The 72,089-nt window shown below is 37.1% G+C and overlaps 1 protein-coding gene across 3 annotated transcripts; it reads left to right on the top strand.

Annotated features, from left to right (window-relative positions):
- The first annotated feature begins 35,063 nt into the window (after positions 1-35,063).
- LOC110914598 (phosphatidate phosphatase PAH2) lies at positions 35,064-41,674 on the top strand. Of its 3 annotated transcripts, XM_022159397.2 has the most exons (10): positions 35,064-35,955; positions 36,058-36,855; positions 37,646-37,944; positions 38,496-38,569; positions 38,646-38,730; positions 39,429-39,588; positions 40,024-40,067; positions 40,436-40,564; positions 40,650-40,776; positions 41,437-41,674. In XM_022159397.2, the coding sequence occupies exons 1-10, from the start codon at positions 35,637-35,639 to the stop codon at positions 41,445-41,447; spliced, it is 2,046 nt and encodes a 681-aa protein (XP_022015089.1). In that variant the 5' UTR covers positions 35,064-35,636; the 3' UTR covers positions 41,448-41,674. The 3 variants fall into 3 exon arrangements, with proteins under 3 accessions (XP_022015089.1, XP_022015081.1, XP_022015085.1); XM_022159389.2 differs by having other exon boundaries at positions 35,064-36,855; XM_022159393.2 differs by having other exon boundaries at positions 35,064-36,855; positions 40,650-40,790; positions 41,437-41,673.
- The last annotated feature ends 30,415 nt before the right edge of the window (positions 41,675-72,089 follow it).

Here is a 72,089-nt window from a genome sequence, read left to right as displayed (position 1 = left end):
GAATGGTTCAAACATTTGCCGATGAATTGTTAAGTATTATACTGAGTCTGAATGGTTAAAACCTCTAATCTGAGTTGGTCATACATTTGCCTCTGAACGGTTAAGAATTATACTGCCTCTTAATGGTTCAGAACTCTTACCGATTCAGCACTTAATCATTCAGAAATTGTAAAACATCTCCTAAGCCTAAACCCAAAAAAAAGAGGTTGTATTAAATCAATCAGGATACCCTTGGGGCAAACACCTCAAAGTTTCTATGGTCACTTTTGTCATTTGGCTAATCCACTGTCTGAATCTACTTTTAAATTAACGTTTTTTTTTTTTTTTTTTTTCTATTATGAGATTTGATCCTCAACTTAAGAAAAGACACCTTTTTTTTTACAAAATACATTTGCAACTCTTGAAGTTAAATATCTATCAATATAAGCCCTCATCATTCCACAAGCAAGGATGTCAATGAAAGCTGAACTCGATAAGAATCATAGAAACCCAAAACATCTGGGACGGGATAGGGTTGTGTCACACCCCCCGATCCCAAATCTCCGGGAACGGGCGGCCGCAAGCCAGTTTCGGTGGTATCACGTTATTTATTTAGTTTGGCAGCAGAAATTTTCATCAGGACCGTAGTTAGGAAATATGTTATCAGAGTAAACCACCACATTTTATAACATTAAACACATGGGTAAAACCCAAGTTTTCAGTACATATAATTTCATAGAGGTACACCCTATTTTATTTAAGAAAAACATCTATTTCTTTTTAGGTAACTTTATTGCCACTTTTCCAAGCCTTCAGTGCTGTCCAGCTGGCTTCTATTTGGCTTTCACATTTTGTTACCTGAAATGTGTTTTAAAAACATTTTGTCAGTGGGAAATACTGGTGAGTGAATCCCAGTTTAATCAAGTTGGAATACCAATCATTTTACAGTATTGAGGGCACATCCGCAATTACATTTGTTTTCAAGAAATAACAATTAACATCAGTGGTACTGTCATACTCAACTTGTGGAATGTTACCACGCCAGTAACCAATTTTGTATACAAAACCCCAACATACCCACTATAATTGTATTCTTTACAAATACTCAATAACTGCTTTGTATATATTTAATTTAGTGAGGTTTTGTAAAAATAGTAACAAAAAGGTTTACAAAAGGTGGATCAACTCACATTGTTGTCTTATATTACTCTTTTAGGGTTTCCTGGTGAAAATCTATAAATTACACAAATGCACGTGTGTTAGTATAATAACCCATTTTAACATTAGTAATATCCTCCCCGAGACGGCATTCCAACGACTACGTCGGGCAGAACCCCGACAGCCGTTACGGAACCCTAGATCAATCGGGCAGAGTATCTAATACGTCTCCAGGGGTTATAATACTTACATCGTAGCAGAACCTCACTATTTTAGGGGGTATAATACCCGACTATAATAACTCTTCTACAGAAATTGAGATTGAGAATTGAATTGTGAGCGACGGAAAACGAAGCCCGATGGCCTTCTTATATAGTGCTGAAATCTGGTCTTCACGCGGCCCGCGTAAAGAACAGGCCAAGGTTACGCGGCCCGCGTCAACCTTGGTCAACAGAGTAGCTTAGCTGGGTCAGCTTGTAGACCCGCCACGATGTCGACACGTGTCAGCTCCGGATGCCTCTGCGTTTCATGATTTTACGCGGCCTGCGTTAACTAAAACAAACTCTTACGCGGCCCGCTTGAACTTAAGAAATCAACGAAATCAAGTCTGACCTTGATACCGCCCGCGTACGTGTTGAGGTGGGTCTACGCGGCCCGCCTTAACTTAATATTTATTGTTTTTATTTTATTTTTAATGTTATATTGCATATTTTGGGCTCGGTTTTCACATACGGGGTGTAATATAAGACATATTGGGACATTTTAAGATATAATAGGGTGTCGGAATTTATTATGAGGGTGTTGGTTTTACCGAGGGTTGTTACATCCTCCCCACCTTGTTTTAGAGCTCGTCCTCGAGATCTACTGGAACAAGTGTGGATATTTTCGTTGTATTTCTGATTCAAGTTCCCATGTGTACTCGGGTCCTCTTTTGTAGTCCCACTTCACTTTGACTATAATTAATCTTTTATGCTTAAGATTTTTAATCTTCCTGTCTTCAATCTGTAGAGGCCTCTTTACAAATTTAAGTTGTTCATTTACCTCTATATCCTTAAGAGGTACTATTAGTGATTTGTCGGATAAGCATTTCTTGAGATTAGATACATGAAATACATCATGTATCCCTGCCATTTCCTCTGGCAGTTGTAGCTGATAGGCTACAGGTCCTATTTTTCTAACCATTTCAAAAGGTCCAATATATCTGGGACTTAGCTTTCCTTTTTTGATGAATCTTACCACTCCTTTCCAAGGAGAGACTTTTAACAATACTTTGTCACCTTCCTGGAATTCTAACGGCTTACGTCTGTTGTCAGCGTAGCTCTTTTGTCGATCACGTGCTGCTTTCAGTCGTTCCTTGACTTGAATGATCTTATCGGTTGTTTCTTGTACTATCTCAGGTCCAGATAGTTGCTTTTCCCCAATTTCTGCCCAACAAACTGGGGTTCTGCACTTTCGTCCATAAAGTGCTTCGAATGGTGCAGCATTGATACTTGTACGATAACTGTTATTATAAGAAAATTCTATTAAAGGTAAGTGATCGTCCCAATTACCTCCAAAATCAATTACACAAGCTCTAAGCATGTCATCCATTGTCTGAATTGTCCTTTCACTTTGCCCCTTTGTTTGAGGATGATAAGCGGTGCTTAGATTTAGCTTGGTTCCCATTGCTTTTTGGAAACTTGTCCAAAAAATGAGAGGTAAAACGGCTATCCCTATCAGAAATAATTGATAAAGGAATCTCATGTAATGAAACAATTTCATTTACATACAATTTGGCTAATTGTTCCATACTAAAAGTTTCCTTCATTGGTAGGAAATGAGCTGACTTAGTTAGCCTATCTACAATCACCCAGATTGTATCATTACCTTTTCTTGTTTTGGGTAACTTGGTAACAAAATCCATTGTTATCAATTCCCATTTCCACACTGGTATTTCTAATTGCTGTAACAAACCTGAGGGTTTCTGGTGTTCAGCTTTAACTTGTGAACAAGTTAAACACTTAGAAACATAAGCTGCTATATCCTTTTTCATTCCTATCCACCAGAAATTTTTCCTTAAATCCTGGTACATTTTATCACTTCCTGGATGCATCGTATATTTAGATTTATGAACTTCTTCTAATATACGGTGACGTAAATTTTCTAATTTAGGTATCCACATTCTCTTTTTATGGAATCTCCAAATTCCATCTATTCCTTGTTCTAAATCCTTAATCATTCCTTTTAATTTTTCAGTATCTTCCTTGATTACTGATTCTTGTGTTTTTCTAATCTGGTCGTTTAAATCTACTTGTAGATTTAATTTAAGAGAACGTATCCTTTTTGGCTTTTCGTGATACTTTCGACTTAAAGCATCAGCCACTACATTTGCTTTCCCTGCATGATACTGGATATCACAATCATAATCACTAAGCATTTCCATCCAGCGTCTTTGTCTCATATTCAACTCTTTTTGCCCAAAAACATACCTTAAACTCTTATGGTCGGTGAATATGGTAAATTTACTACCATAAAGATAATGTCTCCAAATCTTAAGGGCAAAAATTATGGCTCCTAATTCCAAATCATGGGTTAAATAATTCTCTTCATGAGTCTTAAGCTGTCTAGAGGCATATGCTATAACCTTTTGACGTTGCATAAACACACATCCGTATCCTAGCTTAGAAGCGTCACAATAGACTACAAAGTCTTTAGTTCCTTCTGGTAACGCTAATATAGGTGTGTGGGTTAGTCTTTGCTTAAGGATTCTAAATGCTTCTTCTTGTTTTGGTCCCCATTCAAACTTAACAGATCTACAGGTTAACTTGGTTAAGGGAATGGCTATTTTAGAAAAATCTCGAATAAATCTTCTATAATAACCGGCCAGTCCTAAGAAACTTCTAACCTCGGTTGGTGACTCAGGGGTTTTCCATTTGGTAATTGCCTCGATCTTTGTCGGATCCACATGGATTCCTTCATGGTTAACTAAATGTCCAAGAAATTGTACCTGTTCTAACCAAAATTCGCATTTTGAAAACTTAGCGTACAACTTTTCTTTTCTCAATAAACTTAAAAGTAAGTGAAAATGCTTTGCATGCTCCTTTTTACTTTTCGAGTAAATTAGAATATCATCTATGAAGACAATTATGAATTTATCCAAATATGGCTTACATATTCGGTTCATCATGTCCATAAATGCGGCTGGGGCATTGGTTAAACCAAATGGCATGACAGTAAATTCATAATGACCATACCTTGTTCTGAATGCAGTTTTAGGAATATCCTCTTCCTGTACCTTTAATTGATGATATCCAGATCTTAAATCGATTTTAGAGAAAAATCGAGCTCCTTGAAGTTGATCAAACAAATCATCGATCCTCGGCAATGGATACCGATTCTTAATCGTGACCTTGTTCAATTCACGGTAGTCAATGCACATACGCATTGATTCGTCCTTCTTTTTAACAAATAAAATCGGCGCTCCCCATGGCGATGAGCTTGGTTGTATGAATCCTTTCTCCAATAATTCGTCTAATTGTTTCTTCAGTTCCTGCATTTCAGCGGGTGCCAAACGGTAAGGTGCTTTGGCAATCGGTGCTGTCCCTGGTAGTAGATGGATTCTGAATTCAACTTCCCTGTCTGGTGGCAGTCCTGGCAATTCCTCTGGAAAGACATCTGAAAATTGTGACACTACTGGAATATCTTTTAATTCTTTTCCTTTAGTGTTAGTGATTATAGAAATCAAATACACTATAGATCCTTTTCTTATATAACTTGCAGTTTTCATCACAGAGATGAATTTAGTGGATCTAGATGGCTTATCTCCTTTAATTGTGATCTTTTCACCCCTTGGTGATTTTACTTGAATTGACTTTTGATCACATAAAATATTGGCTTTATTGGCTATTAACCAATCCATTCCTAACACGACATCGAATTCAGCCAGATTCACTGGGTAAAGGTTTGCAATAAATTTTTGATTAAAAATTTCTATTCTTGCTCCATGCAAGATTTCAGAAATCCTAAAGGTTTCTCCATTTGCGGTTTCTACTAGACATTCTTGTGGTAGTTTAGTTAATGATTGATTTAGGAGTTTGCAAAATGAAGTATTAATAAAACTTTGGTTTGCACCAGAGTCAAATAATACTTTAGCAAAAATATCATTAACTAAAAACGTACCAGCTATGACGCCCGGAATCATCCTGGCTTCATCTGCAGTTAGAACGAATGCTCTAGCATTTTTAGGATTCTTGTTGTTTGCAGCTGAAGCCAATTTCGGACAATTTGTCCTGATGTGACCTTTTTCTCCACAATTGAAACACATTCCATTACTGGATTTCTTCTTGCAATTCTCTTCCTTGTGTCCTGGGGCCTTGCAAAAATTACAGTAAGTAGAGCATTTTCCAGAATGCTTCTTTCTGCAGGCTTTGCATTATGGTGCCGAGGTAGAACCTACATTTCTACGGTTAAAATTCCCCGAATGGAATTCTTGGGTAAGCCTTTGGGATAGGTTTCTCCTCTGGTCTTCTTCTCTAGTTCGCACTAGTTCCTCAGTCAAGGTATTGGCTAGTTCTACAGCTTCTTCTATGGTTGGAGGTCTAGCTGCCTTGACTACATGTCTAATTTCTCCAATTAATCCCCAGATGTAATGGGAGATTAACACTGATTCAGGTGATGCAAGGGTTGGTACTATTCTAGCATATTCAAAGAATGTGGTAGTATATCCCTTACTATCTACCCCGGTCATTCTAAGGTTCATGAACTTATTTGCTATCTGTTCCTTTTCATTGGGAGGGCATAATTTCCTTTCTACCATATTTTTGAACTCCTCCCATTCCATGTTATATATCCTATCACTTCCTTTTGACTGGAGGATAGTGTTCCACCATTCTAGAGCTGCATTCTTAAATAAATTAGAAGCAAACATTATCCTATCCTCTTCAGCACACTTGCTTATTTTCAGAACAGCTTCAGTTTTCTCTATCCAGCGTAGAGCTGCAATGGGTCCTTCATTGCCCGAGAATTCTATTGGTTTGCAGGACCAGAATTCTTTGTAAGAACAACCATATGGCATGGTTCTTCTTCTTTTGGGAATGGGCGCTCGAAGTACGGGTTCATTGTTCACGCTGTGTTCCGATTCACTTGGTCCCTTACTGCTATGCTTACTTTTATTATTCGCTTCTTGAACCGTTTGAATAATAAATGGCATTGCATCTATAATTCCTTGTGCCACTATATGTTGAACGACACTATTATCCATTTGGTTTCCGTTGTTATTGTTGTTCGGATTCTCATTATTCAGATTATCATTATTTGAGTGGTTGTCGTTCTGAATATTATCATTCTGGTTTTCCTGATTCACTTCGTTGTCCATCTGAATTTTAAACATTTACCAAATATTAATATCACGAATAATATTTGAGTATAGCCAATCACATGACACGCACTTTTGGTCAAAAGCGTCGAGCATTGCAACTTTTACTCTATTCATATAGTATGCATCTATTACACACCAGTACTGAAATTAAAACTACAATATCGACTGAAATGTAAAGCTACAACACTAGTAGTATGCATCCGTAGTTTTTTTTTAACACATACACACACATATTATTATTATTACTACTACCGTTCCTGCCATCACATTCACTGATATGGATTTATCCAAAAATCCATATTACGCTCGTCGTATTTCCATACGAGACGCTCTCCCACCTATCGCATTCTCTCACTGCTTTCTAAAATTTCCTCACCGAAAATCCTAAGTTCTTGTACGTTTTCTGCACTCATTGGGGGTGCAGGTTCTAGGACTGGGTTTGGAATCTGGGGTGCGGGTTCCTGGTATGGAGGGATAGGGGCCTGGTATGGGTAGGGATTCTCTAAGATCTCCCTAATGTATGCATCACTAACGTTATAGGGATCTTGAGGATCTAACCCTGGGTAGGCTCCTAGGTTGGGCATTGGCACATTTTCCTGTATCGGTTTTTGTTGCACATAGTCCCTAACATCGTCCCACCATGGGTCGTAGTCGTTTGGGTCTAGGGGATTTGGTGCAGGTATCCTAGGTATCTCCTCCGGGTTGAAATCGTGCATTTCTACTTGATTTCCAAAGTTTTCTATCTCCATGGGTTGATCAGGAATTGGTGGTTGTGGTTGGGGTGCTAGCATTTGTTCCAGGTTTGGGTCAGCTGCAGTGGTTGCTAAAATATGGATATTAGCTATACCCCTATTAAGCATATCCTGGGCATATGCATCAGTTTCTCTTTTAGCTGCGGCTAACACTCGCTGTTCCTGCAACTTTTTCATACGTTTCATACGCTCATGTGCTCCCCTACTAAACCATCCCCTCTTTTTCTGAGGAAATGGCTCTTCAGACTGAGCCTTAAACACAAAGATTCCTTCTTCCGTATCAGCAGAGTACCCTGAGAGGGCAAGCTGAGAAAAGGAGGTGCCTTCGCTCCTAGGCGAACCAGACAATTGACGATACGCGTCAGATGGTCCTTGGTCGCTCATACTGTAGAACTAACAGATAGTCAGATAACACATAACAAGAAAATACAATTATGCACGTATTCCCGTAATTTATTTCCTAACACTTTGAATTTTGATGTCAATAGAACACTTCTGTGGCTGAATCAGTGGCATAGCTCTGATACCACCTTCTGTCACAACCCCCGATCCCAAATCCCTGGGAACGGGCGGCCGCGAGCCAGTTTCAGTGGTATCACGTTATTTATTCAGTTTGGCAGCGGAAATTTTCATCAGGACCTTAGTTAGAAAATATGTTATTAGAGTAAACCACCATATTTTATAACATTAAACACATGGGTAAAACCCAAGTTTTCAGTACATATAATTTCATAGAGGTACACCCTATTTTATTTAAGAAAAACATCTATTTCTTTTTAGGTAACTTTATTGCCACTTTTCCAAGCCTTCAGTGCTGTCCAGCTGGCTTCTATTTGGCTTTCACATTTTGTTACCTGAAACGTGTTTTAAAAACATTTTGTCAGTGGGAAATACTGGTGAGTGAATCCCAGTTTAATCAAGTTGGAATACCAATCATTTTACAGTATTGAGGGCACATCCGCAATTACATTTGTTTTCAAGAAATAACAATTAACATCAGTGGTACCGTCATACTTAACTTGTGGAATGTTACCACGCCAGTAACCAATTTTGTATACAAAACCCCAACATACCCACTATAATTGTATTCTTTACAAATACTCAATAACTGCTTTGTATATATTTAATTTAGTGAGGTTTTGTAAAAATAGTAACAAAAAGGTTTACAAAAGGTGGACCAACTCACATTGTTGTCTTAGATTACTCTTTTAGGGTTTCCTGGTGAAAATCTATAAATTACACAAATGCACGTGTGTTAGTATAATAACTCATTTTAACATTAGTAATACCCTCCCCGAGACGGCATTCCAACGACTACGTTGGGCAGAACCCCGACAGCCGTTACGGAACCCTAGATCAATCGGGCAAAGTATCTAATACGTCTCCAGGGGTTATAATACTTACATCGTAGTAGAACCTCGCTATTTTAGGGGGTATAATACCCGACTATAGTAACTCTTCTACAGAAATTGAGATTGAGAATTGAATTGTGAGCGACGGAAAACGAAGCCCGATGGCCTTCTTATATAGTGCTGAAATCTGGTCTCCACGCGGCCCGCGTAAAGACAGGCCAAGGTTACGTGGCCCGCGTCAACCTTGGTCAACAGAGTAGCTTAGCTGGGTCAGCTTGTAGACCCGCCACGATGTCGACACGTGTCAGCTCTGGATGCCTCCGCGTTTCATGATCTTACGCGGCCCGCGTTAACTAAAACAAACTCTTACGCGGCCCGCCTGAACTTAAGAAATCAACGAAATCAAGTCTGACCTTGATACCGCCAGCGTACGTGTTGAGGTGGGTCTACGCGGCCTGCCTTAACTTAATATTTATTGTTTTTATTTTATTTTTAATGTTATATTGCATATTTTGGGCTCGGTTTTCACATACGGGGTGTAATATAAGACATATTGGGACATTTTAAGATATACTAGGGTGTCGGAACTTATTATGAGGGTGTTGGTTTTACCGAGGGTTGTTACAGGTTGGGTATTCAAGCATGGGTCAGATATGAGATTACTTTTGAAATATTTCGCACGTATGAGATGGGTACGAGATTTGGTGATATACCTGTTTACTCTACCCAATTACTCGACAACATATACCTTTTTAACCAATTATATTCCAGACATGATTTTCTTTTTTCTTTTTTATACATTTTAAGTTTATATTCTAAAATCCCACGGTTCCCATGATTCCAATTCCCACACCATTACAAATACTTAAAACACTTGTATAAGCATTGGAGTTCGATTCCTAGTTACCGAGTAGGTGAAAATTGCTACGGAGGACCCTCGATTCCCGATTCCAAGCCAATTCCAAGCCAATTAACGCTCGTCTTTCAGTCTACAGAGTCACATCTTTTTGAGACAACTATTTCACTTGATAAAAGAGAATGCTAAGCAAACTTCCATGCTAAGTCTTTCAGTCTATAGTCCCATCTTTTGAGACAACTATCTTTATTTTTTTATTTATTTTTTTTTGATAAAGCAAATGCTAAGCCAACTTCCATGCTAACATGAGTATTTCAAATCATAATTACCCGGTCCATTTTCATATTAAAATCAAATTTTCATTATATCCAGGGTGACTCTTTTCATAATATGAAAAATTCATATTAGGTTTTCATGCCATGTGATGAGGATAGGTGCTAGACCGAGTTCGGACCAGAAATCACGAAGGTTAGGACGACATCGAAATAAGCCGAACGAGCCACACCAGAACGACCGACTCAAAGGATCTGTCACACCCTGGCTTTTGCGGAAGCGTGGATCATTTTGGTGTGACTTCTTAATACCATTGCATACGATCATAACAACACTATATGATAAAACCGGTAGATGTACATCCATTAATTTAGATTAAAAGTAATACAACATAATTTCTCTAGAATGTCGATACCAAATTTAAGTTACAAACCATAACGTCTTTTTAAGGAGTTCAAAAAGACTCAACAAAAGATTTTAAAACAAACCCGAGTTTAGGACCACGTATCCCGTCCAGGATTAAGATACGTCTCCTAAGCCTTAATGACTTGGATGACATCTTTATTCACAACGCAGCTTAAAAACTCCAACGTCCGCCAGATCCATTTATTAATTTCCTGAAATACATGTAGTTTGAAAAATCAACATAAAATTGAGCGAGTTTGTCACACCCTGGCTTTGCGGAAGCGTGGTTAATTTGGTGTGACTTCTTAATACCATAGCTTAACCATAACAAAGCTATATGAATAAAAACCATGCAAGATCATCCATTTAATTTAGTTTTAAAAACCAAGTACAACAACATTGTTTTAACGGAACATACCCTAACAACATGAACATTGATCAACACACAAACATCAACATAACACAAACACAGTTTAAGGACTGTGACTTGTCCAGGAAAGAGTCACATTCCCTAAACCCGGATGATCTCGTACTAGTGCAGCGGGAAAACGTGCCATACCGTGCCAGATCCTTTAATTCCCTGAAATACATGTAAGTTGAAAAATCAACAATAATGTTGAGCGAGTTCATGTGTAAGTGAGTAAATAAACCTTTGTATTTATCGAAATCCTGGTATGTAGCAAATAAGGAAAAAGAGATCACCAATGGTTTGCAAGGCCATTGATATGTGTGAAATGCAAGTAGGAAGGCTCAAACCTAGCAGATTTATGCGCCGGGTACAAAGTCATCCCGAGGTCCGTTATGCTGGGCCTGGGACTGGGCTCGCTACACCCAAATAGATCTATCGCTCCTGCCCCTTGGTCCTACCCTGAGGATTAATGACCTCAAGTTTCCGCCTACCCATTCACATGATCTAAATAGTAACCCTCCTTACGCTAACCATACCATGTATAAAGTATTCATAATCAAAGTAACATGTATTTCACCCCCGCAGTTTAGAAAACTGAAAACAGTTAAGAGAAAAGGGGGACATGAACTCACAGTCGGTGCGTCTCTACCAAGTATACTCCAAGTCAAGCAGCTGTGCAACGACCTACAAGTTCTAACTCTATTAGACGGACGGCCGTGCCTTAGCTTTATGGTTTAAGTTTTTTGGGAAATAGTTAGACAACTATTTCATGTTTACATTTGGTAAATACTTGGTAGTGATTTTCCTTCCCAAGGATGGGGGATTTAATACATGTGTGTTCGTAATATATTATTAAGTCTCACTTAATATATATTTATTTATAACTCCAAAATATAAATATTTTTCTCAAAAATATTATATTTTTTACTTTACAAAATTTTCCAAAATAATACTTTGTCAAATATACGCGTTCATAAATATTTCTGTAAGATGCGTAAGTTACGTTTTAACGATCGAGTGGTAATAGTAATTACCGGTGTAACTTATATATTTATCGTGAAAGCGTTCGTATTATTTTGGATCCGTTAACGTTTGATAATATTATTTTTACCCTAAAAATAATATTATATACTTCACAAAATAATCACAAATAATGTTGTGAAAATATATTTACTAACTATATATTTATCACGTTTAATTTTGTGAAATCCCACCTCCGATATTTTGTAAATAAAGTCATGGCAAAACTTATATATTTTGAAAACATGTCAAAAAGTATTTCTAACACTTATGGTGAAAATAATTCTAAGTGTTAGGTTTTTGGAAAAATTTCGCCAGAGTTTCCTCTGTAACTGGAGGTGGCCACGCTTTCAAGCGTATAATTTTCTTTTACAAATCAATCCACCAATTTTCTTATTTAATCAGGACAATATTCAATACAGCAAACTAGTTAATATATATGTAAATCGCAAAGCTTTCATGAACTTCTGATTTACTCAAAAATACGAAGTAAATCTCATTACTTTGAGCGGATCTTAATATAAATTAGTCCGGTTTCGTAAAAACCCCGTTTTTAAAGAAATCCTGTCTTTACATCTTCTTGTCATCTTTTACAAAAATTGTTATTTTGTCGAAACTTTGTGTTACACAAGTGTTTACACGCTTGTGGTTTCTAAAAATCATTCTAGTTATCATAAAATCCGTCTTTAGAAAACATGATTTTCTTGACACTCGGTCCTTTGAAAATACCACTTGTAGATACGTAGATCTACTAGTTTTAAACACTATTTTACAAGTAGAAATGCTTTTACACAAGTTCATGATTCGTGTGTGGTAGAGTTTCACCCTTTAACCCTCGTTTCATTTAAAACAACCTTATGTCATGATTCATGATCATGACCAACCCGGGTTAAATGATGATCTGAGCTACCACATCATAGATCGGGTCCAAATAACCACACAAAATAAATACTACAACATTTACACAACTTATAAGCTTTTAACCATCTTTATTTGTGTTTTTAGTAGACTTTAAAGTATCATCTTGTAAGATTTCGAGTTTTAACCGTTACGCATCATATTAACCACTTCAAAATAGTTCGAGAAGGTGTTTTAAGTAACATACCACTAGCTCGAGGCTAGGGAAGAATCTAGACGCAAAATGAGAGGATAAAAGCTAGAGAATGAGGTCCTTCGAGCTCCGAGTGCACCAAGACTCCTTATGCTTGATCCTTGACACTAGAATGAGCTTGGAATGTGTAGGAGATGATTGAATGATGGTGGTTATGGTGGTGTGGGTCTCGGCCGAACTCAAAGGAGGAAGGAAGGAGAGGTAGTGTGTGTTAGTGTGTGTAAGTAATGAAGTATGATCTCAAGGGTCCTTTTATAAACCATTTCAACATTTTAACTTATGGACAATGTGTTTAGTAAAGCAAAGACAAGATCTAATAAAGAATTGAGACAAATCAACATGTGGGCCATGTGTTGGCCGTGAATATAGGTGGGGGGGGTTAGTTTGGTTACTTTTCAACTATTAGTTAGATAATAGTTAGGTTAGTTTAGTTAAGTTAGGTATTAACCCGGTTAGTTGTGCGTTGTGTTTTAAAGCGGGTGTTAGGGTATTCGGGGACCCTAACTGGCTCAGAAAAAGATGAATAATGTTATTAACAATATTTTTATGTTCCGGGTATAGTCCGGTTGTTCGATTGGATAGTAATCCGTTAAAGTGCTTAACAAAGCTTTTATGTGTCGTTAATACCATTTTTAGTGACACAACTTATTCCTGACACTTTGGAAAGTGTCTAGTAATATTTTTCTCATGTTTTGGCACTTTATTAGTTAGCTAAAAGCTGAATTGTTCATTAAAGTGCTGAGTTTTGTGCTTGGTGCATGTCCTAGGCACATCCTGTCATTGTATCTTATTCCTAGAGACGCAGTTCTACAACCCTTGTATCCCTACACTCACTATGGGTGTAGTAAAGTCTTTCTGGCTCATACAGGCCTTAGAGGCAGTGTCTGCCTGATGCTGGCTTTATCAGCATGTTCAATAGGTTATCCGTTCATAGTGCTACTGTGCTTTTGTGCATCATGTTTGCCACTAGAGTTCAGTATGTAAATAATGTAGTGACGGTATGTAAAGTATGATGCAGGAATATACAAGTATCAGAAATCAAGTAGCAGTTCATCAGTAATTTCAAGCAAGCACAGTAATTAAGCAGTAATTAATTATTAATTAAACCGTACGGATACCTGTTTTAGTGAGGGTTGTCACATTCTCCCCCCGTTAGAAAAATTTCGTCCCGAAATTTTAAGTTCTGCTTGTAGAAGCAGGGTTCTTAGGAAATAGGTGGGGGTATTTCTCTTTCATCCGGTCCTCACGTTCCCAGGTGAATTCAGGACCATGTCTGGCATTCCAACGAACCTTGACGAGCTTGACACTGCTCCGGCGGGTCTTGTTCACTTTCTAATTGGTAACCTCAACGGGTTCTTCAACGAAGTGGAGCGTGTCGTCAACATGAATTTCGTCGGTAGGAATGACAACGGTATCTTGCGTTGGACTCTTCCTCAAATTTGATACATGGAACGTATCGTGAACACCATTCAATTCGGCAGGTAGATCCAACTTGTATGCTACGGACCCAATTCTTTCCAGAATTCTGAATGGACCAATATACCGCGGGTTCAACTTCCCACGCTTCCCAAAGCGTGCCACACCCTTCCAGGGTGATACCTTCAACAAAACCATATCTCCTACCTCAAACTCTAGAGGTTTCCTTTTTCGATCCGCGTAGGCTTTCTGACGGTCACGAGCCACACTGATGCGATCTCGGATCTGTGCAATCTTATCAGTGGTTTCCTGGACCACATCAGGACCAACCAACTATCTATCACCTGCGTCAGACCAACAAAGCGGTGATCTGCACTTGTGGCCATATAAAGCTTCGAATGGCGCGACACCAATACTGGCGTGGTAGCTGTTGTTGTATGAAAATTCGACCAAAGGCAAATGCTTATCCCAGCTACCGCCCAAATCCATCACACATGCTCTCAGCATGTCTTCCAAGGTCTGTATCGTCCGTTCGCTTTGGCCGTCAGTCTGCGGGTGAAACGCGGTGCTCATATTCAACTGCGAGCCAAAAGCTTCTTGGAAGGATTGCCAAATCCTTGATACGAACCTTCCGTCTCTATCAGAGATGATCGAGAGAGGTACTCCATGGCGTGTAACAATTTCTCTCAGGTAAAATTTCGGCCAACTTGCTCGTATTATCCTTCTCTCTGATAGGTAAGAAGTGCGCTGACTTCGTTAATCGATCCACTATTACCCAAATAGTGTCATGGCCTTTTGGCGTTCTTGGCAACTTTGTAATAAAATCCATGGAGATTTGTTCCCACTTCCATTTGGGAATTTCCGGTTGTTGCAGAAGTCCTGAAGGCTTCTGGTATTCCGCTTTAACCTTAGCGCATGTTAAACACTTGCTCACATAAACAGCAACATCGCCTTTCATCCTAGGCCACCAGTAGTAATCCTTAAGATTTTGGTACATCTTATCCGCTCCAGGGTGGATAGAGTACCGTGATTTGTGAGCTTCATCGAAAATAACCTTCCTTAAACCTCCAAACAAAGGAGCCCAAATCCTTTTCTCAAAACATAATGTTCCTTCCCGTTTGGTACCAATAGCTTCTCCATCCCACGGAGATATTCTTCTTCAAGGTTCCCTTCCTTGAGAGCTTCTTTCTGCGCGGCACGGATGCGCAAGGAAAGATCGGTCTGAATTATCATTTCTAAAGCTCTAACCTTATGGGCTTGATCCTCTCCTTTCGACTTAGGGCATCGGCGACCACATGCGCCTTCCCTGGGTGATACTTAATCTCGCAGTCGTAGTCATTCAACAACTCTACCCATCGTCTTTGCCTCATATTCAACTCCTTCTGGTTGAATATGTGTTGGAGGCTCTTGTGATCTGTGAAGATTGTGCACTTTGTACCATAAAGGTAGTGCCTCCAGATCTTTAATGCAAAAATTACTGCGCCGAGTTCCAAATCGTGAGTGGTATAGTTCTTTTCATGTACATTCAGCTGGCGTGACGCGTAAGCAATAACCTTTTGGCGTTGCATCAACACGCAACCCAATCCTCGACGTGAGGCGTCACAGTATACCACAAAATCATCTGTACCTTCCGGTAGTGCTAAGATTGGCGCATTGCAGAGCTTATCCTTCAATATCTGGAACGCTTCTTCCTGTTTGATTCCCCAATCAAACTTCTTATCTTTCTGCGTGAGGAGCATCAATGGTTAAGCGATTTTTGAAAAGTTCTCAATGAACCTTCGATAATAGCCAGCCAAACCCAAGAATTGCCGAATCTCGGTTGGCGTCTTTGGCGTTTCCCAATACTTAGTCGCTTCGATCTTGGTGGGATCAACATGAATTCCATCTCCATTCACCACGTGTCCAAGGAACTGTACTTCTCGTAGCCAAAACTCGCACTTAGAGAACTTGGCATACAGCTGTTCCTTCTTCAGCAATTCCAAAATGGCTCTTAAATGTTGTTCGTGCTCAGCCTTCGTCTTTGAATAAATCAAGATGTCATCGATAAACACGATCACGAACTTATCCAAGTAGGGCTTGCAAACCCTATTCATCAAATCCATGAACACAGCAGGGGCGTTTGTCAACCCAAACGGCATGACTAGAAACTCGTAGTGTCCATATCGAGTTCTGAAGGCTGTCTTCGGGATACTCTCCTCTTGCATCCTTAACTGATGGTATCCAGATCGAAGATCGATCTTTGAATAAAAGCTTGAACCTTGCAGTTGGTCAAACAGATCATCAATCCTTGGCAGAGGGTATCTATTCTTGAGCGTCAACTTGTTCAACTCCCGGTAGTCAATGCACATACGAAAACTACCGTCCTTCTTCTTGACAAACAAGACCGGAGCTCCCCAAGGCGAGAAGCTTGGTCGGATAAATCCCTTGTCTAACAACTCCTGAAGTTGTGTCGACAGTTCTTGCATCTTAGACGGAGCAAGTCTATAAGGTGCCTTAGCCACAGGCGCGGCGCCTGGAACTAAGTCGATGCGAAACTCCACTTGTCTCTGAGGCGGCAATCCAGGCAAGTCCTCTGGGAAGACTTCTGGATATTCCCTCACGACAGGGATGTCTTCGATATTCGGTCCTTCAGCTTTCTTATCCATAATGTTCTCCAGAAAGGCAGCACACCCCTTCTGTAAACATTTTCGAGCTTTCAAGCAGCTGATAATCCTTAACGGCGTATCACGCTTCTCTCCGTGAACCACAATGGTCTCACCATCATCAGTTGGGATACGAACTACCTTTTCGTGACAAACTATCTCAGCCTTGTTGCCTGATAACCAGTCCATTCCTACCACCACGTCGAAGCTTCCCAACTGGACTGGTAGTAGATCCAGAGCAAACTCACGCTCTCCCAATTCGATCACACATTCTCTGATAACTTCACTGGCTTCTACGAACTTTCCATTAGCCAATTCGATCGAGTAAGGAATATCTAACTTACTAGCGGCTAACCCAAGCATATTCTTAAACTCTAACGATACGAAGCCATAATCGGCGCCAGTATCAAATAAAACGGATGCATAGCGTTGGTTTACAGGGAACGTACCAGTGACAACATTGGGATCCTGGCGCGCCTCCCTCGCTTCAATGTTAAACACCCTTCCATGGGCTTGGTTTAACTCTGGGCAGTTCCTCTTGTAGTGCCCAAGATCACCACAGTTGAAGCATCCGGATCTTTGCCCATTTCCACCACCATTTCTAACTTGATTGTTCCTCTGGTTACGATTTACAGTGCCCGCTTGATTAGCATTGTTGACTCTATTCCCATCACCTATATTGTTCCCTTGTGGGCGATTTCCATTTCCGCCCCGGTTGGTGTTTCTGTTTCCGAATCCTCCCTGGCCTCTCTGGCCAGCTATGGCCCAACAAGAATCCTTTAAGTGGCCAGTCTTTCCACAAGCTTCACAAACTTTCAAACCACAACGGCCAGAATGGTGGCGCTGGCAGGTATTACACTTGGGCTGGGAGCCCATGTATCCTTTTCCTTTCTTCCCACTACTAGCTGTAACCTGAGCTGGCATGCTTGCTTCTCCTTTCTTGACAACACCACTGGTGCCCTGCATGAAGTTTGAAAACTTCCGCTTGTTACCTCCTGATGACTCCACATGAGTCTCTTTGCCAGGGTTTGCAAGTTTTTCTAGTCTAATGACTTCCGTAACGAGTGCCAAGCCCATCTTACTTGTAGCCATAGATGTTGGTGGCGTGGATGCGGTCATTAAGCTCAGGACTTGAGGTGCCAGTTTCCAAATGAAATGTCCTAATTTCCTCAATTCTGGTTCTACCAAATATAGAACGACTCGTGCCAAATCATGAAGTCTTTGCATGAATTCCAACATTTTCGGACCTTCCATTATCAGGCTCTGGAATTCACCTTCCAACCTCTGGGTTTCTGTTTGGGCGCAATACTTCTTACGCATTATTCCATTCAACTCATCCCAAGTTAACGCGTATGCTGTAGTTAGGCCCATTATTCGAACCTGAAGATTCCACCATAATAGAGCTCCATCTTGAAACAACTCAGTAACGTATGGGACTTGTTGTCCTGGCGTACAACAACTCATTCGAAAGATGGATTCCATACTTTCAATCAATTTCACAAAAGCCATGGTACCCCAGTGCCGTCGAACTTCGGAGGCTTGTAATTGAGGAAGTGCCGGTAGGAACAACCGTTATTTTCTGAGGTGCCTCTGCTAGGTTCGGAGCGTAGGGTCTCGTGCTGTGCGATAGCTGCAGCAATTATCTTTTGAAGTTCCGCCTCTGAGGTGGGCATGCGCATTTCACGTCTTGGCGGCATCTTCTAAAAGATGTTTCACGTAGGTTAGGTCATAGCAGGTGAAACGTACGTATGTGTTCAACAATATCGGCACATAACATCTCATGTTATAAATAAATCAGCCACATAACATCCCATGTCATAGAACATAAACAATAGATCACTGCGATTGCGTTGCCACAAATCGAGACCAGAATGTAAGGTTTACAGGTACCCAACTGTATCATACAACATTAATGACTTATTAGGGGACGACCCTAGGCAAGTCGTGCGATCGCTGGACATGTTCAGGAATCTCTGGTTCGTCCATTTTCAAATTCCAAGACTCTATCTCAAGCTTCTGAATTCCAGTCTTAGAACCACATTTCTCCTCCATCATTTTCTTGAGCTCATCCCAGCTCAGTGCATAAGCAGCATCTGTGTCAAGGGCCTGAACCTGATGGTCCCACCATGAGAGTGTGCCATCTAGAAATGACCCCGAGGTAAAGGTATCACTCTGTTGGGGCGAACAGTTAGTCTTTCTTAGAATGGAGTCAATCTTTTCGGACCAACGAACAAATGCAATGGCGCTTCCTGTTTCGTCGAAGTTCAAAGGCTTGCAGTTCAGGAACTACTTATAGGTGCGGTCAGCTGGGGGGGTTATTTCCAGTAGTGCCATTGCTGTGCTAAAAGCGGAGAGCTTCATGTCGTGCAATTGCCTGTGAGTTGCGTTTTTGCAGCTCGGCTTCTATCTTTGGCAACATACTGGTGTTTGTGTCACGCCTGGGTGGCATTCTCTTCTGCCGAAATGGCATGAAGTGGGTTAGACAACTTTCCAATTGTCTATGAGATACATAGCACCATAAGCCATCATGTACTCATCCAATTTTACACATAAATATACTCAATGTATAAGTGAGGAAATAAATTCTGAGCCTTCACATAGGTTTGCCAATTTGGCTCGTTGCTTGAAATAGAATGAACTCGAGGCTTCATCGCCTTGGTCATTCGTGTTCGAGTTATTTCCTGCTACAATGGTTTTCATTAGCTTGACCCGCAGAGTCCACCAGGATTTCTGTGCACTACAAGTCGTTATTACGTGGGCCACCGTAATAATAAATTGTCTTGCACAGTTACCCCAAATTTTCTCTCGTCCAAGCAGATGATTAATCAAGGAGCAACAGCAGGTGTATCGGCATGAACAGGGTCATGCTCCAATGTGGTGTTAGGAGCAACGCCTGGCTTAGGGGCCACGGCTGGCTCCAGATCGACAAACTCCATCTCAAAATTAGCTGGATCAACCATCACAGAGGATTACAGGATCCTCCAAGGGCTGGTCTAAGTGTATGAACTCAAGGTCATGGTCTGGATCAAAACCGGGTGGAAGAACAAGATCACCCTCAATACTGTGATCAAACTCAAAGCTGTGTGCGGGAACCGGTGCAGCTGATGATGCCGTATCAGGGTCGGCATCGTATGAATGGTGCTGCACTCCCTGTATATGCGAAAATGCGGATGTCAGGAACTCAAATGAGTCTGGGACAGGGGAATGGGCATGAGTTTCCCCCGCAGGAGCGTCCGCAAGCAGTAGGCTAATACCAGCAGCAATAGGGCCTCGCCCTCGAATGGGTCCTCCTCTATAGATTGTTATCGTCGTCAGAGGCCACGTCGGGGGGGGGGCATATCAACAACAGGATAAGCGGCAAGGGGCACAAGAGCAGGGATTACCGCGAGTGGCAAATTCCCAACACGATGGCCATCAGTAGGCTCTGTTACGCCATCAGGCAGCGCAAAAGGGCTTAAAGTCGTCATCGTCTGTGCCGGTAGTATCGGAAATGTACACCTCGTGCTCCGATGAAACTATGTCGTCTGATACTATGGCCATGGATTCGTAGTGTCCATCTTTCTAGTACATGATGAAAGCATGGCGTTTGTAACACAAACACATATACGTATAATATCAATCATATATTCATATAAACATGTAAGTCAACAATAAACAATCAAATAATTCTCCTAGTCCCACTAGCCTCCCAGTCTCCTAGACTGACATTCCTAGTCCCATTAGTCAAATTCCTCCCAGTCTCTAAGACTGCTCTATCATCCACCTCGACCTCTTAGATCGAGCCTCGGTCTCCAAGACCGAGCCTCAGCCTCCAAGACTGAGCCTATTCTCCCTAGTCTCACTATCCCTCTACCTCGATCTCTTAGATCGAGCCTCGGCCTCCAAGACCGAGCCTCAGCCTCCAAGACTGAGCCTACTCTTCCTAGTCTTACTAGCCATCTACCTCGATCTCTTAGATCGAGCCTCGATCTCCAAGACCGAGCCTCAGCCTCCAAGACTGAGCCTACTCATCCTAGTCTCACTAGCCATCTACCTCGATCTCCTAGATCGAGCCTCGGCCTCCAAGACCGAGCCTCAGCCTCCAAGACTGAGCCTAGAAATAAATAAATAAAATGTGCTCAACATTTGTTTGTAAAAACGTTTTGGATCTGGACTTAAGTGGTATGCAGTAAAAATGTTTTCGTGAGAGCCCTAGTGATCATAGTCTAGACTCGAGAAGGAATCCTAGTTCGCTATGATCAGAGCTCTCTTTTAGCTGCAGTGGTTGCTAAAATATGGATATTAGCTATACCCCTATTAAGCATATCCTGGGCATATGCATCAGTTTCTCTTTTAGCTGCGGCTAACACTCGCTGTTCCTGCAACTTTTTCATACGTTTCATACGCTCATGTGCTCCCCTACTGAACCATCCCCTCTTTTTCTGAGGAAATGGCTCTTCAGACTGAGCCTTAAACACAAAGATTCCTTCTTCCGTATCAGCAGGTACCCTGAGAGGGCAGGCTGAGAAAAGGAGGTGCCTTCGCTCCTAGGCGAACCAGACAATTGACGATACGCGTCAGATGGTCCTTGGTCGCTCATACTGTAGAACTAACATATAGTCAGATAACACATAACAAGAAAATACAATTATGCACGTATTCCCGTAATTTATTTCCTAACACTTTGAATTTTGATGTCAATAGAACACTTCTGTGGCTGAATCAGTGGCATAGCTCTGATACCACCTTCTGTCACAACCCCCGATCCCAAATCCCTGGGAACGGGCGGCCGCGAGCCAGTTTTAGTGGTATCACGTTATTTATTCAGTTTGGCAGCGGAAATTTTCATCAGGACCTTAGTTAGAAAATATGTTATCAGAGTAAACCACCACATTTTATAACATTAAACACATGGGTAAAACCCAAGTTTTCAGTACATATAATTTCATAGAGGTACACCCTATTTTATTTAAGAAAAACATCTATTTCTTTTTAGGTAACTTTATTGCCACTTTTCCAAGCCTTCAGTGTTGTCCAGCTGGCTTCTATTTGGCTTTCACATTTTGTTACCTGAAACGTGTTTTAAAAACATTTTGTCAGTGGGAAATACTGGTGAGTGAATCCCAGTTTAATCAAGTTGGAATACCAATCATTTTACCGTATTGAGGGCACATCCGCAATTACATTTGTTTTCAAGAAATAACAATTAACATCAGTGGTACCGTCATACTTAACTTGTGGAATGTTACCACGCCAGTAACCAATTTTGTATACAAAACCCCAACATACCCACTATAATTGTATTCTTTACAAATACTCAATAACTGCTTTGTATATATTTAATTTAGTGAGGTTTTGTAAAAATAGTAACAAAAAGGTTTACAAAAGGTGGACCAACTCACATTGTTGTCTTAGATTACTCTTTTAGGGTTTCCTGGTGAAAATCTATAAATTACACAAATGCACGTGTGTTAGTATAATAACTCATTTTAACATTAGTAATACCCTCCCCGAGACGGCATTCCAACGACTACGTTGGGCAGAACCCCGACAGCCGTTACGGAACCCTAGATCAATCGGGCAAAGTATCTAATACGTCTCCAGGGGTTATAATACTTACATCGTAGTAGAACCTCGCTATTTTAGGGGGTATAATACCCGACTATAGTAACTCTTCTACAGAAATTGAGATTGAGAATTGAATTGTGAGCGACGGAAAACGAAGCCCGATGGCCTTCTTATATAGTGCTGAAATCTGGTCTCCACGCGGCCCGCGTAAAGAACAGGCCAAGGTTACGTGGCCCGCGTCAACCTTGGTCAACAGAGTAGCTTAGCTGGGTCAGCTTGTAGACCCGCCACGATGTCGACACGTGTCAGCTCTGGATGCCTCCGCGTTTCATGATCTTACGCGGCCCGCGTTAACTAAAACAAACTCTTACGCGGCCCGCCTGAACTTAAGAAATCAACGAAATCAAGTCTGACCTTGATACCGCCAGCGTACGTGTTGAGGTGGGTCTACGCGGCCTGCCTTAACTTAATATTTATTGTTTTTATTTTATTTTTAATGTTATATTGCATATTTTGGGCTCGGTTTTCACATACGGGGTGTAATATAAGACATATTGGGACATTTTAAGATATACTAGGGTGTCGGAACTTATTATGAGGGTGTTGGTTTTACCGAGGGTTGTTACAGGTTGGGTATTCAAGCATGGGTCAGATATGAGATTACTTTTGAAATATTTCGCACGTATGAGATGGGTACGAGATTTGGTGATATACCTGTTTACTCTACCCAATTACTCGACAACATATACCTTTTTAACCAATTATATTCCAGACATGATTTTCTTTTTTCTTTTTTATACATTTTAAGTTTATATTCTAAAATCCCACGGTTCCCATGATTCCAATTCCCACACCATTACAAATACTTAAAACACTTGTATAAGCATTGGAGTTCGATTCCTAGTTACCGAGTAGGTGAAAATTGCTACGGAGGACCCTCGATTCCCGATTCCAAGCCAATTCCAAGCCAATTAACGCTCGTCTTTCAGTCTACAGAGTCACATCTTTTTGAGACAACTATTTCACTTGATAAAAGAGAATGCTAAGCAAACTTCCATGCTAAGTCTTTCAGTCTATAGTCCCATCTTTTGAGACAACTATCTTTATTTTTTTATTTATTTTTTTTTGATAAAGCAAATGCTAAGCCAACTTCCATGCTAACATGAGTATTTCAAATCATAATTACCCGGTCCATTTTCATATTAAAATCAAATTTTCATTATATCCAGGGTGACTCTTTTCATAATATGAAAAATTCATATTAGGTTTTCATGCCATGTGATGAGGATAGGTGCTAGACCGAGTTCGGACCAGAAATCACGAAGGTTAGGACGACATCGAAATAAGCCGAACGAGCCACACCAGAACGACCGACTCAAAGGATCTGTCACACCCTGGCTTTTGCGGAAGCGTGGATCATTTTGGTGTGACTTCTTAATACCATTGCATACGATCATAACAACACTATATGATAAAACCGGTAGATGTACATCCATTAATTTAGATTAAAAGTAATACAACATAATTTCTCTAGAATGTCGATACCAAATTTAAGTTACAAACCATAACGTCTTTTTAAGGAGTTCAAAAAGACTCAACAAAAGATTTTAAAACAAACCCGAGTTTAGGACCACGTATCCCGTCCAGGATAAAGATACGTCTCCTAAGCCTTAATGACTTGGATGACATCTTTATTCACAACGCAGCTTAAAAACTCCAACGTCCGCCAGATCCATTTATTAATTTCCTGAAATACATGTAGTTTGAAAAATCAACATAAAATTGAGCGAGTTTGTCACACCCTGGCTTTGTGGAAGCGTGGTTAATTTGGTGTGACTTCTTAATACCATAGCTTAACCATAACAAAGCTATATGAATAAAAACCATGCAAGATCATCCATTTAATTTAGTTTTAAAAACCAAGTACAACAACATTGTTTTAACGGAACATACCCTAACAACATGAACATTGATCAACACACAAACATCAACATAACACAAACACAGTTTAAGGACTGTGACTTGTCCAGGAAAGAGTCACATTCCCTAAACCCGGATGATCTCGTACTAGTGCAGCGGGAAAACGTGCCATACCGTGCCAGATCCTTTAATTCCCTGAAATACATGTAAGTTGAAAAATCAACAATAATGTTGAGCGAGTTCATGTGTAAGTGAGTAAATAAACCTTTGTATTTATCGAAATCCTGGTATGTAGCAAATAAGGAAAAAGAGATCACCAATGGTTTGCAAGGCCATTGATATGTGTGGAATGCAAGTAGGAAGGCTCAAACCTAGCAGATTTATGCACCGGGTACAAAGTCATCCCGAGGTCCGTTATGCTGGGCCTGGGACTGGGCTCGCTACACCCAAATAGATCTATCGCTCCTGCCCCTTGGTCCTACCTTGAGGATTAATGACCTCAAGTTTCCGCCTACCCATTCACATGATCTAAATAGTAACCCTCCTTACGCTAACCATACCATGTATAAAGTATTCATAATCAAAGTAACATGTATTTCACCCCCGCAGTTTAGAAAACTGAAAACAGTTAAGAGAAAAGGGGGACATGAACTCACAGTCGGTGCGTCTCTACCAAGTATACTCCAAGTCAAGCAGCTGTGCAACGACCTACAAGTTCTAACTCTATTAGACGGACGGCCGTGCCTTAGCTTTATGGTTTAAGTTTTTTGGGAAATAGTTAGACAACTATTTCATGTTTACATTTGGTAAATACTTGGTAGTGATTTTCCTTCCCAAGGATGTGGGATTTAATACATGTGTGTTCGTAATATATTATTAAGTCTCACTTAATATATATTTATTTATAACTCCAAAATATAAATATTTTTCTCAAAAATATTATATTTTTACTTTACAAAATTTTCCCAAAATAATACTTTGTCAAATATACGCGTTCATAAATATTTCTGTAAGATGCGTAAGTTACGTTTTAACGATCGAGTGGTAATAGTAATTACCGGTGTAACTTATATATTTATCGTGAAAGCGTTCGTATTATTTTGGATCCGTTAACGTTTGATAATATTATTTTTACCCTAAAAATAATATTATATACTTCACAAAATAATCACAAATAATGTTGTGAAAATATATTTACTAACTATATATTTATCACGTTTAATTTTGTGAAATCCCACCTCCGATATTTTGTAAATAAAGTCATGGCGAAACTTATATATTTTGAAAACATGTCAAAAAGTATTTCTAACACTTATGGTGAAAATAATTCTAAGTGTTAGGTTTTTGGAAAAATTTCGCCAGATTTTCCTCTGTAACTGGAGGTGGCCACGCTTTCAAGCGTATAATTTTCTTTTACAAATCAATCCACCAATTTTCTTATTTAATCAGGACAATATTCAATACAGCAAACTAGTTAATATATATGTAAATCGCAAAGCTTTCATGAACTTCTGATTTACTCAAAAATACGAAGTAAATCTCATTACTTTGAGCGGATCTTAATATAAATTAGTCCGGTTTCGTAAAAACCCCGTTTTTAAAGAAATCCTGTCTTTACATCTTCTTGTCATCTTTTACAAAAATTGTTATTTTGTCGAAACTTTGTGTTACACAAGTGTTTACACGCTTGTGGTTTCTAAAAATCATTCTAGTTATCATAAAATCCGTCTTTAGAAAACATGATTTTCTTGACACTCGGTCCTTTGAAAATACCACTTGTAGATACGTAGATCTACTAGTTTTAAACACTATTTTACAAGTAGAAATGCTTTTACACAAGTTCATGATTCGTGTGTGGTAGAGTTTCACCCTTTAACCCTCGTTTCATTTAAAACAACCTTATGTCATGATTCATGATCATGACCAACCCAGGTTAAATGATGATCTGAGCTACCACATCATAGATCGGGTCCAAATAACCACACAAAATAAATACTACAACATTTACACAACTTATAAGCTTTTAACCATCTTTATTTGTGTTTTTAGTAGACTTTAAAGTATCATCTTGTAAGATTTCGAGTTTTAACCGTTACGCATCATATTAACCACTTCAAAATAGTTCGAGAAGGTGTTTTAAGTAACATACCACTAGCTCGAGGCTAGGGAAGAATCTAGACGCAAAATGAGAGGATAAAAGCTAGAGAATGAGGTCCTTCGAGCTCCGAGTGCACCAAGACTCCTTATGCTTGATCCTTGACACTAGAATGAGCTTGGAATGTGTAGGAGATGATTGAATGATGGTGGTTATGGTGGTGTGGGTCTCGGCCGAACTCAAAGGAGGAAGGAAGGAGATGTAGTGTGTGTAAGTAATGAAGTATGATCTCAAGGGTCCTTTTATAAACCATTTCAACATTTTAACTTATGGACAATGTGTTTAGTAAAGCAAAGACAAGATCTAATAAAGAATTGAGACAAATCAACATGTGGGCCATGTGTTGGCCGTGAATATAGGTGGGGGGGGGGGGGTAGTTTGGTTACTTTTCAACTATTAGTTAGATAATAGTTAGGTTAGTTTAGTTAAGTTAGGTATTAACCCGGTTAGTTGTGCGTTGTGTTTTAAAGCGGGTGTTAGGGTATTCGGGGACCCTAACTGGCTCAGAAAAAGATGAATAATGTTATTAACAATATTTTTATGTTCCGGGTATAGTCCGGTTGTTCGATTGGATAGTAATCCGTTAAAGTGCTTAACAAAGCTTTTATGTGTCGTTAATACCATTTTTAGTGACACAACTTATTCCTGACACTTTGGAAAGTGTCTAGTAATATTTTTCTCATGTTTTGGCACTTTATTAGTTAGCTAAAAGCTGAATTGTTCATTAAAGTGCTGAGTTTTGTGCTTGGTGCATGTCCTAGGCACATCCTGTCATTGTATCTTATTCCTAGAGACGCAGTTCTACAACCCTTGTATCCCTACACTCACTATGGGTGTAGTAAAGTCTTTCTGGCTCATACAGGCCTTAGAGGCAGTGTCTGCCTGATGCTGGCTTTATCAGCATGTTCAATAGGTTATCCGTTCATAGTGCTACTGTGCTTTTGTGCATCATGTTTGCCACTAGAGTTCAGTATGTAAATAATGTAGTGACGGTATGTAAAGTATGATGCAGGAATATACAAGTATCAGAAATCAAGTAGCAGTTCATCAGTAATTTCAAGCAAGCACAGTAATTAAGCAGTAATTAATTATTAATTAAACCGTACGGATACCTGTTTTAGTGAGGGTTGTCACAGAGTTCATGTAAAAGTGAGTATGTATAAACCTTTGAAAATGTTGTAAGTATGTATAAAAGTCCCTGGTATGTAGCAATTAAGGAAAAAGAGATCACCATTGGGTTGCAAAGCCAATGATATGTGTGAAGTGATGCAGGAAGACTCAAACCTAGCGGATTTGTGCGTCGAGCACTTAGTCACCACCTGGTTCACTCAGCGGACTCAGGAGTGGGGCTCACTACACCCAAATAGATCTATCACTAATGTCCCTCGGTCCTACGACGAGGATTAATGGTCTCAGTTTCCGCCTACCCACTCACATGATCTAAGTAGTAAACCCTCCTTAAGCTAACCATACCATGTATATCAAAGTCTGTAATAGTTGTCACATGTATTTCACCCCCGACGTATAAAACTGAAAACAGTTAAGTGAAAAGGGGGACATGAACTCACTGTATTGCGTCTTCGTACTTGTAACCCAAATCTCCGCGGCAAACACGACTACCTACAATGGTCTAACGTCTATTAGACGAACGGCTCGTGCCTTGTCTTAGTATGTATGTTTTTAAGTTACGATTCTGGTATTATCCCAAGTTATAATAATTGTATTTAGTTTTGGAATAATTGTTTATACAGTGCTTCTGTATTAATACTTTTCAAGTATTCGTATTTGTATATCTTGGCACGTAATGGCGCTGTATTTCGGTGTATGGTTCTTAAATAAAGATACGTTAATATATTCCCAATATATATATATATATATATATATATATATATATATATATATATATATATTTCCAAACCATATATTTCAAGTCTCACTTAAATATATAAATAAACCTTATTTTGTTTAATCATGTATCGTTCCAGAAAATATATATTTTTCTCAAAAATTATATATATCTTCTAAATATACTATGAAAATATATTTTTATCTCCCACTTGGAAAATATGTTCAACTCATTTGTCCAAAAATAATGTATTTCCAAAATATATGTATTTTCCCAAAAATAACATATTTTTATTTCTACAGTTTCCAAAATAATATTTTACCAAAATATACGTATACGTTATAATTCCGAAAAATATATTTTTAAGTCTCACTTGAAAAATATATTTTGATCACTAGTCTAAAATATTTTAATTCCAAAATATACATATTTTTCCCAAAAATATTATATTTCACCTCATACAATTTCCAAAATAATACTTATCAAAATATACGTGTGAGAGTATTTTCCGAAATATACATAAGTTACATTTTAAAGTTCGCGTTGAAACAACAATACCGGTGTAACTTAAATATTTATTTGTAAGAGCGTTGGTATTATTTTGGAATCGTAACTTCACAGTATTCTCAAGTTATATTATTTTTACCTTACAAATAATATATCTAGTTCGCAAAATAATCACATAATCCCACAAGCGTTTTATTATGAAATATATATTCTAAATATATATTTAGCAAGTTTTATTTACGAAAATCCACCTTCGATACTTGGTAATTTTTGTAATAAAAATCATGGCGACGTTTATTTTGAAAACCAAGTTAAAAATATATTTATAAACACTTGTCACAAAAATATATCTAAGTGTTATATTTCTAGATAAATTTCGCTAGAGTTTCCTCTGTAACTGGAGGTGTCCACGCTTACAAGCGTATCATTTTCTTTTCAAAAATTTACTCAAACAATTTACCAATCATCAATCAACAATATTTAAACATCAATCTTGACAAAACAAGCCTAAATCACAAACTCATGAACTTGAAAGTTGTGTAAAAATATGTAGTGAGTTTCTAGCGTATTTAGTAGGTTTCGTTATCTTTAAAAATAAAATTAGTTTCTTAAAAACTTTATTTTTAAAGAACTTGGAGTTTTACAACTTCTAGTCAAAATTTACGAAAATGCTCCTTTGGTAAATTTTCTTGTTACACAAGTGTTTACACACTTGCTTATTCATAAAAATGCTTTCAGTGTATGTTGTCACACCCCAACCGATGGCGGAAACATCGGGATGAGACGTACAAACTGTTCAAAGACATCATAACACTAAATGTGACAATAATTAAAATTTCATTTATTAATATTTCAAAGTTTCATACATAATGTCAAGAAGGAAATAACAACATAAACATGATTTATTTGATAGGTGGGTTTCTAAGCCATCCTATTTATTTCTTCCCTTCTTGTATCATCATCCTGCAGTATGCATTTAAAATAAAGTCAACAAAATATGCTGGCGAGTATACAAGTTTGAATATAGCATAATAGATTTAAAATAGTTTAACATGATCAAATCCACGTGAATACTTGAGTTCATATTAACAGTTATACTCGTAACGATGAAATCTATGTGTTCAAACCAAAGTTTAACGCAATTAACATGCCTACCCAAAAAGGGTGGTAAAATGAGTAACATAGAATAAACCTAACAATACCCATAATATTATGGGAGGGGCGTTTCTCAACCTACAGCGCTGCCATTGTTAGGGGAGGCTTGCAAAGTTAATGAACACACAGTCATAAATGTTTAACATTAGCATAACATGTTTAACATGAGTCAAATAGATTCACAAGAAATGTGGATAGATAGTGCAAAAATGTTTAACATAGTGTTTTTTATATAGGAATGCATACTACACCCAAAAGTGTAAAATGGAAAATGGGTCAAGTATACTCACCTTAGGTTGCGTTGCGTATTTGGAAAAGATTAGAAATCAAGGATTTCCCAAGAGAATGTGCACAAGAGATTTACCCTATTAATTTTAAGGATTGTTAAGTATTGGGAATTTAGAGATTATTTAATTAACAAGGCAAAAATAATATTAACATTTCTAAAATAGAATAATAACAATATGTCTCATATTTTGTATTTACGGAAATATATGATAATTTATTTATAAATGAATGAGTAAAAATAAATGTATAATATTAGAATAATATTTCTGATTTTTCCAATATATTATAAATACTAAAATTCTGGATTATTTAGATAATAATTTCCTATTATTATATATATAAAATAACAATTCTGATTATTATATATATATATATATATATATATATAAATGATAATTCTGCTTTAATAAAAATAATAATTCTGAATATAAATTCAGATTTAATAAAGTAATAATTCTGAAATATAAATTCTGATTTAAATAAATCATACTTCTGATTTTATAATATAAATTCTGAAAAATAATAAATTCTGATTTAAAATAAAAATTATGATTTAAAATAAAAATTCTGATTTAAATAATAAATCTGATTATATAAATAATATTTCTGATTTTATAAAATAATATTTCAGATTTAGAATATATTATTAACAAATCTGTTTTTTTTAATATTAATCCTTATTCTAAATAGATATATTAATAATGTATTTGTATAAAATATATCTGATTATAGTTAAATACATAAATAAATAGAGATTGTATTGACAATAATAATAATATTAATAATAAAACTGAATTTATAAAAGGAAACGGAACTGTAAATAAAAATAAAAAAAAAGAACGGAATCGGAAACTGTAATCGTAAAGGAATCGGTTACCGGCAGACGGCGATGAAGGTGGTTGCAGACGGCGGCGAGTGGTGGCTCCGGTGTTCCACGGCGAAGGTGGTGGCTCCGGCTCCGGCGACGAAGTGAACGGAGATGAATCGAGTTCGAGTCGGGTTGTGGTTTGTTTTGGGAATCGACAATGAAAGGAACGAATGATGAAGGATTGGTCGGGTATAAATAGGAGATTGAAGTCGTCAGTTATGAACGTGGAAGGTCAACAGGAATTCCGATCAACCAGCCAAAAGGTCGAAGAAGAAACGAACAGTTCTGGGCGGTTTAAAGTTTAAATTCGCGATATTAATGAGATGTTAAATACAATGGTTTCTGGAATTCATAACAATAACGAAGACAGCCCAGTTGGTTAATGCGCGTGTTTGAGAACTAGTGGTCGCGGGTTCGAATCCGGTTTCCACGCGTATGAAACCCATTTTTTTTATAAACAGTTAACTGACTAACTGGGTTAGTCACTAACTGAGTTTTCTAACTCAGTTAGTGCTGCCCTTTGATAATATTAACCCAGTTAGCTGAAATAACTGGGTTTTCACTAACGGGGTTAGTTCAATTAACCAAAATACTCAAAATCATAAAAAAAATCAGTTTTTAATATTTATTTATTTAATTTTAATTATTAGTTTATTTATTTAAAATATTAATAAAATAATATAAAAATCAGTTTAACCCAAATTTTGATATTTTTACCGAATTAACGTATAAATTCCCAATTTTCGTACGGTTTAGGGTAATCTCTTGGCAACGATGAATTTAAGAGTTGAGATTAAGATGAAATTTCACTGTTTTTACGTGTTTAACATAGTTTCAACATGTTATTAATTGTTTCAACAATACATAGCATTCAAACACAAATATGGATAAAATCATGCATTTTCATTATGATTTCAAATCTCGAGTACAATTTGGGAATAGAATCAAATACCACAAAAGTACAACTTACAAAAATAGAAAGTACAAGTAGACTTGCCAAAAATGGAAAGATTGAAAATACGAGGTGTCACATATGTAAGATCCGGGTTTTAAACAAGACTTGCATCTTTCACTTGGTTCTTCCGAAAAACCACTTGTAGATCTTTAGATCTACTAATTTAGAACCTTATATTACGAGAAAATTTATAGTTACACAAGTTCATGTTTCATGAGTGGAAGGGTTCATCATCTTTTACAACTTTTACACTAACATATTACTAGTTCATGTTCCATGAACATGATCTAGTATGGTTAGATGATGATAAATCCCACTACTAGCAACAAACAATATCAAATATTCACAACTAGACAAGATTTACATGATTTACACAACTAGTTTCTCTTTATCCAACTTGTTTATCATATGGTCAAGACTTTTAGTTATGATCTTGTGTGTTCTTGATCTTTAACCGTTAAATCACTTATTAACCACTTTAAACAACAACAAGATGGTGTTTAGAGGCACTTACTACTAGCTCGAGGCTAGGGAAGAAACAAGGCGTAAACAAGGTGGATAAAAGAAATATAGAGAGGTTCTTGAGCTTCCGAGTGCACCGGGCTTGTTTGTATGTCACCTTGCACCTTTGTATGTATGAAGAATGGTTGCATGAAGGTTGGATGGTGGTAGATGTTGGCGGCCGTGAGGGTGGTGTAGAGGGAGAGAGAAGCTTGTTTGTTGTTGGTGTTTGATGAAATGGAGTTCAAGACTTTTAGGTTTATTTATAATCCATGTTTCCTTATTAGCCAACATACAAAGTGTCTCTAAATACCCAACATTAGTGAATAAAATAAGCAAAAGAAAGACAAGGGGTGGGTCACCCCTTGTGACCGTCCCATGAGGGGGGGGGGTATGGGTTGGGTTGTAATGCTATGGTTACCATTTAATTGAAATCCAAAGGTGTTTAGTTAGGATATTTGTGTGTTGTTATTTCTAAAGGGTGTTAGGGTGTTCGGGGACCCTAACTAGCTCAGAAAAATAAAAACAATATGTTTGGCAATATTTTTATGTTCCGGGTAAAGTCCGGTTGTTCGGTTGGATATTGATCCGTTAAAGTGCTAAATAAAGCTTTAAAGTGTCTTTTATATTGTTTTTAGTGTCACAATTACTTCCCAGCACTTTAGAAAATATCTAGGACTATTTTACCAAGTTTTTGCACTTTACTAGCTTTGTTAAAAGCTGAATTTTTGTATGTGGTGGAATTTTGTAATTAAAATATGTTTTAGGCACTTCCGGTCACTATAACTATCACCTAGTGACGCAGTTTTATGATCCTACCTCCTTACACTCCCTACTAGTGTAGTAATCTATTCCCGGCTCATACTGGCCTCAAAACAATGTCTGTCTAGTGCTGGCAATGTCAGCATGTTTTCTGGGTTATACGCTCACTGTGCTAACTGTGCTTTTGTGCATCAAGTTTGTCACTATTGTTTGTGTATAGTAAATAGAGTGACAGTAATAAGGTATGATGCATGAGTATGTATGTATCAGAAAACAGTAAGCAGTTCATTCAAAATTGTAAGTAAGCACAGTAATTAAGCACTAATTAAATATTAATTTATTTGTACGGATACCTGGTTTTGTGAGGGTCGTCACAGGATCTTCCTTAACTAACTTGGGGCCCACAACCTCAACCCCTTGACAGTGACTGGTTCGGCCATAACTAACTTGTCACGCCAGCACACCCAAAAAGTATAAATACCCCACTTAGGCTTCCCACAAAGGGTAATGGCTACTTTCTCTCTCTAAACTCTCCCTCTCTCTCGCTGACTTATTCCATCTCCACAAATACTTATTCTCACGTCCGAGCTTGGTCACAGAGAGCCCCCCTCTCCCTGTGACGATGCTAACGGTGTGCTTTTCTTCTTGTGATCTTTCAGGACTTAGCAAGGATCTTTTGAGGCTCAATTCTAGCCAGCTCAGACCGACTAGTAAGTGAGTCTTCACCATGGTAATGAGATTGACTTAAAATTTATATTTACATAAATCTAATCAATAACTCATATTAATGAAAAAAAACTTGTAAGCACATGTATGTATGTATTTTCAACTACTACAAACATAAGTGTCGGCGTTGACACGGGAATAGGTGTGGCTCTTTATTGGGCTAAATGGGCGACAAAGTAATAGTGCTAGGCAGCTGCCTGGCACTCCTCTATTGGCCTAATAAATTTACGATTTTATCTCGCTTTAAAATTACGATTTTGCCATTAGTTTAAAATTATGTTTTTGCCCCCACTTAAAAATAAATTTACGCTTTCGCTCCCAGCTAAATATTTCAATTTTGCCCTCGGTTAAAAATTACGATTTTGCCCTGTTTCAATTTATAGTTTTGCCATTAGCTTTTTCCCTTAAAATTACGATTTTCCCACGAATTCAAAATTATGTTTTTACCCCTACTTAAAAATAAATTTATGCTTTTGCTCTCAGCTAAAAATTCCAATTTTGCCCTCAGTTCAAAATTACGATTTTGCCCCGTATAAATTTATAATTTTGCATTAGTTTTTTTTTCATAGCCAAGTTACGATTTTGCCCTCAACTTAAATTTACATTTGCCCATCGTTTTTCTTTGTTTTCCTGGTGAAATTACAATTTTACCCCCAGTGTAAAATTACAGTCGTGCCGGCAGCTTTCTGGCATTCCCCCGTTGGTCCATTTAATTTACGATTTATCCCCGAATTAAAATTATGATTTCGCCCTCAGTTAAAAATTACGTTTTTTCCATCGTTTTAGTTTTTTTTTTAGCAAAACTATAAAGGCTTTTTTTAATTGGTTTACTCGATTTAATTTTTTTTCGTGTCAAGGAGCTGCCTAACACTGGCTCATTAGTCCTGAAAAATTACTATTTTGCCCTGAGCCCAAAATTACAGTCTTATCATCGTTTTTGTTTTTTCACCTAGCAAAATTATAGTAGTCTTTTTTTTTTTTTTTGTTTACAACGCGTTGTAAACAAATTTAAAAACATAACATATTAACATTCATTTAGTCGGTTAAGAAACAAAAGATGGGATGTGAAATTACAATGATACCCCACCCTCCCCAATCCCACGTAACCAGAATCTCCATGAACAAACTACATAAACTCTCCATCATTCAACATTTCACCAACATCTTCTTCTCTCAATCCAATAAGAACCCAAATCGCAACAATGCCCCTCGATCCTTCTATCTCTCCTTCTTCCACCATTCCCATTTCCTCCATCTTTCAACCTCAATTTTAAGGAGGAAAAACAGGGGAGGTGAAGCCCACAAACTTCTGCAATTCATCCTTTCATCAATCGATTATTTCGTTATATTTCCATCATTTCATACATAATACAAAATACCCACATGTCTACACTGTGTAAAACATCGAAATTGTAATCTGAATCATTGAGGTTTTTCGTCGAACAGGTTATCTGCATGTTATGAATTTAGAATTTATTTGATTATTGTTGTTATTTGCTTGAGGGTTTTTAGTTTCTTGTTAGAATTATGTTCGCATTTGTGTTGCAATCATCAGATTGTTGTAGATAATCATTTTGGTGTAAGGGTGTTCATTATTGGGTTTGAAACCGATTAATCCGAAAACAGAACAGAGACTGTATGAAACCTGGAAAAATTAGTGATATGATTTAGAGAAAGATGTATGCTGTAGGCAGGCTAAGCAGCTATATAACCCGAGGGGTATCCACGGTATCCGGCCCGTTTCATCCGTTCGGTGGGGCTGTAGACATCATAGTGGTTCAACAACAAGACGGTAGCTTGAAATCGTCTCCATGGTATGTTAGGTTTGGTAAGTTTCAAGGGGTTTTAAAGGTGAAAGAGAGAGTTGTTGACATACATGTTAATGGGGGGGCTGCAGCCGGTTTTCAAATGTATTTGAACCCGAAAGGGGAGGCTTACTTTCTTAGGGAAGGAACTGACCCGGATTCGAAATCTCAAGATTGCGATTTTGGGAAATGTAAGTCACTTATTGATGCTAACAATGGGCAATCTTTTTCTAGGACTTTAGGGTTTACTCTTGAAAGAAAAGATGTAAATGATGATGGTTTGTTGAATGAAGATGGTAATCCGAACGTTGATCAAAAGTCTGCGGAGATTGCGGCCGACCTTTTGGAACGGAAGTGGTCCACGAGTCTTTCTAGGAAAGCGAACAATGAAAATATCGGCGAACATGTTAAGTTTGAAGAAGAGGTTATTAGTGGAAAGTTGGAGTCGAGTTTGGTTTTGCACGAAGAACACTTTGTACATAAACCGAAAGACGATGAAAATGAGGAAGTTGCAAAAGAGGTTGATAAAGTCATCATAGCAAATGTTGATAAAGATGGCATTGTGGAAATTTATGAAAGTTATGACGGTTCGTTGGGGAATAATGTTTTGAAGGAAGAACCGTCGAAGGTTGTTGAGGCGAGTTGCACCGAAGTTTCATGTACTCGAAAAGAAAGTGTTGTTCCAGACGATAACGATAAGTCAAACGGTCAACTTCAAGAAGAACCCGAAAGAGTTGTGGAACAACATGTCACTTTCACGGATCGGGTCGATGATGGGTTAATGGATCCAGAACACGGGTCAAATGCATCTCCATGTACCATTGATCGCGATATAGTTAAAGGTGAAGTGGAACGGGTGAAGGCACTTACTAGAAAGTATCCGAGTGATGGTGATGTGGTTAAGACTTATAAACTTATGGAGGAACTAAATCTACACGTACCGCATACGAAGTCGTTGCCGAATATTTTGCCCCATTTTGATGAATTTGATACTCTTGATTCCCGACAAAGATTCGCTAAGTGGGAAATGGTCCGGAAAGATGCTTCACGGATCATAAAAGCTGGCATTGAACAAGCGAAGTTGAAGAATGGTATGAATGATTTTTGTGTCAAATAAAATAATTTTAAATCTTAATGCCATGGATTTACTTTGTGTGTGTGATCTTAGGGATGATTCGAAATGGTTCGATTATCAATAATTCGATTTGATTCAATTCGAATTCGAGTCCAGTAAATTGAATACGAATTTATAATTTTAAATTCGATTCGAAATTTGAATTCAAATTATACATATTTATTTATTTATTTATTATATTTATATATAATACACATAAATTTAATTTGGACTATAGTATAAAGTAATCTACAAATTTAATCTAAATCCTAAAATAGCCCATTACCAGGCCCAAATAGCCCATAATGAATTTACATATTTTAAATGAATTTGAATCAAAACGAATTTATCCGAATTTGATTGGAATTTGAATTTTTAATCGAATTCGAATTGGCACTTAATTGGCATTTTAATTCGAATCAAATTGACCAGTTTTTAAGCGAATTCAAATACAAGCAAAAAAAATTATTCGAAAAAAATTCAATTCGAAAATTCGTTATTCGATTCGATGAACACCCCTAGTGATCACATGAAATTGCAGGTGCCAATCTCGATCCCTTTATATGGAAACAGGTCGTTCGTGTTGTGTTAACAGCTTATATGTAAACATTAGTAAAAAGATTACCAAATGTCTCCTTAGTACATTATCTTAGATTCTTAGTAATAGAAAATACAGAAAAATGGACAAAGAAAGTGTCGCCTCATCGAACCGACCCGAGCCGACCCATTTTGACGCCCCTGAACTATCCATTTTCCGTGTATTTCAGGTGATGGATCAAACATCGACACTGGTAAAAGTTGGACCCTTTGGCCCTTCGGAAGATCGAAAAGTAAAAGGTTTTCTCAAAAAGAACAACAGGCGTGTAAAAAAGATTCCGAGTTAGATAACAGGTCAGAAGTGGATGGAGAAAAAGATAGAGAGAAAGATAATTTACCGAAGCCTAAAAAGATTCAGTTTTATAAAGGGCTCACTCCAACGCCCGAACAGTTACAGTCTTTGAATCTTACCGAGGGCAAAAACACGGTAACGTTCAAGTTTTCAACAGCAGTTCTTGGGAATCAACAGGTTTGTATTCCGGTTTTTTTTTTTTTTTGAGTAAAATGGGAGTTTCGTCCCTGAGGTTTGTTCAGTTTTGTGACTTCGTCTTAAGTTTTATTTTCTGCATTTGGACCCAAAAGGTTTAAAATCTTGTCATTATCATCCAGCTCGTTAACTCCATCCATTTTTCTCCGTTAACCAGGGGTATTTTCGTCTTTTTTGTTAACTTAAAGGGCAATTCGGTCTAACGGATTCTGTCAGGGTATTTTAAATGCTTGTACATAGAGTGAAAAAGACCGAATTACCCTTTAAAGTAACAAAAAAGACGGAAATACCTTGGCTTAACGGAGAAAAATGGATGGAGTTAACGAGCCGGATGAAAATGACAAGATTGCAAACCTTTTGGATCCAGATACGGAAAAACAAACCTTTGGACGAAAGTCGCAAAACTAGCCAAACCTCAGAGACGAAAATGGCATTTTACTTTTTTTTTTTTTTTTTTTTGTCATTAGGTGTATGTACATGTGTTTTTTGTGTTGTATGTGTTATGTTGCTCATACTATGCAGATACTATTCAGGTTGATGCAAGAATATTCTTGTGGAAGTGGGATACGCACATCGTGATCTCGGATGTTGACGGAACAATCACAAAGTAAAGTCGCGGTTTCGTTTATTAAAGAGGAACTACACATGTCCATATTTTATGTTCTTTTGATCTTGTTTTACAGATCTGATGTTTTAGGACAATTCATGCCTATGGTAGGAAAAGACTGGTCACATATCGGTGTAACAAATCTCTTTTCGGCTATTAAGGTTCGTTGCACAAATCTCCTAAATAATTATTATCAGAAATTGTTATATTTTATTTTGTCAATATCAAACATCTTTGGCCCCTCAAATTTAGTAATGACATGTTTAGCCCCTTAATTTTAATAATGATATGTTTTGCCCCTCAACTTTAATAAGTTTTTTTAAAAAAAATCATTATTTACCCTTACACTTTTTTATAATTACTATTTAGACCCTCAACTTTTAGTTTTTTTCTTACTTGTTTTCTGTGGTTTCTTTTTAGTGTTTGTCCTCAACTTAATGTTTTTCTAAATTTTCCATATGTATCGTCGTAAGTAAGTAAATTATTTCAATTACATTCCGAACCCGCTGCATATATTCGGTTTTATGGTTATAACGAGTGTCGATACCGTAACGAACCAAACCGGTATCTTTTATGCGACTTTTGAATACTGCCGCAACTTTTTTTTTAATCTTAACGTAGATTGGCATGTCGCAATTTGTTTATTTTTATCTACGTTTCGAACCCGTTGCAGAGCGTGGGTGGTAACCCACTAGTTCATATTATTATCATATCGTGACACACTAACATTTTATAGAAAAGCTTCGAAATTTTCAGCAACACAATGTTTTTGGCCAACTTGACCTGACTTCGAAATTACCACCTCCGCGATTTAGATATTATGGTCTCATTGCATTTTGTTTTTTTTTTTTTGTGGTAGGATAACGGATATGAAATTCTATTTCTTAGTGCTCGCTCAATTTCTCAAGCTGACGTCACTCGACAATTCTTAATCAACCTTAAGCAGGATGGAAAGACTTTACCTGAAGGACCCGTTGTTATTTCTCCTGATGGACTTTTTCCGTCATTGTTTCGTGAAGGTAAACTAAACTAAAACACGAGGTTAATCCAAACAAAAAAAGTCAAACCTTGACAAAATTGAAGCTAGTTACATTACTTAATGTAAAAAGAGTAAAATGCAAAAATCGTCCCCGAGGTTCGGGCTGATTTGCCTGTTACATCCAAAATAACTTTTTTTTTTCGTATCTGGACACCTAACGTTTTGATTTTGTTGCCATTTCCATCCAAATCACAAACGTTAACTCAGGGACGATTTTGGCAATTTACCCATTTATTTTTTTGTTTTCTTATTTCTTTTTTTACCTTTAAATAAAACACAACAGAAATAATTATACACACACATTGTATGAGGTTTGACTTTTAAAAATAAAAAACAGACTCTATTCATCGTCTTGTTTTTTCTTCTTTTTTTTTTTTGTAACGTTTTCTTATAGCTTTACGCGTGCTTTTGGCAGTTATCCGAAGAGCTCCCCACGAGTTCAAGATTGCTTGCTTGGAGGTTGGTTCTTAGCCTGTTAGTTTCTACGGGTTGATTGGGTAATGGGTCAAAACAGATTCAAGACGGGCTGACGGGCCAGTTTTAGTAAGAGCCCGGTTGGGTCAACCCACTAATTTTTTGTTAATTACAAATGCGTTAATTATAATCACAGAACAGTATTATTACATTTGTATACATTTAACCCCTTCGATTATTAGCTAAACTTTTCTATTCGGCCCATCTGAAATTAAAACACAGCTCAAACCGACAAGTAGGGGTGCTCAATGAATTGAATAAGAATAATCGAATAGAATTTTTCGAATTTTTACTATTTTTTTTAACGACAACGCTTGTAAGACATAACTCTTGCATGGTTTTCAAATTTACAGGATATCAGGGTGTGTTTTCCAGACGATTGGAACCCGTTTTACGCTGGTTTTGGAAATAGAGACACCGATGAGTTTAGCTACGTCAAGGTAGGAATACCAAAGGGAAGAATCTTCATCATCAATCCTAAGGTACTTACTTAATCATTTAATGCTAATACGTCTTGCAGTTTGTTAACTTACGAACGATTAATCGATTATTTCTATGTTTTTTTAGGGAGAGGTGGTTGTAAACCGATGCAATGAGACGAAAACATATAATTCTATTCATTCTATTGTCAATGGAATTTTCCCACCCAAATCAGAACAACAAGAACAAAAACAAGAACAAGAACAAGAAGGAGGTTGATACACAAAGGTTTTTTTTTTTTTTTTTTTTTAATTTTATAACTCACTTACATGAAAACGGGTCAATTCAGGTTGTACTTTGACCCATTTACAGGTGATTATTTGACCCATTTACATGAAAACGGGTCGATTAAGGTCTTATAATTTATATAATGGGGTCAAATGGTAAATAGGTCAAAATCTATCAAAGTGTATTTATATACTTGCAATTGTTCTAGATTAATAAAACCAACATACTATCTATTTTTCACACAAAAATTGTTTAACAATTTTTTGCACATTAAAATTCCCTCTATATGATAAATTTCACAATATTAATATTGTGATTTTTTTAAAAACAACTTGGAACCGATACATCCGAGTTGTTTTAAAATCAACTGAGATAAAATAAAAAAATAAGGCACATAAGAAATAAAAAAGGACATGTAAGCAAAACAATCGGATGTAATGGTTCTAAGTTGTTTTAAAAAGAATCTCACAATTTTATTAAATTTAACATGTAGAAGGACTTTAACTTGAAAAAAAAAATTGTTACTTTTGTGAGAAAAAAATGACACATAAGCAAAACAACCGAATGTATGACGTGTTACCTAGTTCTAGCGATCTGTCTGTTTTGCCACCTCTACATTAAATCATAGAGCGTGTTATGTTTCCAGGGGGATTGTAACACTTGGAACTTCTGGCTAAGCGCGCATTGGACAATGAGCGGCTTATGATAAGAGATGTACATAGAATCATTGAGAAACCGAATGAATGTATTTAATAGTTATGAAACAAGATGTAATTATATACACACACCACTAGAATTACCAGCATTCAAATTTGTTCATATGAATTTGTGATAGGGTTCATATGCATTCATTGCAATCATGTTAGAAACTTCTAAAGTTGCTAGATAGAAAAAAAGACATGACTTCCCAATCAATAGGAAATGAACACAATGGATGCATACATTTTAGCGTACTGTGGGAATGTTCACGCGTTACGGTGGGTACGTGAATTGGGTTCGGTTAATAAAAACATTATTAATTATCAATTAATTACAACACACCCATTTAGTTTCTACAAGTTTCAAATGCTTTGCATCCTCAAATGATGATTTCCATAATTCATCTGCATGTAGATCGACCATCTAATAGTTGAAAATATGGAATTTAGTGGTGTTATTTGAAGCTAACTTTAGCACACAAAGGCGTCTCTGGGAATTCATGTACCATGTTTGAGTTTAAAAAAATGTGTCCTTCCGTAAGGTTTCATCATTATACATTTTTTTAAATCAAATCGGTATTGAGCTCAATAAAGCTAATGCTAAGTGGGCTAAATTGTAAACCATAAAAAATGATTTGTAAATGGGTCATTATTTGAATTGTTATGTGTTTGATTTTTAAAAAAATTAACATATATATCGGATTTTTTTTATAAATCAAGTGCCCCTCGAAATCACGGGCTCTGTGCGGAGGTCCTCCCCGCATAGTTGCGCTATTTGACAACTTAACCGCTTTCTCATCTTATCGATCGTTTATTCCCTCTAGTACAGTTGGTCTTTTATGTATTTGGATATACTTGAAAAGATACCTGCACAAGCAATAAGATGACAAATTTGACCCAGTTATTTGTGAATGGGCCGAGTTTATCTTTTGAATACAACCCGCCCCACCTATTTTGCCAATTATAAGAAATCAGAGTTTTTATATGGGATTTTTTATTGTCACACCAATCTATTTATTGGCACACTTTGACAATTCAATACGCATCGTATAGGCATATACGATGCCTATTGAATAAAGTAAAAGACATGACAGACTAGCATGTGCAGGGGTTGTCCGGCGGCTGGCTTAACATACATCGTATAGGCCTATATGATGCGTATTAAGACCCTGAATTTTTGAAGTTTATTTTTTGTCTGTTGTGTTTGGTTTTGGGTTAGTTTTTGGTTTGTTATTGGTGTTTATTATTGGTTATTTTTGTTTTAGTGAGTTTTAAAATCTTTATTATTTTTTATCATTAAGAATCGTATTATAGCGTATCGTGGTGTATCGTATCACATTTTTAACTTAATATCGTATTATAGCGTATCGTGTCGTATCGTATCACATTTTTAACTTAATATCGTATTATAACGTATTATATCACATCTTTATTATTTTTATATCATTAAGTATCGTATTATAGCGTATCGTAGCGTAGCATATCACATTTTTAACTTAATATCGTATTATAGCGTATCGTGTCGTATCGTAGCGTAATTTTGTATTATTTTTTTATGTTGATGTATTCACGACGTGTGATATTATACATTGTACGTAACCAAGCAAACCAATCTAAACAGTTAAAATAAACAATCACAAATACAAATAAGCTGCAACTGCAAATTTAACTACATAATAAGTTTGTACATATACAGGACATCGTTCAAAACACATAAACTGTCAAAATCCAAGAAAAGTACAACGATCCTAAACTTATGGATCCTGACCCCCCTGACTGGTGCCTGAGGGCCCCGCCCCCTGAGTGCCTGAGGTCCCCGCCCCCTGATCTGCATCCTCTCCAGGGCGAGGCGACTCGGCGGTATCGGCAATGGTGTATCACCACGCCGGATAGCCGCTTGTATATCGCCCTGGATCGCCCGCATGAGAAGACGCTCAGTACGGCGGTGACCGGCGTCTATTCGCGCCTGCAGCCGCTCATCCATCCGCTCTAAGCAAGCGCCACAGCGAAATGGAGCTGGTCGTAAAGAACGTGCTGGGGGTACTGAGCCACCCCCTGTGGCTGCGGCTCCGGTGGCGGACCACCTGGCGGAAATGGTGGGCCAACGTGGTCACCATCACCGTCGTCGTCGTCCTCCTCTGCGGCATCACCATCTGACGGCTGACCCTGTGCCGGCTCTGGAAGCAACTCTAGTAACTCGGTTGGGAGAGCGGCGGGGGCATATAGCTGCCCGTCGGGTCCTATAAATCGCAGCCCGAGCCCAGTGAAGTCACACGTCACGTGCATGCCGATCAGGGTCTGCCGGCTCAACCTGACCGGCTCCACCACTCCCCCCTCCCTGAATACTGGGTCCTGCTGGAGAACAAGGCCAAACGAGACGGCGATACGCGTGATGTACGCCCCCACGTACAGCACATACATGTCCTGCCTTTGGTACGCCGTTGCTAACCATTGGGCTAGGCAGTGATGGAGGGCGCACGTCTCCCCCATACAAGACAGTACAGGGAAAAGAGATCCCCCTGATTGCACCACTCGCGACTCTGCTTGCGTGGTGCAACGGATGTGGCAACAAGCCTGTGCATGTAACGGTACAGGGGATCTCTGATCCAGGAAACCCTCGACTTCGACTTTGGGCCGAAGCGAGCGTCGCAGATCACCTGCCAGAACCTGCAGAGAGTCGAATGGGGGGCCATATGGATGCCCTCGGTGTAGATGGGGGTGTCTGTCTCCTCCATCGTGTAAAGGCCGCAGTGCACAGCAAACTCTCTGAGTGACATCTCATGCCTCCGTGTTGGAAGCTTTGTTAAATCGCGTCGCACTTCAGGATGCATGTTTTTTTGTTTTGTGTTAAATGTATTTGATGTAGAGAGAGTTATTATTGCCGTTGTTGATGTTTTTCACATCTCATGTTACAGTAACCACAACAAGTAAACTATTTTCTCATTGTGGTTGTAAAATATGTACAGATCTATAACAATCTTGACCAGAAATATATGAAACACCAGAAATAATGACAAAACAAGTGACAAAAGTTTTATTGATTACCCAAACCAAAAAATACCCAACCAAAACCCTAGATCTCAAACTTCTGAGATCTAAACAAAGTACAGAACAAGATCAACAGATTTGGAAGATCTGTTGATCATAACAAAGATACAACAAAAAATACAACCAAAACCAGAGATCAACAAGATCTCAACAATACAACCAAGATCTTAACACTAAGATCTGTAATACAGAATGATGATGATCTTCAACTCCGGTGAACCTCCGGTGAACACAGCTGAATATCACACGAACCAAGATGAGAGAGAGAAAACCCTAGAAAATATCTCTGATATCGATCACAACTGAACTGAAGTTTCTCTCTCTTCTCATTTATACCAGAAATCAACCAAAGTAACACTTACACCCCTTAGACTTCCAAAGATGTAACAACCGAACCTTGAGCCCACTTGAGCCCATCACATAAACTGTTAACAACTGTTAACAACTAATAAACAACCATAAGCCCACTAACTGAAGTCTGATATAAAAGCCCAATACAAAACAGATATAAGCCCAATATGTTAGAACAATGAATTAGAGAATATATACCATATACCTTTCAACACCCCCCCATAATTCATGTACTAAACATATTGTACATACCTAATTTCTCACATGACAACTCATGTTGGACAACACTTAACCCTTTTGTAAAAATGTCTGCAATCTGATTTTCAGATGCAATTTTTTGTGGGTCAATAATGCCACTTGCAATTTTTTCTCTCAAAAAATGCAAGTCCAACTCAAAATGTTTTGTTCTTTCATGGAAGACAGGATTTTGAGAAATTGAGATAGCAGATTTGCTATCACAAAACAATGAAACAGGTAATGCACAATTAATTCCTAATTCAGACAACACATTTTTAATCCACATTACTTCACAAGTAGCAGAACACATTGCCCTGTATTCTGCTTCAGCAGTAGATCTTGAAACAAACCCTTGTTTCTTGCTTTTCCAAGACACAAGAGTATTTCCAAGAAATATGCCAAACCCAGTGACAGACTTTCTGGTAGACAAACACTTAGCCCAATCTGAATCAACAAAACCTGATATATCAAAATTACCTGTTTTCCTGAACATAACACCTTTCCCAGGACATTGCTTTAAGTATCTCAACAATCTTAAAGCAATGTCTAAATGTGACTGACATGGCTTATGCATATATTGACTCAAGAACTGCACGGCATAACTTATATCAGGACGTGTCAAAGATAAGTAAATCAGTTTACCTATCAACTTTTGAAACCCAGTAATATTTTCTAAATAATTTTTGTCCTTCTCTATCTTGTTCGTAACCACATGAGACAATTCAATAGGAGTCCCAACAGGTTTACTACCAAGATATCCGAACTCATTTAAGAGTTCAAGACAATATTTTCGTTGTGATAAACAAACAGATTCACCTGAGTATAAAACTTCAATACCCAAAAAATATTTAAGCACACCCAAATCTTTTATTAAAAAACTCTCACTTAAACATCTTTTAACCCTAGCAACTTCAGTAGAACTGTTTCCAGTAACTACTATATCATCAACATAAACCAAAAGAATAACAAGAATATCACCTTTACTCAATATGAACAAAGAGTGATCACACAAACTTTGGGTAAAACCCATATCAAGCAAAACAGAAGACAATTTTTCATTCCATTTTCTGGGAGCTTGTTTAAGTCCATAGAGGGACTTAACAAGCTTACACACCTTATTTTTATTTTCATTAAAATACCCTAAAGGCAATGTCATATACACATCTTCAGATAATGAACCATACAAGAAGGCATTATTTATATCAAGCTGATACAAAGGCCACCCATTATTAACAGCTATTTTCAACACAATTCTAACAGTAACCATTTTAACAACTGGAGAAAATGTTTCTCCAAAGTCAATTCCTTCCTTTTGGTTGAAACCTTTTGCAACTAACCTAGCCTTATACCTTTCAATCTCCCCATTGGCCTTATACTTTATTTTGTATACCCATTTACAGCCAATGGGCTTCCTACCTTTAGGTAAGTCAACAATAACCCATGTATTATTCCTATTAAGAGCTTCCATCTCTTGATTCATAGCTTCGATCCACCTAGGATCTTTAACAGCCTCATGATATGAGTTAGGCTCAACAGATTTGTTTAAAGAAGACACTAAACACAAATTGTCAACAGATAAACTAGCATAGTTAACAACCTTTTCAATACCATATTTTACTTTTCCTTCCACAACATACTCATCAAATCTTTGTGGAAAAACTACTTTCCTAGAAGATTTCCTAGTAGTTTGTCCCTCAGATGGGTTGGTCTCTTCATGAGATCCTGCAATGTTCTCTACCCCATCAGTGCTACCTTGCAAACTACTACCTAACTGTACCTCATCATGTTGAGTACTATCAACATCCGGAACAGTGGCAGATGTAGAGGGCAACTCTGGTGGCTGATCATCACTGCAGTGACCTTGAGCACCAGTTATACCCTCTTCATCATTGGGAACAACAGGAACTTCAGGTGTTATTGTTTCAGTAATATCAAAAAAATTTATCTGATTTAAATCATTGTTAACACTTTGACTCTTATTCAAGATAGATTTAAAAGGATATACAGTTTCATAAAACTTCACATCTCTTGAATAAAACACCTTCTTGTTATCTAAACACAGTAACTTGTATCCCTTTTTAACATTGGAATAACCAACTAAAACACACTTATCAGCATGATAAGCAAATTTATCAGACTCATTTAAGATAGTACTAAAACACAAGCAACCAAAGTTCCTTAGGTGAACAAGTGAGGGTTTAAAACCATAAACTACTTCATATGGACTCCTACCACTTAATACAGATGATGGTAACCTGTTAATCAAGTACACAGCAGTTAAAACACAGTCAGACCAATATCTAAGAGGCAAATTACTCTGAAATAACAGAGCTCTAGCTGTGTTAAGAAGATGTCTATGCTTTCTTTCCACCACACCATTTTGTTGTGGTGTATAAGAGCAAGAAGTTTGATGCAAAATGCCTTTAGTTTTACAAAATGTATTCATTTGATTATTTAAAAACTCTGTTCCATTATCACTTCTTATAATTTTCACTTTAGTTTCAAACTGAGTTAACATCAACTCATAGAAACTGCATAAATTTTCAAACACTTCTGTTGTATTAACCAACATGTAACACCAAACAGTCCTAGAAAAGTCATCTACTATAGTTAAGAAATATTTAAAACCTTCATAACTTGTTACCCTATAAGGTCCCCAAACATCAAGATGAACTAACTCTCCTATAGACTTTGTTTTGTGTTCACTAAGTGGGAATGGAACTCTAACTTGTTTTGCCCTGTGACACACATCACAAGGGCCATGTTCAATGCTTTTAACATCAAACTGATCTTTTAACACAGCCAGGACCTGATCAGAAGGGTGACCTAATCTGCTATGCCACAAATTTGCCTTAACATAACTATTATAGCACACATTCATTGAATTACCATTTTTCCCAACAAAGTAAAGACCACTGTCTTGACTACCAGTCACCAGGATTCTCCTTGATTTGGAATCCTGAAATATACAACTATCTTCTTTAAACACAACATCTATATTGTTATCTTTAGCTAGCCTATGAACTGACAACAGGTTAACATGATACCCTGGGACATAGAAAACATCTTTTAAAATAACACCATCCATTAATTTTACATTACCAATCTTTAAAACTTTAACATTTGTTCCATTAGGGTGAGCAACTTTAGTGTCAAACTCAGAAACATCAATAGCATTAAACAACTCTTTATCACTATTTATCATATGTTGACTTGCCCCAGAGTTAACAATCCAACTAAAGAAGTTTTCAAACAACATAGAACTTGAACAATTAACACAATTGTTTACTATAACAGACTCACCTCCAACACCTGATGACTCAGTTCCAGATTTATCACCAACTAAGCTTAGTAGTTTAGCAACCTGCTCAGGTGTAAAAGGCAGACCAGAGGTAGAGACACTAGTAGAAGACCCTACCACAGCATTTGACTTATTTAACCCACCAGTTTTACCTGACATATTATTAGATCTTTTCCTAAAACCTGGTGGATATCCAATCAATTCAAAACACCTATCAACAGTATGACCCATCATATTACAGTGTGTACACTTCAAGTTAGGATTAGGTCCTCTTTGATTAGCAGTTTTTTTCTTAGACTCAAAAGATTGGTTTGGTTTAGAAACAAAAGCAACATTCTGCCCTTTTGACCCACTACTAGTCAACCTATGTGATTCCTCCCTAGAAACCACAGAATAAGCAACCTTGACAGATGGAAAGGTTTCTCTGGTTAACAAATTTGTTCTTACTGGTTGATAAACATCATCAAGTCCCATTAAAAACTGCATTAGCTTGATTAACATTGTAAAATCATTATAATCTTTAGCTGCTTTACAAGAACATGTTGGCAGTTGAAGCATAGCATCAAACTGCTTCCACATTGTTGTTAATCTATTATAATAGTCAGCTACAGTTGAACCATTTTGAGAAATACTATTTATTTTCTTGAACAAATCATAAACCACAGAGCCATCTATCTTGTCATAGGTCTCTTTCAAATCCTCCCAAACCTCTGAAGCTAAACTAGAAAAAACTTGACCTAAGAAAAGTTCCTCAGACACAGAGTTCAAAAGCCAAGTTAACACCACAGAGTTACACCTATCCCACTGACTAGCAAGAACAGAATCCTCAGTAGATTTTTCACACTTTCCATTTATAAAACCAAACTTATTTTTAGCTTCTAAAGCAAGTTTCATAGAAGCAGACCAAACAGCATAATTTTCAGTACCCTTCAACTTTACACTAACAATAGTAAGGGCACTAGAATCACTAGGGTGTAGATAAAGTGGATCTCCAATATCCAGTTTACCTATTAAGATCTGAGATGTACTAGCACCTGGTTCTGGCTGAACCATGATGACACACACAATCAAGAAGACAGATAATACTCACAAACAAACAACAGATACAACAGATAACACTCTATTAAGAAACAGATAAAACACACCAATAAACCAACAGATATACAACACACTATGGCGAAGCTGTATCAGTGTCAAGATTTCAGGTTCATCACTTATAGTGCCTGAACATGTCTTAATACAGGAGCCAAACCCTAAAACAATAAAAACACACAAACAATGGTGCCGGTCTTCACTACCCCGACTTCAACTAATCAACCAACAAAAGCAATAAACTAACTACAGAGAAAAGGAAAGATCTCACAGTGGGTGCAATATCTTCACACACGATGAAGACCGTAACCTTCTAGGGTTACTAGTCAACACCAAGAACAAGAATATACACTGGTTAGTTTGCTTTGAAAACCCTCTAGGGTTCCAAAGACTAACACAGTCTTCACACGAATCTCAAGAACAGTGTCAAGATCCACACTGTTAAACTCCCAAGATCAGACAACAGAAACACAGATCTACAAAAAAACAAACAATATCAGAGCAAATCTATACAAGATCTAACAGCGGAAGACTTAGATCTGGGTAAAAGAGCCTTTAAGCTCTGATACCATGTAAAATATGTACAGATCTATAACAATCTTGACCAGAAATATATGAAACACCAGAAATAATGACAAAACAAGTGACAAAAGTTTTATTGATTACCCAAACCAAAAAATACCCAACCAAAACCCTAGATCTCAAACTTCTGAGATCTAAACAAAGTACAGAACAAGATCAACAGATTTGGAAGATCTGTTGATCATAACAAAGATACAACAAAAAATACAACCAAAACCAGAGATCAACAAGATCTCAACAATACAACCAAGATCTTAACACTAAGATCTGTAATACAGAATGATGATGATCTTCAACTCCGGTGAACCTCCGGTGAACACAGCTGAATATCACACGAACCAAGATGAGAGAGATGAAAGAAAACCCTAGAAAATATCTCTGATATCGATCACAACTGAACTGAAGTTTCTCTCTCTTCTCATTTATACCAGAAATCAACCAAAGTAACACTTACACCCCTTAGACTTCCAAAGATGTAACAACCGAACCTTGAGCCCACTTGAGCCCATCACATAAACTGTTAACAACTGTTAACAACTAATAAACAACCATAAGCCCACTAACTGAAGTCTGATATAAAAGCCCAATACAAAACAGATATAAGCCCAATATGTTAGAACAATGAATTAGAGAATATATACCATATACCTTTCAACACTGGTTATCTAATAACCTTCTTTAAAATTGTCATAGTTTATTAATATATTGAAGATATTCTCATAATTTTTAAAACTGTAATATTTTATTGATAAGTTGCCTATTTGCCCACTAAGCATCAATTCATCTACCATATGATGCTCATCTTTCGAATAAACAAAGTTACATAGCATAGGGTATAATTTTATTGAGCTTTCTTATTGGCATATGAAGAGTGTATGGTTTTAATAATTTTAGATGTGGCTAAATGGCATGTTGAACAGCTTGGATAACTGCAAACGAGTCGTGCTGAACCTAACTAGGGTGAACTCGGGCTCGGCTTGTTTAAAAATCGAATCGAGTCGAGTCGGCTTATTTTTTTTAACGAGCTAGAAAGTTGGGCTCGGACTCGGCTTGTCAAAAACTCGAGCCAGGTCGTTTGTTTAAAAAGTTAAAGTTTATATTTTTGTATGTTTGCACACATAATGATATACATAAAACCAAAAAACAATAAATAAAACATTATTTAGGCTAATAGAATAGTAATTTTGGGTAAACTATAAATAAAACAAACATGAAAAGAATCTATATTACTTACCTCAATATATATATATATATATATATATATATATATATATTTAGGTAGAGGATCCTGTACATTAATCCAGAAGTGTGAGAAGTGTATTATAACATTATATATAACACCATATAAACACCGTATAACAATATGTAACACCATATAACACTATATAACAAATATAACACTATAGTTTGTCTGATAGCATGTCTATGATAGATGTATAGTGTTATATATTGTTATATAGTGCCATATAGTGTTACATAGTGTTATATGGTGTTACATAGTGTTATACGGTGTTTATATGGTGTTATATATAGTGTTATAATACACTTCTCACACTTCTGAATTAATGTACACTATCCCTACCCTATATTTTTAAATCAATATTACTAATTAAGACTATAGCTTAAAAATCTATTTCTTTTGATAAAAAAATTAACCATGTTACTAATTAAACATTTCTTAAATATATTAGAATATACGCACGTATACTTTGGAGTTTAATTTAAATGAGCGGGCCAACAAGTCAACTAACGAGCGAGCCACGAACCGAACCTACCTTGGCTCAGGCTCGGCTCGTTTACAAACCGAGCCGAGTTGAGCCAGCTCGTTTAAAACCGAGCTGACTTCGAACCAAGTTTTTTTCGAGCGAACTTATAGCGTGCCTCGAATCACCGGCTTTTTGAAGAACCCTAGCAGTGGCGGAGTATTGTGGGTGTCCGGGGGTGCACCCGCCCACCCCAATGTTTCGGTTATAAGTGTATAAGTTCCGATTTTTCGTCCGAGAATTTTAAAATTATATAGGATCGCCCTCCGATTATTTTTCCTAATTTGTATATCCTAAATATTTATAAACTTTGTATATAAATGATGGGTAGTTTGGTAAATATACACTTTGTTTTATTTGGAACTATTATTATTTAACCCGACTTGAATCGAATAGCCAACCCTACCCGACCCAAAACATAACGATAGGAAAAAAAATTTGGGTCCCATCACTTTACGCCCCCTCGAAACTTTTGGTCAAGCTCCGCCACTGAACCCTAGGATAATATGATTTACCGACAAACTTAATGAAAGCTCCATTTTATAAAAATTATATAAAAACAATTGATGAGATAAGCAATGAATGCATATTATTTTTGTCACAAAATTTAAGTTGTGTAGTGTACTTATAAACTTCTTTGTTTTTAGAGAGGGTGGCACGTCATATATGCCTCCTTTTACTGGATGATTCTTTAGTATGCCATTATGCCCGTGTAGCTTCAAATATAATACGTATTACATATAAAACTTTTTCTTAATTTCATAATATGTCCAACCTAATCTCGTGTAGTAAATAGGTTCATAACCTAGTTAATTAATAATAAATTAAGAACAAGTTAAATTAATGATCCAACAAGTGGTATGGGATTGTGTGTTCTTGAAATCAACTACTTTGACGTTCAAGTCTCATAGACGATAGGAAATTAAAAGAAAATAGCCTTTAAAAAAAACTAACTTGGCATTCGAAATGCGAACCACTACTTGACAGGCACGCCCCAAACAAAAGATCAATTGTTTCTAAATAGTTGTCACAAATCACACATAACAATAAGGAGTGTCAATGCCTTTGTTACTTAATTTCCAAAAGGTAAAAAACAGCCGCCAAACAAATATATTGACTTTCCAGCAACAATATATATCAAGTGGCATTCAAACCAACCCCAAAGTAACCAATTCTTCAAACAATTCAAAATGAAAGATGTTACATTTCCTTGACCCAACAAGATTATCTAATCACATGTCATCTTTCTTATATTTGAATTCCACCAATGTCTATACATATACACGATTTTTGCCTGTTTCATGGCCTCCGTACATAGTCTTCATCTTCGTTTATGATGGAATTTTTGAAGGGTTTAACACTTACATATAAGTTTAAAGAATGTGATTCTGAGTAGGCGCAAGATTGCAAGAATATTTTGGTTGACGATGAGTTGGTTATATTCTTCAAATGATTAGAAAACATGGAAAATGCATAAAACAGCAGTGTAGGAGCATCTTTAAGTCAAGTATTGAGATTAATATATAAATTATGTATTTAATCATCTCACGTAGATATCTTAAAATATTTATAAGAAACAATCTTATATATAACAAACGTAAAATTTACTCATAGCAAGCTATTGAAAGTAGGGGTGTGCACGGTTCGGTTCGATTCGGTTTTTGGGTAAAACCAAAACCGTAACCGAAAGTTCGGTTTTTGGTTTTTAAAAACCGTTCGGTTTTGGTTTTTTCGGTTTCGGTTATTTCGGTTTTAGCAACGGTTCGGTTCGGTTTTTCGGTTTTTTCGGTTTTTTGAAACAAATTAGGTAACATTCAAAACTTAAAAGTATAGTTCAAAGTTTAAGAATCTTTCTTAAATGTTTACATTTAAGTTAATATATTTAGTCTTATAAATTAATATTATTCACATAACCTAACCTTCTAATCTATTTTAATATTTCTTCAAAGTTTTTGTTAAGACGTTTTCTTTTATAATACTTTGAAAACCATTAAATTTTTATATTAAACTTTGTTAGTTCTTGTAAACAATGGATGATTTTAATGATAAATAAACATGGTGATGTTCTTATTAAAAATATTTAACAAACAAGAATAAATTTAATAATTCTTAGTAGCATGGGTAGACACTTAAACAACTTAAACATAAAAATATATAGATTTGGTATACTATTAAAACTTATCGGTTCGGTTCGGTTATTTTCGGTTATTGAAAACGATTATCCGAAAACCGAACCGAAATTTTCGGTTATTAAAAATCCGAAAACCGAACCGTCGGTTTTTGTTTCGGTTCGGTTTTTTCGGTCCGGATTTTTCGGTTATTTCGGTTACGGTTCGGTTATTTCGGTTTTCTGCTCACCCTTAATTGAAAGGATATAGGAAGTATAGGATGAACGTAAACTTTTCATGTTTTGTAGGATATTAACTAAAATTTTATAAGTAAATATTCAATTTGATAAAAAAATTATGAGAATCTATTAGATGTACATAGATAAATGAAAAGGCTTTCAACATTAGGGTGTAGGGAGTGGTTAAATACTTGAAAGTGGTCAACTTCAAAATCAATCAATAAGAGTGTGCTATGTCAAAGTGGTAAACTATGCTCAAAAGTGTTGACAATGGTTAGATACTTCATGAATTGGTAAACTATTTAAAAAAGAAGGAAAAATGTGTGATTGGTTGAGATGACATGGACCCCAACCCACACACCCCCTCTCTCTCCTACCCTCCCTCTCCCCGCATCGGCAACCCATCACTGAATTGGCAAACTTTGAGTGGTAAACTTATGTTGGCGATGGTGTTCCCAATAGGTAAACTAAGTTTACAACACTTTGCCGCACTCCACTCCGTATACCCTTAACATTGACATGTCTTTGAAATTGAATCCCATGACAACAAAGGATGCAAAATAAAATCTATATCTTGTAGTTTATGCTATATAATAAAATAAATTAATATGTGATATGTGTCATCAATTAAAGGTATTTATTTTTTTATTTTCCCACATCTGTTTCCTACTTATCTTATATTAAGGGGTGTGATAAATACACTCAAGATATGGATTAGTATACCAAATAGTCAAATTTAATAATGATTAGGTACTTTATTACATTATTTTATTATAAAGTCAAAAGTAATAATTATGTTTTTTATGTTATTTTATCTTATAATACTTTTGTTCCTTTTTTGTATTTTGTTATACTATTATTAGTATTAATATCAATATTAATAAATGAATAATCAAGACACTTTATTATAAACACGAAAGTGAAAAAGTTATCATAAATAAATAAATAACGAGTCTCTAATAAAACAGTATATATAATAAATTAAAACATTAGGAAATAACACAACCAATATACAAACAAATTATATATAATAAATTAAAACGATCAAATGCAACAAATTATATATAATAAATAAATCACAAGAGTATGCCAACTTTTTATACCCAGAAAAAAAACGATCAAAGAGCCTATTCCATAGACGGTGGTTCTTGTATTCCAAAATATCTTGTTTATGCCTTTTTAAATTCATTGTAAAGCAAAACATTAGGCGGTGGTTCTTGTATTCCAGATTTCCAGCCTACATTACATATATACTAATTATTTTACAACAAATATTCCTTTCTAATTTATAATTGGCTATCTCATGATACGGTTTTCTATGTATTGTTTTAATACTCGCTAACCCAATACATATGCCTTTCGGTGGGTTACGATCAAAGAGGATGACGGCTCCGATCTAATGGCGGTTCTTGTGAACCTTCCGGCAATCAAATGGCGGTTCCGGCGAAAAGACAAGAAGGGACGACAGCTCCGATCAAAGAAGACGACGGCTCCGGTGAACATGAATGGTTCTGATCGACGGCTCCAACGATGATGATTCAAGAAAACAAAGGAAGAAACATGAATGAGTTTTTTTTGTACCTGATTAGTGACAAATTGAGGTGTCCTCATGATAAAATCATCTTCTTCCATTGACAGGAGGTGTGCGGTGGGTGGTGGTGGGCGGACGGGTGGTGGAATATTGGGTTAAAAGCTTGTTCCATTAAAGTTGGTTTATGAAAAGTTGAAATAAAATTGAAAAGTTGACTGAATGGCTTACTTCTAGGTAAAAGTAAAAAAAAAAAAGTTGACTTTCTGGGTGTATTTAACAATACCCTATATTCAATGTTGTAGAAGGCGCTAGTCGGGCGGTGAGGTACCACCTAGGGATTAATCGGGATTAATAGGGATTAATCGGATTGGACTTTTTAAGTATAGTTTTACAAATTTATATATATATATATATATATATATATATATATAGAGTGGGGATCCTACGGAAAGTGTGTTTTTCCTAAAAAGTGTAAAAAGTCATAAAACACAATAATTTCAGTCATAAAACACACCTAAAACTCACAAATAATAGAATGAATATTACTAAAACACCATATTCAAACTCTAATAGTCCATAAAAACTTCAAACACACCATTGTAGAACTATGAATATAAAACACACAATGCTAAACAACATAAAAAATAATAATATTTGTCATTCCACAATCAGAGCCTTAACATCTAAAACACAACACAAAACCCACATACATGATGTTTTAGTAATCTTCATCATATTATTTGTGGGTTTTTGGTGTGCTTTATGGTTGACATTATGGTGTTTTATAACTTTTTACACTTTTTAGGAAATTTGGACTTTCTGGCCAACTCCTATCCTATATATATATATATATATATATATATATATATATATATATATATATATATAGGAAAATTGGTATTTAATAAACCAACCTTTGCCCAGTTGGTAAATAATAATCCAACCTACAGAATTGGTATATAATAATCCTACCAATCAATATGTTGGTACTCAATGAACCTCCGTTAGTTTTTTTTAACGGAAGTTAGTTTTTAAGTTTTATTTATTACACAAACAGTCCCTGTAGTTGTAATTTACTAGTTTTAACTATGAGTTAATAGCCAAAATGGTCCCTGAGGTTAATAGCCACAGCACCGCCACCGCCACCACCACCACCACCGCCACCACCACCACCACCGCCACCGCCACCACCACCACCGCCACAGCACCGCCACCACCACCATCACCACCACCACCGCACCGCCACCACCACCACCACCATCGCCGCCACCACCACCACCATCGCCACAGCACCGCCACCACCACCGCACCGCCACCACCACCACCACCACCATCACCGCACCGCCACCACCACCATCTCTGTCTTTGATCATCGACGCCTAAGGGGTTTGAATTCTGATGCAGCAACAGACGATGACTGACCAAAAACATCATAGATCCAACAGCTCTAGCGACGGTGGTGGTGGTGGTGGCGGTGCGGTGGTGGTGGTGGTGGTGCTGTGGCGATGGTTACGGTGGTGGAGGTGTTGTGGCGATGGTGGTGGTGGTGGTGGCGGTGCGGTGGTGGCGGTGCTGTGGCGGTGGCGGTGGCGGTGGTGGTGGCGGTGGTGGTGGTGGCGGCGGTGCTGTGGCTATTAACCTCAGGGACCATTTTGGCTATTAACTCATAGTTAAAACTAGAAAATTACAACTACAGGGACTGTTTGTGTAATAAATAAAACTTAAAAACTAACTTCAGTTAAAAAAAACTAACGGAGGTTCATTGAGTACCAACATATTGATAGGTAGGATTATTATATACCAATTTTGTAGGTTGGATTATTATTTACCAACTGGGCAAATGTTGGTTTATTAAATACCAATTTTCCATATATATATATATATATATATAGCTAGATAGATAACTTTATGCTTTTTATTAATAAATTTAAAAGTTTAGAAACCATATGTAAACTAGTGAAAGATAGAGGGGGTTAAATGTTAAAATACCTAAACTTAAATGTTTAAAATAGGTTTATAACTAAAATTTGGGCTTTAAACCATGGGTCAGGTTTCAAAAATTGGGTTTTTTGGGTAAAAAAACATGGGCCCGATTTGTCCGATTTTTACCGATTTTTACCGATTTTGTCCGACTTTGACCGATTTTGACCATAACCGATTTTTTTGACTGACTAGCTTAAATTTAGGCAGTAACCCACCGACTAGCGCCTAGGCGCCGATTAATTGGCTGCCTAGGCCAATTTCTGTAACATTGCCTGTATTAGTTAAATAAATAATAAATTAATATTAAATTTTTTTTATCTTTTTTATCTTTTGTTGGTTAAGTGTCCCAATGAAAACAATGTGTAATGATGACTTATTTTTTCTCTTTCTTCTTTAATATTATCACAAATTTGAACATTGACATAAGATGCATGTGTTTGAAATTGAATCCCATGACAATAAAGGAAGCAAAATAAAATCTATATCTTATATTCTATGCTATATAATAAAATAAATTAAAATGTGATATGTGTGATCAATTGAAGGCATTTATATTTAATTTTAGCATATCTTTTATCTACTTATTTTATATTAATTAAATAAATAATAAATTAATATTAAAATTTCCATCTTTTTTGACCTTTTGCTAATTATGTGTCCCAATGAAAACAATGCGTCATGAAGACTTATCTTTTTCTATTTCTTCTTTCATATTATCACAAATTTGAACATGGACATTGACATAGCATAGCATGCATGTGTTTGAAATTGAATCCCATGACAATAAAAGATGTAAAATAAAATTTATATCTTCTATAAATAAATTAATATGTGACATGTGTCATTAATTGAAGGCATTTATTTTTTTTATTTTCTCACGTCTTTTCCCTACTTATCTTATATTAATTAGATAAATAATAAATCAATATTAAATTTTCCATCATTTTTGACCTTTTGCTGATTATGTGTCCCAATGAAAACAATGTGTCACGGTGACTTATTTTTTCTCTTTCTTCTTTGATATTATCACAAATCACTGATCACCGACTTAACTAAAATTCGGACTTCAAACGATTTTCATTATACTTTTAGTAATCTGGATTCCAAACGTATATACATTACACTTTTGGTATCCATCTTCTTTGTTTAAGATGTTGTACCATTCTAAAAAAAACAAAAAACCGTAATTTTCTTTGCTTCTTCTCTGTTATGCACCCATTGATCTAAATAGAACAAATTACAGACGATAAAGCAAAAAACCTTTGAAAAAGACTTAAAGTGAACGTGTTATATTAATGAATCCACTCAATGTGTAGGAACACCGTTCACATGTTAATATGTGATATGTGTCATCAATTGAAGGCATTTATTTTTTTTTATCACATCTTTTCCCTACTTATCTTATATTAATTAAATAAATAATAAATTAATATTAAATTTTTCATCTTTTTTGACCTTTTGCTGATTATGTATCCTAATGAAAACAATGTGTCACGGTGACTTATTTTTTCTCTTTCTTCTTTGATATTATCACAAATCACTGATCACTGCCTTAACTAAAATTCGGGCATCAAACGATTTTCATTATATTTTTACTATTCTGGATTCCAAACGATTACACTTTTAGTATCCATCTTCTTTGTTTCAGATGTTGCACCATCAGAAAACAACCGTATTTTTTTTTGCTTCATCTCTGTCATGCACCCATCGATCTAAACAAAACAAATTAGAGACGATAAAGCAAAAAACCTTTGAAAAAGACTTAAATTTAACATGTTATGTGAATGAATTCACTCAAGGTGTAGGAACATCGTTCACAAAATAAAACAAAATACAATTTTATTAATTTCCATAACAAATTACAACTTGTAAAATTGAATAAACTGCAGAACAAATACAATACTACTAAATTTTTACAAACAGAAAGAAACGAAGATGGACAAAATGATTACATCCAAAGTAAACAAACACTAGACAAAAGATGAGTGAATTGGCTAAGGCACGTTCGAGACACTTCCCTTAAAATAGATTTTGGGCGCCATCAAAGCGTCACATATAGCCCTCGTCCCGGTCCGATGCCCGGGCGCGGGCGCGTGTATGTGTTGGGTGCTTCGCACCCTCCTGGCTACCACTGGGTTTGACTTGTCACAAATGATTACATTCCTGTAGAGAATTCTAATTTTAAATCCATAAAAGATTTATCTATCCAACTATCTAGGACAAACACAATTTCCCACACATTACATTTATGGTTCCAACACACAAACTTAATGCTCAAGATCTCTCATTTATCTTGGCTTAATTATTAAATAATCATTAAATTAATTCATAATATAATATTATTTATAAAATTTCCAACAATCCCCCACATTAATGGAGATCGTCCCATACACTAAGTGTCACAATAAAATTTCAGCGGCTAAGCAATGCATGATATGTAGGTTTCCCTTTGAACCCTCCTTTGTCACATGTACTTAGTCTCCTAGCAGTTAATAGACGCGATGTCCTTAAACCAACCTTTTTTTTATGTAGACGGTATTACACATCACATAATACTCTTCCTAGTCTGGCTAACCCCTCGTAATTGTGTTTGTTATGGTCATGGAACACCTTTCTGGTTCTGCGAGAGCTCTAGGAATTGTGTCCCCAATTCCATTCGAAGCGACTCCACTTCTCTCTAAAATAGGTGATTCACAAATTATTAAAAGCTATATGCTTAACCTCTCTTGATATCACCGATTTTAAGTAGGAATGGACTAGGAAGTTTATAACTCCCTTTGTATGTTGAGGTACTCCCCCATAGTTACCTTAATTCGTGCAGTTATTGGTCCCATTGGCGGTTTTTCGGTTCAACATTTTCAAGTTAAGTTTTAGAACAACATACGTTACAACGACAACCGCAAATGCGTTGGTGTTCTCATACTTCAATGAGATTTGGATGTGTTAGGGGACTGAATCTAAGGCCGTTGGTGGTATGTTTTCCGTTGGAGATGTATATAGTGTAGATAAAAGTGAAAGCGGTTCTTGAAATATTCAATGGTGGTATCAGTGGTGGCTTTAGTCCGGTCAGTATCTAGACTTATCGAAACAAAATATGAACTAGCACACTAAAGACAATGCAAACGCAAAATTTTGGAGATAAAAATGTAACTAAGCACGCCTTACTTTATCTTATATGCCATTTCACCAATTGTATGTCGCTTTATCATGAATAAAACTCGGATGAAGTCAAATTACTAACACTAGACAAGGATGACAAACCTACCGATAAAATAACAAATGTGATGTATAAAGAAATCTTTAATGAGTTGTGATTTTTATCGTATTCATTATTTTCAGATTGATATAATTTAATATCTACATAAATAGCTTGTAATGATACCTTTATTTCATTCTATTAAGAGTCGTGTTATGAATTTACATCGAGATAGCTGGTAAACGGACAACATTTATTCATTTCAAAATGGACAAATACCACTAAAAACTTATATGCTTTCTAATTTTTCTCATAAAATTTCCTAAACTTACTTTTTGCATATTAAAATCTCACTAACTTTGAATAAATTTGTGAAATCTTTGAAAATACAAGTTATGTAAATAAAAAACCGGAACCAACCGGTTGCTTTGGGTAGGCTTGTGTTTAGTTTATGTGCCTTCCTTTTATTTCTTTTTTCTTAAAAAAAAAAAGATGTGTAATACTGTAATCTCAATTTGAAGTTCTAAGTTAGGGTGCACGGGGTGTAAGTGGGGAGTCCATTCGGTGACCCCATTCACCTAAGGGGAACACCGCCGCCATCCCTTAGGTGAGTGGTTTAGGGGAGTGAAATGGGTGGGGATTCACCGAAGAGAGGGGGAGGAGAGAGGGAGGAGAGAGATGAGTTGACCAATGAGAAGTTTTCTTTCTTTTTCTTTTTTTTTTAATAAAAAACCAAGTTACCTAAGAGGGGAGTGCCGCCATCAATTTAGGGTGTTAGGGGAGTTTAAGAGGGGAGTTGACGTGGCACACGAGGATTGGTTTGGCGTAAGAGAGGGGACTCACCTCTTAGGTGAGCACCCCTTACACCCTTACCATCCTATAAGTTTTAACCCATGTAACTGAATTGGTTTTCGTTTTTTTTTTTCTTTTTAACACCTGAACTTAATATTCAAAATAATTATTAGTGTTAAATGCCATTTTAGTCCCTGTGGTTTGGACCATTTTATCAGTTTAGTCCAAAGGTTTCATTTTTTAACTGTGGGTCCAAAAAGATTTCATCGTTGGCATGTTAGTCCACTAAGTAACTTCATTCATTATTTATGTCAACGAGAAAGAAATTCAGTCATTTTATATGGTCATTTCCAAATTGACTCGAATGGAGGCATATTTAGAGTCTCGTGATTTCTCAGTCATCACTACTAGCGGTTCTATCAACAATTCGATTAGGTCAAGTTAACAACTCAGAAATCAATTTATATCATGTAAAAAGATGATAACTTGAATTTCAAATTGAGATAACACATTTTTATGTAAAAGGAAAAAAAAGGCACATAAACAAAATGTCAAAAACAAAGCCATATACCCAAAGCAACCCGTTGTTCCCGGTTTTAAAACTTGTATTTTAAAAAAATTCACAAATTTATTCAAAGGTAGTAAGTTGGAGGATTTTAATATGCAAAAAGTAAGTTTATTAGAGCGGGGTGGGTACGTGATAATATCACGGAAACAACTATAACGCGTGGAACTATGATCTCCCCCACCCCGCCTCCTTGCTATAACGCGTTATAGCATCACGCAATTCCATTTTCGTTATTTTTTCAACGCGTGAAGGTTTTGTTTTGTGAGTGTAATTGTTGGTTGGGGGGAAATTGTTAGGTGTGGTGGTGAGTGATGACTACCCCCACTAAAAAAGGTTGTGAGTGATGGAAAAATGGTCGATGACATGGCGGAACTTGATTGGTGCTTGTGAGTGATAAATTCTATCACTAGTGAACCACCCCCCTCCCCTTAATGTAGATTAAATTTCCAGCCCGTGAAGTTCACGAGTTATCGCCCTTCACACATAAACATGATACATCCCTTTTCTTTTTCCAACTAGGTTTAAATAAGTTCGCCGCGTTGCGGCGAATTTCTTTTGTTATTTAGTCTGTGTTTACATGTGTTTTGAAATCATCATGAGCGTGTTGCGAACGGAACTCCTGACAAGAATAAAAAGAAAATGTAGAAAAAAACACTAAAAGATAACCGAAAGAAAATCAACAAAAAAAGTTGTATGGTAACGATGTTGTTCGTATGAAACCCGTGGTCATAGATGAACAAATTATTCTGGGTACCGGTACCAAATTTGCCGAACCGAAAGATATTAAGTACCAATTCGGTACCGACTTTTGGTGTTCCTGGTACCGGCTCACTACCTTTTTTACCTTCATATACCGGTACGGTAACCAGTATTTTCGGTATCAGTACTGATTCTGTATCGGTTGACACCAGGCTTATCTAAATCCCTGACATTAAAAAAGGATAAGTAAAAAGTAAAGAAAATAACTATTATTATAATATTAAAATAATAAAAGTATTAAAAAAACTATATATTATTATAATATTAAAATCATTATTCATTTCAATTCGATTATTAATATATAGTAATATATAGTAATAATAATAATATAGTAATAATAATAATATATAGTAATGTAATTTTGGTTTATTAATTTCATTTTTTTGTTGGAAACTTTTTGGTTCTTAAGGAGAACTGCTGATAGAAATTTATTTGATGAGAAAACATGACCTAATTGATCCTCCTTAAACAAGTGTGATGTCTTATTCACCTATAATGTATGTAAGTACCTTTTTATCTTTTGATTTTCCTCAAGTAAATGATGATGTCTCTTTATCCTTTGATTTTCCTAAAGTAAATTGAAGGGGTATGGTCTCAGATCTCGCGTCAGCATGACCGCGACCATTACCCTTATCAAAAACCTCCATTAGCAAGAATTTATCTGTGTCCGTGCGGACATGCGCGAACACAGATGTCAGATCCAATCTGTCAAGTGATGGGAAAATAAAGATAGGCATAAGCGATGCGGCCTGGCACCGCATCCTATGAATATCTCCTTACCTGGTGTATGAAAACGGGTGCGCACATAGCGATGCGGCCTCGCACCGCATCCTGTGAACGTTTTAATCAATACAAGGGATCTGGACAACAGCAACAGTCACCACAAGTGGCGATGCGGCCTGGCACCGCATCCCGCAAACTTAGCCAGGGTGAGAACGCGGAAACAACAGTAGTTACCGCAGGCAGCGATGCGGCGCGGCACCGCATCCTGCCCACGAGGCAAGTGAGACTGACACCACAGAGCAAGTGGCACCACTGGCAGTCGCCTGTCAGTCCATACGTAAGCAACAGACTGACACTGCAGTAGGACGTGGCTTCACCCCCACAATCGACAAGCCTGACACACCTGCATAAGGGCGGCACGTCGTCAGTCTGTCCCCTCCTTCACTCCTCGGCTATAAATACCAACCCCAAACCAGGTTTGAGGTATCTCTTCACAACTCTCTCACTACTACTACTATCAGACTTTGCTTCCCAAGCAAATCACTGATTCTCACGCCGGAGAGTGATAACAAGGAGCACACCCCACCCCATCCTCCTTGTTACGAGTCACGGCTTGTTTCCTTGTGCAGGAGATCATCCAGCGGACGATCCAGCCAGCGATTCTCGGGAAGAAGGGATTAACCCTACTTGACGAGGCCAGTAAGTTAACCCCGCCCGATTAACCATTGTTTCATCATAAATGATGCTATCTTTTTTTCATTAATTTTTTTACACGGGTCTTTAGTTATGTGATGTAGAGGGAGCTGTTGTTGCCATTGTTAATGGTCTTTGCATAACTCATGCTACAGTACCCACGGTAAGTAAACTGTTTTCTCATTATTATATGGTTATCTAATAACTCTCTATAAATCTATAAAGCTGTAATTATTTATAGTGATTGATAATTGCATTACAGAAATCTTTTTTATCTAGATATAAATTTATTAATATAAAAAGAATTTATACACTGGTGCAATGGGTTGGTGAGCTAATTGCGACTTCCGATACAAAGAGCACAAGTTTTGACAAGTAGTTCGTGTTGCGGCGGGGGCGAATACCAATCTCACACTATTACCAGCGACCACCAACACTGAAGTTGCAGTGTGTTAATGCGAATAAATTAAACCGACACGTAAAACATATAAAGAAATAACTAAGTCGATCTAGGACCCGAGCGTTACGATGAACATATCAAATGGAAAAAAAGAGACAACGTAAAAACGTTTAACCACACACGCACGTTGCGTCGTGTTAACTCACAAAATTATTATTAGTATTTAAATGAAATAAAAATTTGTCTTTGTGTTAATGTGATGGAGGTTGTGAAATCCGAGTGTTAACGTGCATATTTTGTGTGATTTATTGCCGTTTACGTGATTATACGTTTGGAATATGTGCACTACGAAAGTTTGTGGTTTGCAGATCAATTGCGTAATTCGGTGAATTTAAAGTGCTTAATGATGATGTGGAACGCCCGTGGATGATAAACATAGCGAAAGATTGTTCGGGTCGAAAGATAGCTCAAAAGAACAAGGAAAGCGAAATCATGACGTGCGGGGGTATTAATTGTCAAAGTGTGAAAGCTGAAACAAGAAAAACCGTGGCCTGCGTTTTGATATGTTTACAGAAACTACGGACCGTAGCCTACAGCTTACGGTCCGTTGGTTACGGTTGAGCAACATCTGCTACGTGTATTTGGATGTTGAAAGGGGCCGCACATGTGAACTGACTTCTTGGGGTTAACGTGACATTGGAGGATTATTATTTTTAATAATAAACATCATCATCACGTGCACATCTTTGTTTGATTGAGAGGAGATCAACATTATTATTGAAGGTAGACATCTTGGTTTCATGGGGAAGCCCAAACACACGCACAAAAAGATCACGGCAGACAAGGAGTCCACAACATGATTTGTATGTTGGACGGCAATATTGAGGAGGGTAGGATTTGGATTTTTCTAATTTATCAAACCTCATCATGTTGGGCTATCATTAGTGGGCGGCAACCACAGGTGACTTCTTGAGGGGAGGTGACATCATCGAACATCTCTTGGCGGGTGTTTATTGGAACATACAAATAACATCACAACATCATCAGCATAGTTGCGGCACATTACTTTTGGATTTGTTGAGTGGGCCACCATATTGACTTGGGGGAGATGCACAATTGGGCCGCACACTGACAACATCAAGTAAATCTTGAGAAGGGATTGGACTATTTGGGAAGACATGATTGGGCCGCCAATACTAGTGGTGGACGGCACATGTGGGCTTCGTCTTGGACCTGGAAGCTGACTTCAGGGATCTCTTGGACGCACATGTAGCCTGTTGAAAAAAGGAACTAATATATAATTCACATTAGTGGGCACGTGACTAATGGGGCTTGAATGTAGACTTTGGTGGACATCTTGGGAATATACAAAGATCAGTGGGCATCTCATCATAGTGGGCTTATGAACTCTTTTTGACGGTTTGGACTTTATGAAGGGCACAAGACACCAAGGAAAGAGGATCGATAACATCAACATCTTCGACGGCAGGAGAGGAGGTTTTCAACCGGGTATCAAGCGAGTGAAATTCAACCGAGATGAGCGGCTAAATCTCTCGTGGACACTTCGGGTGAATGATTCTTGTGAGACACTTTTAATTCTAGTTTTTGTTTTGTATTGAGATTTGGATTTGTAGTCGGGTGACAACCGACTATTTACATGATTATATTATTTGTGTGACAGACAAATCCTGAGTGACAATCAGAGTTATAATTATGTGTTGAATCCAATTATGCTTTTGTTGATTGAATGATTCCTGTGTATGTTTGTTTTAATATTTATCTGATCAATTAATATTAAAATTTTGAACTGCATAGGTAATTGGTAGATGTGACAGATTTACTATTCAATCAATAGCATCCAATAAAATCAGAACTAGGTTATTAGGTGTTTACAGAATCTGAATCCCGGAGTGGTCACGTTCCTATCATTGTTTTCTCATTTTCACAATACTTATTCATAAAAATTACAAAAATAGATAAACTAGCAAATTTCATAAAGTAAGTTTAGATTAGTTAAATGGTATTACACTGACCACATGCTCCTCTGGATTCGATACCTGACTTACCCTGTCTATAGGTAATTTTAGGTTTTTGCATAGACCCGACGACAGTCTATCAAAATGGCGCCGTTGCCGGGGAGCTAGTGCGCTTAGTGTTATATCGTTTAGTTGATTTTTTTTATTATTTTTTTTCAGTACTACTTTTAGTTTGTTACTTGTGCAGCAACTATGGAATGGGATTATGATGTTGAACCATGCTCATGTTGCGGGAGTCACAATCACTGGGCTCAAGATTGTCCACGTTCTTACCACCCGGATCATGGCTCCAGAGGATATCAAAATTACAATCAATCCGATAATGGCGGTAACGAGCAGAATCGAAACGCAATTGAGGAAGATAAGATTTTAGAGTTATTCAAGACCCTCCTCAAGCATGTAGAGGAACTCACCCAGTCTCTCAAGGAACAACAAAATATTAATGAATCACTTAACCAGCGAATTGAACAACTAACTAATCAGTTTGACAATTTTGCAGAAAGAAAAGCTACAGTTAGCCTGGTTGAGGATGCTGGACCAGAGACAGATAGAGATCCAGGGGAACCGCTCATCCCAATTCAACTTGGGGATCTCAAGACAGATAACGCTTCATTGAATTTTGGAGTTAGTATGAGTGTTCTTCCCGGGTATATTTATGACAGGTATGATTTGGGCCCATTGCAACAGGTTAATGATCCTATGGTTTTAGCTGAATACTCACGAGGAAGGCCCCGAGGGATTTTGAAGGGATTGACTGTAAAGGTAGGCGAATTTTATTATCCTGAAGATTTTGTTGTCTTAGATCCATATACAGAGAAGGAACAACTGAGGGTGATACTTGGCAGACCATTCTTGGCCACTGCAGATGCTCAGATCTGTTGCTGGAAAGGTACAGTTGATTTGACATACGGGAGCCGTAAGCTTTCTATTGACTTCCTTTCACATTCTTTTGATTATTCATTTATAAATACTTGTGCAAGGGATTTTGTTACTAACACGAGTTATTCTCGAGTGTGTGACGATGGCCCGAAAGAGAGTGTTGCTATGATTGACAGGTCTAAAGATGACAAGATCGTGAAGGATAAAGAAGCCAAGTCACCTTGGTGGCTCAAATTGAGAATTAAAAAGCAATTAGCCAAGAAAAAAAAGAATCCACCAAAGGAAGCAACCAAATCCAAGAAGAATCCCATAGAGACATGTACGGGCGAGTTATTATACTCTTTCGATGATGCAGATCCAGATAACCCGGATCATTGGGATGCCATAAGAGATGATGGATGGATGTGGGATGATAACCATGTGTTTCATACACAGGGGATACTATATGAACCACCATGAGCTTAACCAGATACGGTCTGGCTGAAGACTATAAACTTAGCGCTCTCGGGAGGCAGCCCGAGGATGTAGAGTAGTGTATTTTTTTTTCCTTTGGTGTGTTGTGTTTTGACAGGTTTATACAATTCTATCTTCACGGATGCAATGAATCAAGTGTGGGGATGTTTGACAACATCCCCGGCGAGATTTCAGAGAATCCCTGGATGCGTATTCTCCGGTTTTGAGCGAAACAGTTACACCGCCACAGACACTCACTTGTTTTCTGATCAGGTGCATGTGCCTATCTATCTTGTGTTTTATTTGTTTTTGTGTATTTGGTGGTGTAAAATTTTTGTGTTGGGAGTGGTTTCTTTGTGTTGATTCATCTAGTTGTTAGCCGTTCATGGTTTGCGGGTGGTATTTCTCGAGTTTAGATTATAAATTGCACCATACATTGGGGACAATGTATCCCAAGTGTGGGGATGCGGTAACTCGAGAGAGGGTTGGTAAGATTGTTGATCTTAAAAGCTTGAAGGGTTGAAAAATTGAAAAATTTTAAAATTTTTTGTCTCAAGTAAGCTTGAACTACATGAAAACCAATATTTTTAATTGCTTAAAGGTTCCTTGCTGATATAAAACTAAATTAGATCCCTAGTCATGGTTGTCCCTTTAAGTTTCATGAGAGTATTTCTGACAAGTTTAGAAAATAATTAAAAAGAGATGCCTAACTAGGGGTAACATGCTTTAGGAATTACACATGCTACGTGTCGGTAACCCTTATTCCTTTTGTTCGGTGAGATAAATGAGCCTACTTAGTGGTTAGTTGAATTTACAATAAATTTTCAATTGTTGAGTGTAGGCCGTATGTTGCTTTGTGTTAGAACTTGTGTGGTTTGATACGTGCCGAGACTGTGGTTTAGCTTATGCACATAGATGATAAAGGCATTAGGATCCATTCATTGTTCTATATGTTGATTGTTGATTCCACCCACCTTAGTTAACCATGTTGAGCCTTATACCTTTCGTTTGCTACACCTTGTTTGACCCGTTTGACTACCAACCATGAATGACAAGTACGTGTTTAGAAGTATGTTATAAAAAAAAATGAAAAAAAATGAAGAGAAAAAGAAAAAAAAAAGAAAAAAAAAGCAAAAATTAGTATTATGTTCGTGTTAAATAAATGGGTTGAAAATAACCCAAAGTGTTAGTATTATTGTGAATAAGTTATCATGGTTTGGTATCTTCATTTGTGCTCGCCAAATAAATATAAAAAAGCCAAAAATATTTCCTTGCCTTTACCCTTAACCCAAAAACCCGAAAGTCCTTTTGATACGTGCTACGTTATTTGATATAGTGGAGGTGTGATTGCTATACAAGCTTATGATTGCAAGGTAGCATATTTGGTTTTGAGTGAATTACATACTAGCACATTACACGCTAGTCTTGATTAAACCGAGAGGAGTGACTATTGTGAGGGGCGTGTGACATGTGTTTAGTATCATAAGCATGTTAGTTTTAGTTAGGCAAGTCTTAAGTTGTTTTAAATGCGTATCATTTATCTGTCAGATTGTCAATCTCGATTGTGTCAGTCTATGGGACGGGTATGACTTGGGATCTTAAATTATTAATTCGGAAAGGAATTTAATGGTGATTTGTTAATAAGGTGAGTAATGTTTGTAATGGTTGCTTGAGGACAATCAATGTTAAGTGTGGGGATGTGATGGAGGTTGTGAAATCCGAGTGTTAACGTGCATATTTTGTGTGATTTATTGCCGTTTACGTGATTATACGTTTGGAATATGTGCACTACGAAAGTTTGTGGTTTGCAGATCAATTGCGTAATTCGGTGAATTTAAAGTGCTTAATGATGATGTGGAACGCCCGTGGATGATAAACATAGCGAAAGATTGTTCGGGTCGAAAGATAGCTCAAAAGAACAAGGAAAGCGAAATCATGACGTGCGGGGGTATTAATTGTCAAAGTGTGAAAGCTGAAACAAGAAAAACCGTGGCCTGCGTTTTGATATGTTTACAGAAACTACGGACCGTAGCCTACAGCTTACGGTCCGTTGGTTACGGTTGAGCAACATCTGCTACGTGTATTTGGATGTTGAAAGGGGCCGCACATGTGAACTGACTTCTTGGGGTTAACGTGACATTGGAGGATTATTATTTTTAATAATAAACATCATCATCACGTGCACATCTTTGTTTGATTGAGAGGAGATCAACATTATTATTGAAGGTAGACATCTTGGTTTCATGGGGAAGCCCAAACACACGCACAAAAAGATCACGGCAGACAAGGAGTCCACAACATGATTTGTATGTTGGACGGCAATATTGAGGAGGGTAGGATTTGGATTTTTCTAATTTATCAAACCTCATCATGTTGGGCTATCATTAGTGGGCGGCAACCACAGGTGACTTCTTGAGGGGAGGTGACATCATCGAACATCTCTTGGCGGGTGTTTATTGGAACATACAAATAACATCACAACATCATCAGCATAGTTGCGGCACATTACTTTTGGATTTGTTGAGTGGGCCGCCATATTGACTTGGGGGAGATGCACAATTGGGCCGCACACTGACAACATCAAGTAAATCTTGAGAAGGGATTGGACTATTTGGGAAGACATGATTGGGCCGCCAATACTAGTGGTGGACGGCACATGTGGGCTTCGTCTTGGACCTGGAAGCTGACTTCAGGGATCTCTTGGACGCACATGTAGCCTGTTGAAAAAAGGAACTAATATATAATTCACATTAGTGGGCACGTGACTAATGGGGCTTGAATGTAGACTTTGGTGGACATCTTGGGAATATACAAAGATCAGTGGGCATCTCATCATAGTGGGCTTATGAACTCTTTTTGACGGTTTGGACTTTATGAAGGGCACAAGACACCAAGGAAAGAGGATCGATAACATCAACATCTTCGACGGCAGGAGAGGAGGTTTTCAACCGGGTATCAAGCGAGTGAAATTCAACCGAGATGAGCGGCTAAATCTCTCGTGGACACTTCGGGTGAATGATTCTTGTGAGACACTTTTAATTCTAGTTTTTGTTTTGTATTGAGATTTGGATTTGTAGTCGGGTGACAACCGACTATTTACATGATTATATTATTTGTGTGACAGACAAATCCTGAGTGACAATCAGAGTTATAATTATGTGTTGAATCCAATTATGCTTTTGTTGATTGAATGATTCCTGTGTATGTTTGTTTTAATATTTATCTGATCAATTAATATTAAAATTTTGAACTGCATAGGTAATTGGTAGATGTGACAGATTTACTATTCAATCAATAGCATCCAATAAAATCAGAACTAGGTTATTAGGTGTTTACAGAATCTGAATCCCGGAGTGGTCACGTTCCTATCATTGTTTTCTCATTTTCACAATACTTATTCATAAAAATTACAAAAATAGATAAACTAGCAAATTTCATAAAGTAAGTTTAGATTAGTTAAATGGTATTACACTGACCACATGCTCCTCTGGATTCGATACCTGACTTACCCTGTCTATAGGTAATTTTAGGTTTTTGCATAGACCCGACGACAGTCTATCATAATGCGAAGAAATTAAACTGAAACGTAAAACAAATAAAAAAATAACTAACTCGATTTAGGACCCTAAGCGTTACGATGAACTTGTCAAACGTAAAAAAATAGACGACGTAAAAACGTTTAACCATGCACACACGCACGTTGCGTCGTTTTAGCTTGCAAAATTATTTATAGTATTTAAATGAAATACAAGTTTGTCTTTGGTGGATACAACCCACTAAGTATTATGTGTTGCAAATTGTATTTATAGAAGGTGGATAGACTATCAGAGTATTATATATAACAAATTAAACTAATAGAACAACACC

The sequence above is a fragment of the Helianthus annuus genome, chromosome 2, assembly GCF_002127325.2.
Source record: "Helianthus annuus cultivar XRQ/B chromosome 2, HanXRQr2.0-SUNRISE, whole genome shotgun sequence".
NCBI classification, from domain to species: domain Eukaryota; kingdom Viridiplantae; phylum Streptophyta; class Magnoliopsida; order Asterales; family Asteraceae; genus Helianthus; species Helianthus annuus.
The sequence above is the reverse complement of the archived record's forward strand: the minus strand, read 5'-3'. Positions and strand labels throughout refer to the sequence as shown.

Coding starts and splice junctions, on each gene's coding strand:
- LOC110914598 (XM_022159389.2), top strand. CDS start 35,637: ATGTATGCTGTAGGCAGGCTAAGCAGCTATATAACCCGAGGGGTATCC. Junction 36,856..37,645: donor ACAAGCGAAGTTGAAGAATG/GTATGAATGATT, acceptor CGTGTATTTCAG/GTGATGGATCAAACATCGAC. Junction 40,068..40,435: donor TCAAGATTGCTTGCTTGGAG/GTTGGTTCTTAG, acceptor TCAAATTTACAG/GATATCAGGGTGTGTTTTCC.